The 72,089-nt window shown below is 43.6% G+C and overlaps 1 protein-coding gene across 2 annotated transcripts; it reads left to right on the plus strand.

Annotated features, from left to right (window-relative positions):
- The first annotated feature begins 3,974 nt into the window (after positions 1–3,974).
- Positions 3,975–53,075, plus strand: wnt7bb (wingless-type MMTV integration site family, member 7Bb). Of its 2 annotated transcripts, none has more exons than XM_014169868.3 (4): positions 3,975–4,612; positions 12,429–12,655; positions 43,154–43,425; positions 51,393–53,075. In XM_014169868.3, the coding sequence occupies exons 1-4, from the start codon at positions 4,536–4,538 to the stop codon at positions 51,870–51,872; spliced, it is 1,056 nt and encodes a 351-aa protein (XP_014025343.1). In that variant the 5' UTR covers positions 3,975–4,535; the 3' UTR covers positions 51,873–53,075. The 2 variants fall into 2 exon arrangements, with proteins under 2 accessions (XP_014025343.1, XP_014025342.1); XM_014169867.3 differs by lacking the exon at positions 3,975–4,612 and adding an exon at positions 6,107–6,607.
- Positions 53,076–72,089: the final 19,014 nt, after the last annotated feature.

Raw genomic sequence — 72,089 nt, forward strand, 5'->3', positions numbered from 1 at the left:
CCAGTCACTACAAAGATACAGGCATCCTTCCTAACTCAGTTGCCAGAGAGGAAGGAAAAACACTCAGGGATTTCACCATGAGGCCAATGGTGACTTTAAAACACTTACAGATGGCTGTGATAGGAGAAAACTGAGGATCAACAACTTCGTAGTTACTCCACAAGAGTAACCTAAATAACAGAGTGTAAAGAAGGAAGCTTGTATGGAATAAAAAATAGGCACTAAAATAAAAAACCCAAAAATGAACTTAATGTGCTGAATTCAAAGCATTACGTTTGGGGAAAATCCAACACAACGCATCACTGGAGTTGCTGCCCAAGACGACATTGAATGTTCCTGAGTGGCCTAGTTACAGTTCTGACTTAAATCGGCTTGACTTGAAAATGGCTGAAGAATTTTTTAAGAAGAATGTGCAAATATTGTACAATCCAGGTGTGTAAAGCTCTTACAGACAACAACATTTGGAATAAGTAAAGGGGTATGAAATCTTTCTGAAGGCATTGTATATGCTATTGTAACAGGATGTTTCCTCTTGCCTTTGCAGAAATATGTAGTATAATGGGTTGGCGCCCCCCCCCTTGGGCTGTGCCGTGGCGGAGATCTTTGTGGGCTATACTCGGCCTTGTCCCGGGATGGTATGTTGGTGGTTGGAGATATCCCTCCAGTGGTGTGGAGGCTGTGCTTTGGCAAAGTGGGTGGGGTTATATCCTACCTGTTTGGCCCTGTCCGGGGGTTTCATCGGATGGGGCCACAGTGTCTCCTGACCCCTCCTGTCTCAGCCTCCAGTATTTATGCTGCAGTAGTTTATGTGTTGGGGGGCTAGGGTCAGTCTGTCACATCTGGAGTATTTCTCTTGTCTTTTCCGGTGTCCTGTGTGAATTTAAATATGCTCTCTCTAATTCTCTCTTTCTCTCTTTCTTTCTGTCTCTCTCTCGGAGGACCTGAGCCCTAGGACCATGCCTCAGGACTACCTGACTTCCAACTGATCTGCCCGCAGCTATGGAACCCTGACCTGTTCACCGGACGTGCTACCTGTCCCAGACCTGCTGTCCCAGACCTGCTGGAACCCTGACCTATTCACCGGACGTGCTACCTGTCCCAGACCTGCTGTTTTCAACTCTCTAGAGACAGCAGGAGCGGTAGAGATACTCTCAAAGATCGGCTATGAAAAAGCCAACTGACACTTACTCTTGTGTTACTGACTTGTTGCACCCTTGACAACTACTATGATTATTATTATTTGACCATGCTGGTCATTTATGAACATTTGAACATCTAGGCCATGTGCTGTTATAATCTCCACCCGGCACAGCCAGAAGAGGACTGGCCACCCCTCATAGCCTGGTTCCTGTCTAGGTTTATTCCTAGGTTTTGGCCTTTCTAGGGAGTTTTTCCTAGCCACCGTGCTTCTACACCTGCATTGCTTGCTGTTTGGGGTTTTAGGCTGGGTTTCTGTACAGCACTTTGAGATATCAGCTGATGTAAGAAGGGCTATATAAATACATTTGATTTGATTTGAATGTTTATGTATTCCTATTGGTTGGTTGAATTTACATATCAATAAGGTGTTATGCCATTGGTCATGCTTGCAGATAGGGGGTGATTGCGAATATCAATTCTTCCCAGTCTACAATTACAAGTAAGCAGTAGGTTACATTCTAAAGCATTCTCTAAACAGGGTGGTTCGAGCCCTGATTGGCTGAAAGCCAAGGTATATGAGACCGTATAACACGGGTATGTGAAAACATGTATTTTAGCTGTTCTAATTATGTTGGTAACCAGTTTATAATAGCAACATGGCACCTCAGGGTTTGTGGTATATGGCCAATATACTGTGGCTAAGGGCTGTATACAGGCACTCCGCGTTGCGTCATGCATAAGAACAACCCTTAGCATGGTACATCGGCCATATACCACAAACCCCCTCGGGCCTAATTGCTTTAGTAGTCTATTTATGTTATTTACTATTTGTACAAGTTATTTATGTACACTATGCACATTAAATATGTAACTAATTTGAACATCATCAGTATCTAAATATTCTTCACTGTCTTGACTGTCTTAATTAATTATTGAATTAATTACAATCACCTGCGTATCACTACAGTTTTCCTTTTGAAACAACTGTCTGCATTGTGTGCTGTGGCATAGGACTTGGCTTGATTGATGAGTCCTCCCTGTCCCTAATGCTCTCATCTTTGCTCCTGTTCCCTAAGCTCTTTAAAGTAGAATAAACATTATAAACACTATGTCATAAGATGCTCCACATGCCAGCCACCACAGTGTCATGTGTGTGTGTGTGTGTGCGTGCGTGCGTGCCTGTTTGTGTGTAAGCCTATGTGTGTGACCTGTCTGTCTTCAATGACAGTGGCGGGTGACAAATGGCGCTGACGTATTTTGTCCCTGGTCTTTGAGGATCGGGCTTAATAAAACATGGGAGCTACTTTGAACATTTTATTTAAACTAAACAGGACCATCCCATCCAGCCTCTACCAAGAGTTATGTTCAGGACCATCCCATCCAGCCTCTACCAAGAGTTATGTTCAGGACCATCCCATCCAGCCTCTACCAAGAGTTATGTTCAGGACCATCCCATCCAGCCTCTACCAAGAGTTATGTTCAGGACCATCCCATCCAGCCTCTACCAAGAGTTATGTTCAGGACCATCCCATCCAGCCTCTACCAAGAGTTATGTTCAGGACCATCCCATCCAGCCTCTACCAAGAGTTATGTTCAGGACCATCCCATCCAGCCTCTACCAAGAGTTATGTTTGAAGAGAGAGAAACAAATCCATCTTTTACAGGGACACATCAAATAGGTGTATTTTTATGTCGCCCTGGGTCTTTATGTTGATGTTCATTATTTCAAAAATCCATCTGGAATTTTGATGGACATGTTTTGAAGGAAAATGCCTGGAAACCACAAAGCAAGGATGTCTTGAAACAAGGGTTTCTGCTGTTTTGTCTGTTTCTCGTGGTTAACAATAACTCTCAGCAGCACAGAGATGGGTCATGTCTGTCATTTTTGTTTAAACTGTAATTATTATTCCAGTTTAGATGTTTTCATGCGTATAGTTTTGTTCAAATATAGCATGACTTACAGTTTATGTGCTGTTTTAACAAAGAGCATTAATTAATCATAAAATCTTATGGAATCTTGAATAATGGATTACATTTCTTTGTCATTTAAACAATTCAAATGCAACAAAAAAATACAGAAATGAACAGAATTCAATTTAAATACATTTGCATATTGCATATTGATTGTGATTTATACTTTCTAATGATTACACAGGCGCACATCCTATTAAAATATACATGCATGAAATGAGCCACCAAACTGTTTGTAATGTCAAGTGTGATGGCATATTGATGTGAAAAGAGTAGTGATATAACTATAAGACCTAGCTTGACCCACAGTCAGAAACACATTCAGAGGCACACCCACTCACATCATACAGGACTGTACAGTAACACAGAAGACTTCTGGCAGTAAGACAGCAGTTGTCTTCTTTAGCCACCAGGGGGAGTATTATACATTAGGAAGGGACCCCAGGGGACAGACACTCAAGGAGGCATTTTTACGTATTGTTCTAAAACGCATTCATCATAGTTGGAAAATCTGTCGAGTATTTATTGAAAACGATCCCTATGATTTGATCTATCGAAAAATAAGAAACACATTTCCCTAATGAGCTTTACATATTGTCTATAATTCACAAAATGTGCCATAGAAGGTTTTTTTGTTGCTATACGAATTAAATGCAGAATACTCTTCTACTCACTAGTCACAATGTAAACTGGTGGACTAATCGCTACCATTGATTGGCTACTTGATGAGGATAGTCTATCTCCTGGTGGGCAATACCCAAGGTTGCAACCTCAACTAGCTTACAGTATATAAGGCCGTTTCGGTTCGGTTATCTGTATGTTACTGTACAACAACTGCACGTGTTCAGCTCAACCCCGAAGCCCGTCCCATCCCCTGCATATCCATACCAGTTCAAAGGAGGAGGCGTGGATAGGACTTTTGTTACCTGTATTAGAGTACCTGCAGCTACATGGAAAGAATTTAAGATGTCGTCAAGGGAGAGGAACTGCAACCGATGTGTCACGGCTTCAATACAGACGAGATTCTATTGAAAAAGAGGACATTGCACCGGGTGTAAATGTACCTGGCGCTAGCAAGAACAAGTGAGAATACATAACTTGCCCTACTTTGATACAAAGGACGAAATATAAGAACGCTTCACTCGAGAATTCATCTTTCTCCTCGACCCCTCTCTCTCTCTCATAAGTGTTTCGTTTTTTAACACGCACGTTTTGGATCAACATCACTCTGCGACTCTCACCTGTGACGCGTTGACAATGGATTTCAGACGGCTAAATATTTCAAAGGTGTTTAGATTTGACATTTTGGAAAACAGAAGTTACAGGCCTATCTGCATCTGGAAAGGTTAGGTATTGTAGTGTTGCCAATGTGAACGTAAGCGTGACCATTTCATTCTAGTGAATGGCCAGTCCCAGAAGCGGTTATGATCATGCACAGACCCCTCCGAAGGTGGACTTTTTACGTCTTCTTGTGTTTTGGCATCATCTACTTAAGGCTTGGGTAAGTGTAAATGTACTTATTGCAACTGTCAATATGTTTATGTTGCTTTGTTGTGTGTATTACTATTTTAAATATAGCCTACAACACGCTGTACCACATACGGCTATGGATATTCTGAATGCATACAAATGCAGTGTAATTCGGGCAATAATTCGACACACCTGCCCTTTTGACCTAAATGACATATAACAAACTAACTAAAAAAACCTCCGTGTGTTCCGTCCATGTCAGTGTTCAAATGAACCTGACACCCATAGCCATCAGGGACAACTTTTGGACGCTTGCGTAAAAGCCGTCCAATTATTTAGCGGTTTGCAAAAACCCCCAAAGAAGATTAATCCATATTCAATTTGAGTTTTTGTTCATCTGCTCAGAGTCTGGTTGGTCTGTCGCTCTATAGCGAGATCATTTGACCCGCTGTCTGTCTCCACCGCTCCGGCTCACTGCTGCATACCTTCATTAATAGCGGCAGCCTGGTTGAGTTGTATTTCCACATTCCACAGCCTAGACTGAGTTTTTACCTGTTTTGCAATAGCTCACCTTGATGCATAAAGAGAGATGATTTATACATGTTCTGTGTTTGCAAAAACAAAAAGAGATGCCATACCTCATAGAGAAAAATGATATGCAACCAGTTCATAAAAAATAAAACACATTTATTTCAACAAGAGGTGAGCCTTTCAGACTAGCGTTGCTCCTCATACCAGAATCCATAGCCATGTCATAGTTAACAAAACAACAGGTGTCATTCCCCAGCTCGTTCCATTGCTGTGATCCTTGAGTGAAATAGGCCTAACGGATAACCTCCACAGGTATTCACATCTAAACAGTTCAAATAGGAAAAAATCACTCCAAGTGAAGCGTCACCAGATATCTCATGGTTTCATCAAGCAAAACCAGTTAGTTCATTCCCGCGCCTACTACCCCCCTCCATCAGCCTGGGAAAATCTTTCACGATGACCTCTTCACACACAATAAGTGAAGTCTTCAGGTGACGAGTGAAATCACATTGGGCTGAAGCGATTGTGCAGACAGAGCCTTTCATTCACCGGGTTCAACGCAAAGATGCACCTTGCGGATCCTGTGTATTAAAACGTCTAATTCTGCAGTGAGACTGTGAGAGCTTGTTGGTATTAAAACCTTAACCTGCAGTACTCTTTTATGGATAGACTGAAGCCATTAATAACACATCATATTCATTGATCATTTATATACACTTAGTTATTAGGCTTTTCACAATGTATGCCTATTAATTAAATAACGATATGGTCACATGAACTTTTTGAACAAGCATTGGATAAAATGTTTGCAATACAGTTGAATATATTTGCTTTACGCCATTACGCACGGACGTTTTTTTTCTCACCCTGATGATGTGTGTGTGAATCAGTAGGCCTAAAGATGAAACCGTCACTGAGTGCGCCAGTGTTTGTTTACTTTGGAGTTTGATTTGATGAATGAAATACAGCTTGTCCAGGGTAGCAGCGGATCACTATCACCCCATGGTTCTGTTGTGGCGCAGAAGTGGGCGGATAGCAGTGTCTCTCTCTGCCCAATGGCAGCCACGACTCTCATGAGAGTGAAGAAAGGCACTTTTCTGCCATCCAAAATCCCTAAAACCATCATCATTCCGGCTCGGAAACCACACTCTGTAACAGCCTCTACCGCTGAGAGATGACAGAGCCAATCTCCGCGCCCGCTGCACACTCACGGCCCTGGGACTGGGAGCTAGGAGCTGCATAGCACCGCCACTCAAGCAAGCACCGCAAACGCATCGCAGCAAACGGGGAGTCAGCTCTTTGATTTTGGAGCAAAGGGGAACTAAAACGAGCGACATCAAGGAATTAAAAAGGAGTTTATCACAGTATTTCTTTTCACTCCATCAGAAAGCGGCCATTTGTTCAATGTCATCATGATCATATTCTCGTCGCGCAGTGTACTGCTATCAGTCTACTATCCACAGATCTTCCTCATCCTTACGAGTGGGAGCTACCTGTAAGTTGACCCAATCAACGGGCCCCTTAGTTAGCTCACTTGTGTGCTTTTGTGTTCAAAGACATACTGAGTAGGCCTATATGAATTTCATTTTCGATGTACTTGATGGATAATTCTCTTGTTAAATCTCTCTCTGAAAGATTGGCGCAGGTTGTTGGTTAAGGTATGGTTGTTTGCTTCCACAGCGTACGTCCCTAATAAAAACGGTTTGAATATAGAACATACAACATTGTTGAATATAGAACAAGTCATTTAAGGCAGCTAGGGTATATCAAACTGAAGATTCAACATTATTTCGATGTCAGCGCTTTTCTGCTTGGCTGTGCATTTTACGCACCGAATTTGATTGAATATTGGGTATTTCCAGACATTCGATTGTGTTCTAAAGACTTTACCGTTTAAAATGACAAAATTATACTCAAAATCTATTCGTTATCAAAGCATACAGGAATGCTTCAGGTAGCTGGGGAATCCCTCCGGTCCACGTGGTAAATAACGGATCGAGTTATACGTCGATGTCAATTACCCGAAGTCCTATTTTATGGGCAGGTTGTAACACAGGACTTGCTTCTGATGAGGTAATATAAATACTTTTTTGTTAGGTCTATTTATTCTTCTTAAAGACCCAAATCCTCCTTAAAACATTGTAATGACGGTTGGACACGGTTTCATTTGGCCACAGAGTGGCAGAGATGTTCAAGACAATTACATGGAGAGAGAACATTATTTCATTTTTCCCCCTATGTTAGCAAACCCCGAAGGTATGAATAGCTTTTACGCATGCATTGGATTATTACCTGTCACAGTTGTGGATATGGATTCGGATTTATGCATTACATCACCCATGGTTTTATGCAGATCTACCAAGGTATAATTTAAAGCCACATCTGGAAAAGTGGCTGTAAAACATCGGTCTCTGACATGTATGCACGTGATTGACACTAGTCATAATACTTGCCTCATTGAATCAGTTGCTCTCGCAAGATAACGTTTTATTTTCGGTTTAAAAATAATTACCGAACCATACTTGGAATCCATCCTGGAGCCCCCAAATTTGATGTTGCTGGAGACCCCAAATTTGATGTTAAAATATATGTGGTTTATGGTTGCAGTTAAAAGTGGCTATGCCTATGTTTAGTATGGATTTGCACATTATAAACTACATACCATCGTTTGAATTTATCATTTAAACATGCTTAATTACAGTACAGTACAGCAAATGAAATAGGTTTTAAGGATGAGGATGTTTTTAAAGTGGAAAAAGAAAAGAGAGGATTGTGATCCCATCCTCCAAGGTGCTCCTTTCTCTCTCATTACATGTGCAACTCATGTTTATATGGTTCAACTCACACTGACATTTGGTGAACTGTATGGGTGGCAAATGACTCATCCACACACAGAGGGATTAGTCAGAGTACGCTATCATTTAATTAAATCATATTCACTTAAGGTCAATCACACATTTAAAGTTGCCTTTATTGCACCACGTCACCAAATCGGATCAGTATACGGTTTTTAAAACGGGGAACTTTAGAAAAACGTTTTGTTCCATATTAAACCCTAATAACATCAACGTGGAATAAGACATGAAAACGAGCTCCATTGCTGTTCTTCTCATTTATCTTGCCTTCAAATAGGCCTACATATATAACACACGTTTTAAAAGCTTTTCATTAGAGAACTTTTGTTTTTTAATTAAGGTAAATATTATTAATTCATATCCTTAATTTCCACCAAACAAATCTTACAGGTTTATTTCGTTTCACAATTGATATTCCAGCAATTTGCCACTGGAGCACTTTGTGTCTGACATCTTATTTCTCAGTGAGACATACCTGTGAGCTTAATGCTGTGTCATATCAAAGGCATTCTCTCTGATGGAATAGGTGTGTGTGTAGCCCCATCCAACCCAACACTTTATAATGGAAGGTTTGTGGGAAGGTTATTTTGCCTGCACAATAATACACTGTGGGAATCCTTGGATTTGCTATTGTTAACATCCCTACATAGCCTACTGTACATTTCTGGTAGCAGAATTGTTTCTATAATGAACAAAAATATGAACGCAACATGCAATAATTTCAACAATTTTACTGAGTTACAGTTCATATAAAGAAATCAGTCAATGTAAATAAATTCATTAGGCCCTTATCTATGGATTTCACATGACAGGGCATAGGCCCACCCACTAGGGAGCCAGGCCCAGCCAATCAGAAATAGTTTTTTGCCACAAAAGGCCTTTATTACAGACATAAATACTCCTCAGTTTCTTCAGCTGTCCGGGTCACTGGTCTCAGACAATCCCGCAGGTGAAGAAGCAGGATGTACAGGTCCAGGGATGGTGTGGTTACACGTGGTCTGTGCTTGTGAGAACGTTTGGACATGCTGAAATAATGATCTTAAATGACGTTGGAGGCTTATGGTAGAGAAATTTACTTTAAATTCTCTGGCAACAGCTCTGGTGGACATTCCTGCAGTCAGCATGCCAATTTTAGAGTGGCCTTTTATTGTCCCCATGCAGCACAAGGTGCATCTGTGTAATGATCATGCTGTTTAATCATCTTCTTGATATGCCACACCTGTCAGGTGGATGGACTACCTTGGCAAAGGAGAAATGCTCACTAACAGGGATTTAAACACATTTGTACACAACATTTGAGACTTATAAGCTTTTGTGCTTTTGGAAAATTTCTGAGATCTTTTATTTCAGCTCATTAAACATGGGACCAACACTTTACATGTTACCTTTATACAGTATTTCTGATTAGTATATATTGTAGATCTTTTTTTTTCCTTCAAAACATTTACCAAAAGTACTTACACTAACAATATGAAGACCGGATAACACATATTTGGTTAACACATTTTTTGGTTAACACATATTCACAATATCTAATTTGAGCAGGCAATGGTGCTCCTAGCTGTGTCTATTGCAGTGCTCTCTGTCGCAAACTGCTACTGTGCACACAGAGTTGTCACTAAGCAAACAGAATCGCATTTGTGCACTTTGATGATGCAGGGATTTAACAGCTTAACTGAGGAACGCTCTGTTTTGCATTGTCTGCTGCTTTTGCAAGCCCATGTTAGACAGTGATACTGGGAATTGGCAGCTGGAAATGGCAAGGATACTATTACCCAAGAGAACAATAGCAACATCATTAAGCTCCTCATAATCACTGTAATAGTCAGTGAGGTGCACAGTGACTCATTGCTGACCGAGAAGCGACACACAGGTATTACTGTTATTATTGTTGTTATAGGATATTTGGGATCTATGTCTGCCAAACTCTTTTGTTCTCCTGACTGTGTCACGTGGTGTAATCCAGAGCATCTGTTTACCTTGCTAGAGCTTCAGTCACAGTGCACCTGACCTCATAAACATTAGCATAATGCAGTATATGATTCCAAAATACATTTAAACCACTAACTCCATGGGGGTTGTTTTACAGTAGAGAAGGTTGGTGGAGCATTTGGATGGTTTTGTTTAGTAGACATCGAGGAACAGCAGGTTTGAGAGGTATGCAGAGTTATTTTAGTGCTCTGTGCTTCACAAATGATTTGCTTTATATCTCAATTTCAGTTTTGGATGGATATGAAGCTGAGATTTCTAATGGCATTTGCCAGACTTTGATTATGCACCTGATTTCTTAATGCCTGCATGGTGGTTATGTTATCTTTGCAAAGATCAAAGCATGGGTGAGCTTCATTTATCATATGGTTTTGGATATGAAAAACAGAGAGGTATATGTTGCTTAGGACGCACAGCAGTTTTGAAGAAAGCAGGGATGTCTGAATCATCTCTTTTGAACGAATGAAATCCTTTTGCAGTTCATTTGAGTTCATTGGGCTTAAATGTTTGAATCTTTAAGAATTTTAAACAACTTTTGCAACTGAAGCTCACCCACAACACATCCATAGTACATCCTCCTCTAGTGCAGATGAAGTACCAAAGAGCCTGAATTAGACAAAAGTATTTCTTGTTGCCAGAGATGACTGGTTGCCGTTATGGTTTAATTTCAACATGTCATGTGGTTTTACATTCAAGGTTTATTTTCTATCTGGAGAGAGCCAAACAATCAATATGAACATGGTTGGCCATAACCAATTTACAATCAATATGCATTCACTCTTTGGGTTGTTTGAGTCAGAGGGGCAGTATGGTTTTGTTCCATAATCGTTTTGAAGGGGAATCCACAAAATGCAGTCGACCCCGCTCTCTCTTCTCTCCCTCTTTTCTTTATCACACTCCCTTCTCCCCCTCTCTCCTCTCTCCCCCTTTCTCTCTTCTCCCCCCTTTCTCTCTTCTCCCCCTCTCCTCCCTCTTCTCCCCCTCTCTTCTCCCCCCCTCTCTCTCTTCTCCCCCTTTCTCTCTTCTCCCCCTCTCTCCTCTCTCCCCCTTTCTCTCTTCTCCCCCTCTCTCCTCTCTCCCCCTTTCTCTCTTCTCTCCCTCTCTCCTCTCTCCCCCTTTCTCTCTTCTCTCCCTCTCTCCTCTCTCCAACTTTCTCTCTTCTCCCCCTCTCTCCTCTCTATCCTCTCTCTCTCTCTCTCTCTCTCTCTCTCTCTCTCTCTCTCTCTCTCTCTCTCTCTCTCTCTCTCTCTCTCTCTCTCTCTCTCTCTCTCTCTCTCTCTCTCTCTCTCTCTCTCTCTCTCTCTCTCTCTCTCTCTCTCTCTCTCTCTCTCTACCCTTACTGTCGTTTTTTGCTGACACACAACTTGCCTGCATCAGCCTGCCCTGCTTGTGGTAAAGCCCTTGAAGGCCTACGTCAGACATCAAAGCTGGCATTCATCTTCATGCTCTTTTACGGCTCCTACTGACATGTTTGAAAGGCATGTATCTGCAGGGTTTGGATGGCTATAAACACTCTGATGGAGAAATAACCCCATTTGTTTAGCCGTCTGTTTTCTGGTACATGACTGTTCCAAACCCAACATGTGTCAGGAACAGGGATGATATTAAGTCCCAAGGCGGTGATCAGAGGTGCTACAGAACAGCCTCTGAGGAGCAGAAGCTCCAAGGTGTCATGTCACGGGTTAAATGGCTGCTTGATCTAGGGTTAACCCTCGAGGACTTGCACCTCATTGGGCTTGCAGAGAGGCTGGTGTCGGAAACCTTGCTATTAGCCAGGCATCCTGTAGCATAGCTCTCAAAATGTGGATAAAGGAAAGAAATCTCGCACAGGAAAGATATTTATAGGCGGTGCAGTACACTGCATGCGTGCTTTAAACAGATCAATCTCAAATTCGTCGGGATAACATAGTTCTGTGTGACTTCTTGGTTGAGAAGCCCAGTTACAAATTGAAGGCACGGTTGTGCCGGTGCAAGGCTTGCCCAGCTCCCTCATGCCTGGAACCAATTCTAGCCATGTTACCTAACAATTAACGCAAAACTCCCAACTCATTTCTCTACGATCACGAGCCAAACCAATGCGGAGAGGCATTGTCAGTAAGCAAATAAACACAATGTCATTTTCTGCCTTGGATCTGTTTTACAATCCTCTGCAGCGTCAGATATTGGTTTCAGATGCTCTCTTTGCTATCTCACCTCAAATCTATTCAATTGTAATATTTTTGCAAAACAGCACTGAGTAATTAAGGAATGCTCATCAAGGCTTTGATTTAATTTATTCCTGGTCTGGAGAGGCCTAAAGTCTATGTAATCTATCCTGCAGTAGCACTGACTGACTAGTGTGTGTGTGTGTGTGTGTGTGTGTGTGTGTGTGTGTGTGTGTGTGTGTGTGTGTGTGTGTGTGTGTGTGTGTGTGTGTGTGTGTGTGCGTGCGTATGTATGTATGTGCATGTGTCTTTACCTCCCGCTCCATAGGGCCCTGTCTTCCGTGGTGGCATTGGGTGCCAACATCATCTGCAACAAGATCCCTGGGCTGGCCCCTCGTCAGAGGGCCATCTGCCAGAGCCGCCCGGATGCCATCATCGTGGTGGGGGAGGGCGCCCAGCTGGGCATCAACGAGTGTCAGTACCAGTTTCGCTACGGCCGGTGGAACTGTTCCGCCCTGGGGGAGAGGACTGTCTTCGGACAGGAGCTGCGAGTAGGTCAGTCTGGGCACCTTGGGCCTGTCTCAAGGCTGGGGGGGATTTGGCTTTGGAGGGGGAGATCCTTGTCTGCTGCACTATGGTCTGACGCTGTAATGTCTTCAACTCAGAAAGACATGTATGTCAGATTTAGATTCAGAGTGTTTCGTTGTCACATGTACAGGGTTGTAGGTGTGATTGCAGGGTACAGAGAACATCTTAGGCTCTGAGCTCCAACATGCAGGACTAAGTGGAATAAAATAATGAAAATGGTAATAAAAAACAACAACAATAGAAACAGAAATCATAACTGTAACAGTGATGAATAAATACATGTCCATTGGAGTGGAGGCAGAGAAAGACTGTTGAGGGGGTGGGGGGAGAATGACAATAGGGGGAGCAGCATGACCATTGGGGGGGAACCAATTGAAATAAAAACAATACCAATTATAATAAAACTAAAATAAGTTTGCTACATTTGTGGGGAGGCATGAGGCTGACATTTTAAGAGTTACTTCAAATCTTATTTGCAGGGAGGACTGGATTGCAATCAGGGTGGGAAATTAACACCAGCCACCAGCCAAATGTTTGTAGATTTTGGAATTGGCTGGTAGAATGTCTATTCTTACCAGCCACATTGGAGGGTGGTCACACAGAGCATTTGGGAGTAGTAAAACAAAATGTCCCCAAAGACAACACGTAAAAAAGCAACAACAACGTGTGTGTGTGTGTGTGTGTCATCTCTGAAAAAGAGAATCTCAATGCTACAGTGGTGAAAGCGGGATGGGGTACAGTGTTTTCTGTTATTTATCTGGTAAACAAATTGTGTGGCTGGTAAAATTAGGGCATCCACCAGTGACTGGTGGACCAAAGAGTACATTTCCCACCCTGATTGCAATGGTAGTCATCGGTCATTGAAGCTGTGATGGAAAACATGTTACATTTTGAATGGTAGCCTTAGAGCAGAACTCAATACACTACCAAGCCCCGACCCCCGTAGCCTTGTGAAAAATGGCTCTTCACAAGCCAAACCCAAGCTGTACACATCAGAGTCAAACTTTAACCGAGTACAACTCTATTGTATAACCATACATATTGTCAATGGTTGCTTAGTGCACTCAACTCAAACTCAACACGTCTTCATTAGGTTACCATTCCAACATATTCCAGTCCGGTGTGTCCTCATCTCAATTCACACTGTTACTTTTCTGCAGCATGGCTTGGTTTCTGTTGATGTAAGATTTGCATTGAACTTCTGGTTAAAAGTATGCCGTACATTGCTGGCTGTACCAAAGTTATGGAGAGGTTACCAGAAGCACTAAAGTCTAATGGGGAAAAAGTATGGTGGAAAAATGATATAGCAAATGAGGAGACAACCAATGGTATTATTGTAGAGAACGTTGCTGAACCAAAATACTGTAGATGGCCACATCTGTTGTTCATCTTAGGAAACTGGTTGTGTCCATTGCTTGGTTTGTGTGTGCGTGTGCGTGTGCGTGTGCGTGTGTGTGTGTGTGTGTGTGTGTGTGTGTGTGTACATACAGTCAGAACAAGCTACAAACAGACAAACATTTACATTTACATTTACGGTGTTTTCGTTGGAAACGGCATTCTGCAGAGCTCTTCTGCATGGCTTTTTTTACAAGGACTTTTATACATTTCCTTTCATTTAGAAATGTTTTGTTGCTGTTAAAGTGCGGTTTGACTATGCATTTAATCCAATAGCTCTGTTAACAATCACTGCTATTTAAGAGCGGCTGACTTAGCTCCAACCCCTCTAAAAGCATTTTTCTTTGTTGTAATTCTGGCGCTTTAGTAAAGGGTCTCGTCTCATTTTCTTCTGTTTTCAGCATCTCTTTTGCACTTCTTTTTCATCTTTTCTTTTTTGCCAAGCTTCAGAGAGACTTGAAGAGAACAGCACCGCGGGGTATGACTTGCTTATCACTGAGAACATGATCAGGCTACTGCATGTCTCTGTTACTGGATCTTATTTTCTTCACTCTGCTGCTTATGGTTTTAGACAATTTGTATGACTTCTTCTAATTATTTGACTCATGAACCCGGCCACAAAGCCTTAACTCAGTCAGGCATGTACTTTAACTTTAGAGGGATGTTTCCCTCTATCCTATACCCTGAGAGGGAGACGAGAGAGAGAGAGAGAGAGAGAGAGAGAGAGAGAGAGAGAGATTCCTTGTTCTCTACAGTACTGCCATACTGTCCTCTATGATAATCTGTGGCAGTGAAACCAGGGATGTTTCACTACAGTCTCTCAGAACTAGAGCCAGACGATGGGTACTGGTACTGTACAGTATGACTCACACTGGTTCGTGATTGGCTGCTACCAGGTCCTCCATGGTTGAATTACCTGTGAGGTCACCTGCTCCAGTACTGTAGGTAGAAAGGTCATTGGATGGCCATTCAGTCAGTATTCAGCTCAGGGTTTTCATTTCTCTTACTAGGTCATCATGGGACACCACATCAACCAGCACTGCTGCATGTCAACTTCCACTTCTAAAAGTGGCCCTATTTAGTGGTTTCCGTAAACACCTTATTGTCAACCTGCCATTGGGTTTTTCAATGCCGCTTGTTTATGATACTAATTTGATATTTACAATTAGTGAACATTGAGAGTAGCCGTGCTCTCTAATTGTGTTGTATTTATGACAGTAGTGTTGTTCAGTGTGGGATATGAAGTCATGGAATACACCTCCTTAGTAGACAAACATTCCAATCCTTTTCCTTCTCCTCCCACATAATCAACTCCTAGGAAAAGGTCCCTGTTCTGCTCCTGCTGAAGTTTTTCATTCAAATCCCCAAATTATGAACACTAAACCTTTCCTCTTCTCAATGATCCAGTCTTCATTTTGGATCGGGGGAGATGCCGTCGTTTTCTGAAGAGTGAAAGATCAGGGAACCACAAGCCTAATGCTTTCTCTCTGTGCTGCTTGCACTTGGATGGAGTCGGTCAGTTTGGCCGGGTTCCGTGGTATTACATTCGCCTTCCAGGAAAGGACACATTAATAGCTGGGTTATTGAGAATTACAGAACCCCAAATATCTTGATTCAAGGAAAGATTCTGTTTCAGAAAAGGCCAGTAATTTGATATTTATTTCTGTTATACTGTAAATATAGATCCTTTCGAGAAAAAGGGTGCTGTTGGCTAACACAGCGCTCCTCGACACTGGCAGTTCTGTTCCATGGGACTTTAAAGGATGGATGGAAACATGCTCATTACGGCCATGTCCTTCAACAGTTCCTCTATTGTGCGAAGAGTCGTTGGCTCTCCTGTTATGTTCTAAATGACACGTTGGAGAACAAGACCATAAACACTGAAACCTGGGTATTAAAATATGTTTGTGTTTCCTCCTATGGACACAGAAGATTTAGCAATCTCACTCACTCACGTTGTAGTATGCCACAGCACAATGACATTGGCACCACTCTGTAAGTTGAGCCGATAAAATATGGAGTGAATTATCCTGTGCTAACAGAAGTGGGTGTTATTGAACTATATATTTCCCTCTATTAACAGTTAGTAACGCAATTGAAGTCAGCTCCATCATCAAGGCAGGGAGTGGCTATGGATAGTCAAAGCAGATTGACGCAGGAGGGTTGGACAGAGACATGGAAAAAGCCAGGATAAATGGCAAGAGAGTGATACTCAGCAGCAAGTTTTTGATACAGTAAGAATAGTAGGGATGTATGGTGGGTTGTTTCCATCAGTAGGTTATCACAACCTGTGGGAAGTCAACACCTTGTCAGTTTTAACACTACTGGCTACTTTGGCCTGTTGCCAAAGTAGTTAAGATTACTGGTCAGTTAAGATTATTAATGGCATCTTCAATTGGTAGTAGTTCATGTAAAAAGAACCCTGCCATTATTTGATGTGAAATAATAGATTGTAGGGAGCACCAGGGAAGTCCTAAGCCCCTGAGCCTGAGCACCTTCAGCTTGAACAGCCTCAGCCTGAACAGAAGAGCAGAGCGCTTGATGTTAGCGATTATAGTATGAAAACAGACACCTTTCAACGGCTACACTCAGCATCAAAAGCAGATGTAGGCTCCGTCGTCTAACTGCCCTGCCCTGGTTACTTTCTATTTAACATTCCAACCAGTTTGTCACCATAGGGATTCATGCTTTTCATATCAAAGAGGTTCTTGTTGTGCTCAATAATGAAATATTGCAAAAGTTAAATCACTCCAGCCCCTGGCTCAGTCAGTCCTCCCCCTGGCTCAATCACTCTGCCCCCTGGCTCAATCACTCTGTCCCCTGGCTCAATCACTCTGTCCCCTGGCTCAATCACTCTGTCTCCTGGCTCAGTTAGTCCTCCCCCTGGCTCAATCACTCTGCCCCCTGGCTCAATCACTCTGCCCCCTGGCTCAATCACTCTGCCCCCTGGCTCAATCACTCTGTCCCCTGGCTCAATCACTCTGTCCCCTGGCTCAATCACTCTGCCCCCTGCCTCAATCACTCTGTCCCCTGGCTCAATCACTCTGTCCCCTGGCTCAATCACTCTGCCCCCTGGCTCAATCACTCTGTCCCCTGGCTCAATCACTCGGTCCCCTGGCTCAATCACTCTGTCCCCTGGCTCAATCACTCTGTCTCCTGGCTCAATCACTCTGTCCCCTGGCTCAATCACTCTGTCCCCTGGCTCAATCACTCTGTCCCATGGCTCAATCACTCTGACCCCTGGCTCAGTCAGTCCTCCCCCTGGCTCAATCACTCTGTCCCCTGGCTCAATCACTCTGTCCCCTGGCTCAATCACTCTGACCCCTGGCTCAATCACTCTGTCCCCTGGCTCAGTCAGTCCGCCCCCTGGCTCAATCACTCTGACCCCTGGCTCAATCACTCTGTCCCCTGGCTCAATCACTCTGTCCCCTGGCTCAATCACTCTGTCCCCTGGCTCAATCACTCTGTCCCCTGGCTCAGTCAGTCCTCCCCCTGGCTCAATCACTCTGACCCCTGGCTCAATCACTCTGACCCCTGGCTCAATCACTCTGACCCCTGGCTCAATCACTCTGTCCCCTGGCTCAATCACTCTGTCTCCTGGCTCAATCACTCTGTCCCCTGGCTCAATCACTCTGAACCCTGGCTCAATCACTCTGCCCCCTGGCTCAATCACTCTGTCTCCTGGCTCAATCACTCTGACCAATGGCTCAATCACTCTGTCCCCTGGCTCAGTCAGTCCTCCCCCTGGCTCAATCACACTGACCACTGGCTCAATCACTCTGACCCCTGGCTCAATCACTCTGACCCCTGGCTCAATCACTCTGACCCCTGACTCAATCACACTGACCACTGGCTCAATCACTCTGACCCCTGGCTCAATCACTCTGCCCCCTGGCTCAATCACTCTGTCCCCTGGCTCAATCACTCTGTCCCCTGGCTCAATCACTCTGTCCCCTGGCTCAATCACTCTGTCCCCTGGCTCAATCAGTCTGGCCCCTGGCTCAATCACTCTACCCCCTGGCTCATTGCACAATAATGGAGAATGGATGCAGCAAAGGGGTTGGTGAACCTCAGTGCAGAATGAAGGAATGCTGCTATTATTTCATACCAACCCTAAACGCCTGGGTTGGGCAGGGGAATCCACTTTATAGAATCTATTAGAGACTTTGATTCAATGACAAAGCAATGCAGTAGTAGTCTATCCCTTAGTTTTTTGACCAGGTTGCTTTTAAACAAAACTATCTGCTCAATTATCAGAGAGGAGAAGCTGTCAGACTAACAGGCAGTTCTCGCAGGCTGTGAGTTGAGTTATAGCGCTGAGCCTGACATTGCATTGCACTTTGTTTTATTAGCAGAAGAAGCAGGCAGGCAGGCAGGCAGGCAGGCAGGCAGGCAGGCAGGCAGGCAGGCAGGCAGGCAGGCAGGCAGGCAGGCAGGCAGGCAGGCAGACAGGCAGACAGACAGACGCGCGCGCGCAGACAGACAGACAGACAGACAGACAGACAGACAGACAGACAGCGACAGACAGACAGCAGGCAGGCAGGCAGGCAGGCGGCAGGCAGGCAGGCGCAGGCAGGCAGGCAGGCAGGCAGGCAGGCATGCAGTGAGTTGAGTTATAGAGCTGAGCCTGACTCCATGAGTACAGCTCTGGAGAGAGGCACTCCAAGGCACAACCAGGTAGGAGGCGAACGGACTGCAAGAGAAATGCCGACCAGCTCCAACTGCCTGGTTACCAAGCAAACGAGTGCTTTAGGAAGAGGCGAAAACAAACAGGGGTGGAATGTGGGAGCTGGTGGGGGGTGGTTCCATCTCTATTTCCCCTCCCCTGGACCCATAGCAAACAGTATCATCTCCCCAAGGAAGCTCTGTCTCACTCCCACACAGCCCGGGGGGTGGGCTGAGAGGTGTAGACAGGGTGGGCTGAGAGGTGTAGACGGGGTGGGCTGAGAGGTGTAGACGGGGTGGGCTGGAGAGGTTTAGACGGGGTGGGCTGAGAGGTGTAGACAGGGTGGGCTGAGAGGTGTAGACAGGGTGGGCTGAGAGGTGTAGACAGGGTGGGCGGAGAGGTTTAGACGGGGTGGGCTGAGAGGTGTAGACGGGGTGGGCTGAGAGGTGTAGACGGGGTGGGCTGCGAGGTGTAGACGGGGTGGGCTGAGAGGTGTACAGTAGACAGGGTGGGCTGAGAGGTGTAGACGGGGTGGGCTGAGAGGTGTAGATCGGGTGGGCTGAGAGGTGTAGACGGGGTGGGCTGAGAGGTGTAGACGAGGGTGGGCTGAGAGGTGTAGACAGGGTGGGCTGAGAGGTGTAGACGGGGTGGGCTGAGAGGTGTAGACGGGGTGGGCTGAGAGGTGTAGACGGGGTGGGCTGAGAGGTGTACAGTAGACAGGGTGTGCTGAGAGGTGTAGACGGGGTGGGCTGAGAGGTGTACAGTACACGGGGTGGGCTGAGAGGTGTAGACGGGGTGGGCTGAGAGGTGTACAGTAGACAGGGTGGGCTGAGAGGTGTAGACGGGGTGGGCTGAGAGGTGTAGACGGGGTGGGCTGAGAGGTGTAGACGGGGTGGGCTGAGAGGTGTACAGTAGACGGGGTGGGCTGAGAGGTGTAGACGGGGTGGGCTGAGAGGTGTAGACGGGGTGGGCTGAGAGGTGTACAGTAGACAGGGTGGGCTGAGAGGTGTAGACGGGGTGGGCTGAGAGGTGTAGACGGGGTGGGCTGAGAGGTGTAGACGGGGTGGGCTGAGAGGTGTAGACGGGGTGGGCTGAGAGGTGTAGACGGGGTGGGCTGAGAGGTGTAGACGGGGTGGGCTGAGAGGTGTACAGTAGACAGGGTGGGCTGAGAGGTGTAGACGGGGTGGGCTGAGAGGTGTACAGTAGACGGGGTGGGCTGAGAGGTGTAGACGGGGTGGGCTGAGAGGTGTAGACGGGGTGGGCTGAGAGGTGTACAGTAGACAGGGTGGGCTGAGAGGTGTAGACGGGGTGGGCTGAGAGGTGTAGACGGGGTGGCCTGAGAGGTGTAGATGGGGTGGGCTGAGAGGTGTAGACGGGGTGGGCTGAGAGGTGTAGACGGGGTGGGCTGAGAGGTGTAGACGGGGTGGGCTGAGAGGTGTACAGTAGACAGGGTGGGCTGAGAGGTGTAGACGGGGTGGGCTGAGAGGTGTACAGTAGACGGGGTGGGCTGAGAGGTGTACAGTAGACAGGGTGGGCTGAGAGGTGTAGACAGGGTGGGCTGAGAGGTGTAGACGGGGTGGGCTGAGAGGTGTAGATGGGGTGGGCTGAGAGGTGTAGACGGGGTGGGCTGAGAGGTGTAGACGGGGTGGGCTGAGAGGTGTACAGTAGACGGGGTGGGCTGAGAGGTGTAGACGGGGTGGGCTGAGAGGTGTAGAAGGGGTGGGCTGAGAGGTGTAGACGGGGTGGGCTGAGAGGTGTAGACGGGGTGGGCTGAGAGGTGTAGACGGGGTGGGCTGAGAGGTGTAGACAGGGTGGGCTGAGAGGTGTAGACGGGGTGGGCTGAGAGGTGTAGACGGGGTGGGCTGAGAGGTGTACAGTAGACGGGGTGGGCTGAGAGGTGTAGACGGGGAGGGGTTCAGAAGGGGAGGATCGGAGTGCTGTGTTGCTGGGGTAGGCCGAGCCAAACAGACGTCTAGCCAGATAAATGATGAGCAAGTCAGCAGGTTCATTGAAAGCCACTTGAGTGGAACATTCTAGATCAGGAGCTGAAGTTGGAAACTACTACGCCCCTAAACAGACCAGCTCCCCCGCCCCGCCCTGGATCAGACAAGGTCACTGTCAATAGATCACATCGCTCCATAAGTCACGGTGATTAGAGTGTGTTTTTATCTCTGTTTAGAAGTGGGCTGCACAGAGGAAGGTGAATCATGTTTTGGCATTGTGTTGGAGGAGAGTTTGACTTATACAGGTCACTCCAAAGTAATATCTGTGATTTATAGTGCTGAGGGATTAATCAAAATTCTGGTTATTTTTTTTTTATTTTTAACAATAAATTGACCCAAGTTAGTTCCATTATTTGAATTCCATTTCGTTCTGTTTTTTTTTCTGTGAGCTCAATGCGCACATTGCTCAGTTTCTCTAGAGATATATCAGATCATACGATGCAGTACGGAGTTATAGTTTCCAACAGGCCAAGGTTGTACATAGTTTAGCGCAGAAAATGTGGTAATTAACTACAATGACCATAATCCATAAAAGTATGCCTTATTTACTTTATAGAACTACTAAATTGATTTTGTCAGACAGCATAGACAGCAACTCTATGGAGATGAGATGATGACTTTGAATGAAATAATAAAGCCATCAGATAAAACAAATGTAATATAGGCTACACAACAACTGGAATATTTTATTAAAGTAAAGTAATGTGAATAAATGATAAGCAAGTGATAAGTGATAAGCAGTAATGGGCAGTCACTACCATCATGGGACTTGTATTCATTGTTTTACTCTGTGTTGTTACAGCGTTCAACCAACATCATGCATAGTGCATTTAATGTAAAAAATAATATATCGAAGCCAAAGTAGAAACCGTGATTCTTTTTTAATAATCGAACCAAAAGCAAACCGACCTCAAAAGCACTAATTGCTCAGCACTCGTGATTGAATTGGATATATTTTGTGTTTATGTTTTTGTATTAATGGCTCTTGTCAGATAAAGTATGAGGTGCGCTAGATTGCGGTTGGAGCAAAAACCTACAGGAAGGTAGAGCTCCAGCAACAGGGTATGAGAGCCCTGTGCTAGGCTCATAGGGGTTCAAATAAATCAGGGTTTCCCAAAGTCGATCCTGGGGCCCCACCGGGTGCACATTTAGTTTTTTGTCCTAGCACTACACAGCTGATTCAAATAATCAAAGCTTGATGATGAGTTGCAAGTGATAGTGTATATTATTCATTTGCGGTTTGAGTGCAAACAAAGAAAATATAGCTCTGTCTCATGGACTGTAACATAGCCGAAGCTCACAATTGAAGGACAACTAATACTCCATTCCAATTATAAATTAATTGGTAAGAGTTCCTTCCCTTTCTCAGAATCACTTGATGGTCATTTGTTGTGAAAGAACGCAAATTCCGATGGTATCTACATACAGTTGAAGTCGGAAGTTTACATACACCTTAGCCAAATACATTTAAACTCAGTATTTCACAATTCCTGACATTTAATCCTAGAAAAATTCCCTGGCTTAGCTCGGTCAGGATTACCACTTTATTTAAAAAATGTGAAATGTCAGAATAATAGTAGAGAGAATTATTTATTTCAGCTTTGTATATTTCATCACATTCCCAGTGGGTCAGAAGTTTACATACACTCAATTAGTATTTGGTAGCATTGCCTTTAAATTGTTTAACTTGGGTCAAACATTTCGGGTAGCCTTCCAGAAGCTTCCCACAATCATTTGGGTGAATGTTGGCCCATTCCTCCTGACAGAGCTGGTGTAACTGAGTCAGGTTTGTAGGCCTCCTTGCTCGCACACACTTTTTCAGTTCTGCCCACAAAATGTCTATAGGATTGAGGTCAGGGCTTTATGATGGCCACTCCAATACCTTGACTTTGTTGTCCTTAAGCCATTTTGCCACAACTTTGGAAGTATGCTTGGGGTCATTGTCCATTTGGAAGACCCATTTGCGACCAAGCTTAAACTTCCTGACTGATGTCTTGAGATGTTGCTTCAATATATCCACATCATTTTCCTCCCTCATGATGCCATCTAGTTTGTGAAGTGCACCAGTCCCTCCTGCAGCAAAGCACCCACACAACATGATGCTGCCACACCAACACTTCACGGTTGGGATGGTGTTCTTCGGCTTGCAAGCCTCCCCCTTTTTTCTCCAAACATAACTATGGTCATTATGGCCGAACAGTTCTATTTTTGTTTCATCAGAGCAGATGTCATTTCTCCAAAAAGTACAATCTTTGTCCCCATGTGCAGTTGCAAACCGTAGCCTGGCTTTTTTATGGCGGTTTTGGAGCAGTGGCTTCTTCCTTGCTGAGCGGCCTTTAGGTTATGTCGATATAGGACTTGTTTTACTGTGGATATAGATACTTTTGTACCGGTTTCCTCCAGCATCTTCACAAGGTCCTTTGTTGTTGTTCTGGGATTGATTTGCACTTTTCACACCAAATTATGTTCATCTCTAGGAGACAGAACGCGTCTCCTTCCTGAGCGGTATGACGGCTGTGTGGTCCCATGGTGTTTATACGTACGTACTATTGTTTGTACAGATGAATCGTTTGGAAATTGCTCCCAAGGATGAGCCAGACTTGTGCAGGTCTACAATTTCTTTTGAGGTCTTGGCTGATTTCTTTTGATTTTCCCATGATGTCAAGCAAAGAGGCACTGAGTTTGAAGGTAGGCCTTGAAATACATCCACAGGTACACCTCCAATTGACTCAAATGATGTCAATTATCCTATCAGAAGCGTCTAAAACCAATGCACCATTTTCTGGAATTTTCCAAGCTGTTTAAAGGCACAGTCAACTTAGTGTAGGTTTTCTTCTGACCCTCAGGAACAGTGAATTATGAGTGAAATAATCTGTCTGTAAACATATGTCAGAAAAATTACTTTGTGTCATGCACAAAGTAGATGTCCTAACCGACTTGCCAAAACTATAGTTTGTTAACAAGAAATGTGGAGTGGTTAAAAAACGAGTTTTAATGACTCCAACCTAAGTGTATGTAAACTTCCGACTTCAACTGTAGAATCTGATCCTAATAATGAGCTATTATCCTCCCAAATCTAACAATGTATTAAAATGCACTGCCAAAATCAAAATCATACACATTTGATTTAATTTATTAATGTATTTTATGCTTTCTTCCAATTTGGTAAAATTAAAGAAAGGCATTTTTCAATATTAATTATGTCCTGCTGAAAGTTTTCTACAACTGCTACTTTTTTCAAAGAAATATCTTGATACAGACATTGAAATGGAAAAGTCATATAGAAATCTGAAAATAAACATATTTCTTTAAAATATAAACTAAAAAAAAATATATATATATAAAAAATAAATTATGGATCTTGAAGAACATTGTAAACAATCCTAAAAAGGAAATGCTATAAATTAGTCTTTGAATCTCATTATCCCATGTCACAGTGGTCATCTATTTCCCTGTTCTCTCCCCATAATTCTACATCCAACATGACGAGTGGGGAGGGAAACAAAGTAATTCAATTATTGCTAGAATAATGATTTGATGCCGCATCTGATTGCACATTCCATTCCACAGCGAAGTACTTTAACCAACCAATCCTTGTTTAATGTGGAGAGATTCTTTAAGAAATATTTTTTGGAAGAGCACTATAAGTTGATGCTTTGACACTCTCCCAAAATATCATTATTCACCTTTGTATAACACAGCTACTGAGGCTATTCCTTTTAGCATCACTGTTTCTCCTCTTCCTGTTGGCTATGTTATTCTCAAGTAAATTATTGTAATCAAATCTGATAATTATGCTATCATACTATCTACAGCGTTATTATGGATAGATATAGTATCTATTGATTTAATGTGAAACAAAATAATGTCCGTGAAGTTCTCCGAAAATGGAGTCACCCATAGCCAAGTAACTGATATCATGTGGATAACCCTATGCAAGTGATGCGTACATTGTGCTATGCTAGAGTGGCAGCAAATAAAATACCTATGTTTGGAGCCATCATCATGTGGGTAGGCCTAATCCACTGGCCTCCTCCCTGTCAAACCGCTGAGGCCAGGGGAAACAGAGTGGGATGAGGGACTCCTAATGGAATCATGCAGGATGTGTATCACCATCTGTAGGCTTTATCAGGATCATTAGAGTGTATCTGTTGTCTGGCTGTGGGTTCCACTACAGTGTGGGCAGTATCTTTAGGCTTTATCAGGTACAGTAGCCTGGCTGTGAGTCGACCTACAGAGAGTGGGTTGTTAGTACCCAAGGCATGGCAAAGGTCAGATCTTTTTCCCCTTAGACAGTGGGCAGTGTTTTCCCTAATGCGTTTGTTGGCTAGGTGGGGCCCAACACCTACGTCAGGGAAACAGTGATGTCTGATCCCCATGGCTGGTCTCTCTTCCTCTCTCTCTCTCCATCTTTCTCGCTCTCTCTTTCTCTCTCTCTCTTTCTGTATACCTCTCTCTTTCTCTCTCTGTATACCCACCCACTCTCTTTCTCTCTTTCCCTCTCTCTCTGTTTCTCTCTCTATGTATATATACAGTGCATTTGGAAAGTGTTCAGACCCCTTGACTTTGTACACATTTTGCTACATTACAGCCTCATTATGAAATTGAATAAATCGTTTTTTTCCCCATCAATCTACACACAGTACCCCATGATGACAAAGGAAAAACAGTATTTTTAACAATTTTACCAAACAGAAATATTACATTAATGTAAATATTCAGACCCTTTACTCAGTACTTTGTTGAAGCACCTTTGACAGAGATTATAGCCTTGAGTCTTCTTGGGTCTGACGCTACAAGCTTGGCACACTTGTATTTGGGGAATTTCTCCCATTCTTCTCTGCATATCCTCTCAAGCTCTGTCAGGTTTGATGGGGAGCGTCATTGCACAGCTATTTTCAGTTCTCCCCAGAGATGTTCGATCGTGTTCAAGTCTGCCTGGGCCACTCAAGGACATTCAGAGACTTGTCCCGAAGCCACTCCTGCATTGTCTTGGCTGTGTGCTTAGTGTCGTTGTCCTGTTGGAAGGTGAACATTCACCCCAGTCTGAAGTCCTGAGTGCTCTGGAGCAGGTTTTCATCAAGGATCTCTCTGTACTTTGCTCCGTTCATCTTTCCTTCGATACTGACTAGTATCCCAGTCCCTGTCGCTGAAAAACATCCACACAGCATGATGCTGCCACCACCATGCTTCACCGTAGGGATGGTGCCAGGTTTCCTCCAGACATGATGCTTGGCATTCAGGCCAAAGAGTTCAATATTGGTTTCATCAGACCAGAGAATCTTGTTTCTCATGGTCTGAGAGTCTTTAGGTGCCTTTTGGCATGCGCCAAGTGGGCTGTCATTTGCCTTTTACAGAGGAGTGGCTTCCATCTGGCCAGAAAAGGGCTGATTGGTGGAGAGATGCAGAGCTGGTTGTCCTTCTGGAAAGTTCTCCCATCTCCACTGAGGAACTCTGGAGCTCTGTCAGAGTGACCATCGGGTTCTTGGTCACCTCCCTGACCAAGGCCCTTCTCTCCCGATTGCTCAGTTTAGCCGGGCGGCCAGCTCTAGGTGGTTTCAAACTTCTTCCATTTAAGAATGATGGAGGCCACTGTGTTTTTGGGTACCTTCAATGCAGCAGACATTTTTTGGTACCCTTCCCCAGATCTGTGCCTCAACACAATACTGTCTCTGAGCTCTTCAGATTTCAAATTTTTTTGACCTCATTGCTTGGTTTTTTCTCTGGCATGCACTGTCAACTGTGGGACCTTAAATAGACAGGTGTGTGCCTTTCCAAGTCATGCCCAATCAATTGAATTTACTCCAGTCAAGTTGTAGAAACATCTCAAGGATGATCAATGGAAACAGGATGCACCTGAGCTCAGTTTCGAGTCTCATAGCAAAGGGTCTGAATACTTATGTAAATAAGGTATTTCTGTTTTTTATTTGTAATAAATTTGCAAACATTTCTAAAAACATATTGTCATTATGGAGTATTGTGTGTACATTGACGAGGGAATTTTTTATTTTTATTTTCCCCCTCATGTATACAATACCGTTCAAAAGTTTGGGATCACTTAGAAATGTCCTTGTTTTTGAAAGAAAATCAAAAAAATGTGTCCATTAAAATAACATCAAATTGATCAGAAGTACAGTGTAGACATTGTAAATGACTATTGCAGCTGGAAACGGCAGTTTTTTAATGGAATTTCTACATAGGCGTACAGAGGCCCATTATCAGCAACCATCACTCCTGTCTTCCAATGGAACGTTGTGTTAGCTTGATTGATCATTAGAAAACCCTTTTGCAATTATGTTAGCACAGCTGAAAACTGTTGTTCTGATTAAAGAAGCAATAAAACGGGCCTTCTTTATAATATCTGGAGCATCAGCATTTGTGGGTTCGATTACAGGCTTAAAATAACCAGAAACAAAGAACTTTCTTCTGAAACTCATCAGTCTATTCTTGTTCTGAGAAATTAAGGCTATTCCACGCGAGAAAGTACATTAATTAGAGTGTCTAGTTTGAGAAACAGACGCCTCACAAGCCCTCAACTGGCAGCTTCATTAAATAGTACCCGCAAAACACCAGTCTCAATGTCAACAGTGAAGAGGCGACTCCGGGATGCTGGCCTTCTAGGCAGAGTTGCAAAGAAAATGCCATATCTCTGTCCAGTGTCTGTGTTCTTTTGCCGATCTTAATCTTTTCTTTTTATTGGCCAGTTGCCTCTTCACTGTTGACGTTGAGACTGGTGTTTTGCTGTACTATTTAATGAAGCTGCAAGTTGAAGGCTTGTGAGGTGTCTGTTTCTCAAACTAGACACTCTAATGTACTTGTCCTCTTGCTCAGTTTTGCACTAGTTAGCCTCCCACTCCTCTTTCTATTCTAGTTAGTGCCAGTTTGCGCTGTTCTGTGAAGGGAGTAGTACACAGCGTTGTACGAGATCTTCAGTTTCTTGACAATTTATCGCATGGAATAGCCTTCATTTCTCAGAACAAGAATAGACTGACAAGTTTCAGAAGGAAGTTATTTGTTTCTGGCCATTTTGAGCCTGTAATCGAACCCACAAATGTTGATGATCCAGATACTCAACTAGTTTAAAGAAGGCCAGTTTTATTGCTTCTTTAATCAGTACAACAGTTTTCAGCTGTACTAACATAATTGAAAAAGGGTTTTCTAATGATCAATTAGTCTTTTAAAATGATAAACTTGGATTAGCTAACACAACGTGCCATTGGAACACAGGAGTGATGGTTGCTGATAATGGGCCTCTGTACGCCTATGTACATAGATATTCCATAAAAAATTATCTGTTTCCAGCTACAATAGTCATTTACAACATTAACAATGTCTACACTGCATTTCTGATCAATTTGATGATATTGTAATGGTTAAAAATGTGCTTTTCTTACAAATAGAAGGTCTTTTGAACAGGAGCATATATAGTACCAGTCAAAAGTTTGGACACATCTACTCATTCCAGGGTTTTTCTTTATTTTGATTATATTCTACATTGTAGAATAATAGTGAAGACATCAAAACTATGAAATAACACATATGGAATCATGTAGTAACCAAAAAGTGTTAAACAAATCAAAATATATTTTATATTTGAGATTCTTCGAAGTAGCCACCCTTTGCCTTGATGACAGCTTTGCATACTGCTAGCATTCTCTCAACCAGCTTCATGAGGTGGTCACCTGTAATGCATTTCAATTAACAGTTGTGCCTTGTTAAAGTTAATTTGTGGAATTTCTTTCTTTCTTAATGCGTTTGAGCCAGTCAGTTGTGTTGTGACAAGGTAGGTGGGGTATACAGAAGATACCCTGTTTGGTAAAAGACCAGGTCCATATTATGGCAAGAACAGCTCAAATAAGCAAAGAGAAATGAAAGTCCATCATTACTTTAAGACATGAAGGTCAGTCAATGCAAAAAATTTCAAGGAACTTTGAAAAACCATCAAGCGTATGATGAATGATGAAACTGGTTCTCATGAGGACCGCCACAGGAATGGAAGACCCAGAGTTGCCTCTGCTGCAGAGGATAAGTTCCTTGGATTTGCCAGCCTCATAAATTGCAGCCCAAATAAATTCTTCACAGAGTTCAATTAACAGACACATCTCAACATCAACTCTTTAGAGGAGACTGCGTGAATCAGGCCTTTGTGGTCGAATTACTGCAAAGAAACCACTACTAAAGGACACCAATAAGAAGAAGACACTTGTTTGGGCCAAGAAACACGAGCAATGGACACTAGATCGGTGGAAATATGTCCTTTGGTCTGATGAGTCCAAATTAGACATTTTTGGTTCCAAACGCCGTGTCTTTGTGAGATGCAGAGTAGGTGAACGGATGATCTCCGCATGTGTGGTTCCCTCCGTGAAGCATGGAGGAGGAGGTGTGATGGTGTGGGGGTGCTTTGCTGGTGACACAGTCAATGATTTATTTAGAATTCAATGCACACTTAACCAGCTTGGCTACTAAAGTGTTCTGCAGCGAAACACCATACCATCTGGTTTGCGCTTAGTGGGACTATCATTTGTTTTTCAAAAGGACAATGACCCAACACACCTCCATGCTGTATAAGGGTTATTTGACCAAGAAGGAAAGTGATGGAGTGCTGTATCAGATGACCTGGCCTCCACAATCACCTATTCTCAACCCAATTGAGATGGTTTGGGATGAGTTGGACCGCAGAGTGAAGGAAAAGCAGCCAACAAGTGCTCAGCATATGTGGAAATTTAAGAATCTAAAAATATGTTTAACACTTTATTGGTTACTACATGATACCATATGTGTTATTTAATAGTTTTGATGTCTTCACTATTATTCTACAATGTACAACATAGTAGAACTTTTGACTGGTTCTCTCTCTCTCTCTCTCTCTCTCTCTCTCTCTCTCTCTCTCTCTCTCTCTCTCTCTCTCTCTCTCTCTCTCTCTCTCTCTCTCTCTCTCTCTCTCTCTCTCTCTCTCTCTCTCTCTCTCTCTCAATTTCAATGTAAGGGCTTTATTGGCATGGGAAACATATGTTTACATTGCCAGAGCAAGTGAAATAGATAATAAACAAAAGTGAAATAAACAATAAAACATTTACAGTAAACATTGCACTCCCAAAAGTTAATATCTCTCTCTGTCTCTCCACCTACCCCTTGCTCTCTGACAGCATGGGGGGGAGCCCCTCCCTCCACTACAGATTATATTGTCTGCTGACAGGGGCTGGGTTTCCCGGCCTGCCCCACCCCTTTGCCCCCTGGGGGCCTGATGCCATGGGCCGGGGTGGGTCGATAACCCACGTGGCGTTATTGTCCGCTGGGATCTGTGTCGTCTATGTCCGCCTGGCCGCTAGACGCGGGGGAACAGGATGTGAGAGGATCAACTGTAATCTCAAAGCGTGCTTTGTTCCACACAATCCCAGCACTAACTGTGTTCACTACCGCAGGGCGGCAGAGCACATTTGCATGTGCCAACAATCACAGTACTATTGGCCATTAAAGAGAGATGAGAGACAGATACAGAGAGGTTTGGATGAGGAAACGTTAAAGAGGCTTTAACCCCTTATTGAGATGACGATATGAAAATGGAAGGCTTTGCATATTGTTAATGTTGGGACGATCAAATATCCTCTGAGACTTGAATGAGTGGTTGAGTTACAGTTCAACCAGTACATTGGATATCTAGGCAGCATACTACTGTTCAATATCGAACAAGATGTCAATAAACAAGATGTCACAAACAATCATTCTAACAATGACCTCAAATGAACTTCTTTCCAAGTTGCACAGTTAGATGAGGTCTTGAACTGTACTGACTCATTATAGGATTTTCCATTAAAGGAGTTTGATGGATTCTGGCTGGTTTTTTGACAGTGTCATCATTGTGTCGAAATCTTTATCCTCACCTGGGGGAAGACAGATGGGAGAAGTGTAGGCAAGGCACATGAACAGTGTTCAAACTGTAAGTCTTATGTCCATGTCTTGGAGGCAGATTGGTTGGCTTCCCAGCATTTAAAACCATTGAACCCAAATGACCCGATATTGTTTTTCAGTTGTAATTACAACTTAACTCTTTCTCTACTCATTATCACTCTATGGACCAGAGGTTAAGACTCACTCTTTTTCCGACTGCCCGAGTGTGTGACTCCAAACGTATTACAGTTTACAATGTGAGTGCATCCAGTATGTAGTTCTGGTAAAAAAAATATGATTTTATTGTGAAGGAACATGCCTGCGCTAATTCCTCTAGCTGCAAACCTCACGGACCACAACTTTGTCTATAATTTTCTCTGAGCATAGGTTCATGTCAACTGTACATAAAGCGGAACGGAAAACAGTAGTACAGAGTATATTAGTTGAGTGGGGGGCGGAGTGGTTGGTATTTAAAGCAGGGGTTTTCCTTTAAAGAATCCTGAACCATACTGTTCAACTGCAGCACCTCGTGACTACCAGCAGGTGCCACTTTTTTCTTTGTTCCAAATTAATGATTACATTTGTGCTGTACGTTATGGGCTCTCTCTGTGCCCAAAGCTGCAATATGTAACTTTTTGGGCGATTCATCGAAATTCACATAGAAATGTGAGTTATAGCTCTGTCATTCTCATTGAAATTAAAGTCTAAGAAGTTCTATGTGCACTATTTCTATGCTTCCTGTTCTTAAGTTTCGGTTTTGTGACTTTTACTTTCAGTTTTGTACACCAGCTTCAAACAGCTGAAAATACAATATTTTTGGTTTTGGAAAATATATTTCAGTGAGATTTAGATGGTAAAATGATTCTCTACACTATACTTGCCTGTTTTGTCACATAAACTGAAATTAGGTGAACTATAAAAAAATGTGCAAACAGGAAATGGGGGAGAAATGTCTGCATAGTGCACCTTTAATGGATGACTACAACGATATAACTGTTCTATAACTGTAATCCGTCCATGCTATAAGCAACACAGTCCTCTCTCCTTCTTCACCCTCTCTCCGCCCTCCCTCCCTCCCTCCCTCCTCCTCTCTTCTTCTCCTCCCTCTATCCTCCTCCTCTCTCCTTCTCCTCCCTCTCTCCACTCCCTCCTCTCTCATCCTCCCTTTTTCCTCCTCCACCTCCTCTCTCCTCTTCCCTATCTCCTCCTCTTCTCTCTCTCCTCCTCTCTCTATCCTCCTCCACCTCCTCCTCCTCTCCGAGTGCATGTCAGAGACAGGGTCTTTAAATGTCTTTCCTCTCCAGAAGCCAAGGCTGTCCCCCTCTCTTTTACAGACGCTGGGCTTGTGTGTAGAGGCCACTGGTCTGCCCTGCTGGGCTCAGTGTGTGTGTGTGTGTGTGTGTGTGTGTGTGTGTGTGTGTGTGTGTGTGTGTGTGTGTGTGTGTGTGTGTGTGTGTGTATGTGTGTGTGTGTGGTGTGTGTGTGTGTGTGTGTGTGTGTGTGTGTGTGTGTGTGTGTGTGTGTGTGCCTGTGTGTTCTGCCTCTGCTTTGCCTGGGTCCCCACCCTGATGCCGTCCGGGACCACTCCCCTCTCCCCAGCTCTCCCCCTCTTCCCCACTCCCCCCTACCCAGCTCTCTCTCCTTTCCCCGCTCTCCTCTCCCCAGCTTCTCCTCCTCTCCCCCTCTACCCAGCTTCTCCCCCTTTTCCCAGCTCCCCCTCCTTTCCCCAGCTCCCCATCCTCTCCCCCTCTCCCTGCGCTCCATCCCAGAGCAGTGATTAAGTCATCACTGTGCTCTGTGACTTACTGGGACAGCTCTGATCCTCTGATCCTCTGTCCCCATCACCTACACATCTCCAAACACAGGATCTACAGAGACATCACACTACCAGTCCAGAGGGATGGTTAGTTGTAGTGTTTCCACTCACTACCACTTCCAGGCAGTCCAGAGCAGAGGAATGGTTAGTTGTAGTGTTTCCACTCCCTTGCAGTCCAGTGTCAAGGCCAGGAGCTCACCAAAAAGACAGGCCAGGGGCTGGCTGTAACCTCAGTACGTATGAACCGGCTGTCGTTTCTATGGTGACTCTACCCAATGTGTCCTTTCTGTGTCCTTTTGTGCCCTCTTTTCCTCCCTGGTCAGCAACATCACCATAGGCCTGGCGTGGCGGGGACGCTGAGCCCAGAGAGGTCACCAGGAGAGTGTTGCTAGTGTAGCCTAGCACTGCCTGTACTCTCTCAGGTTGTAAATCTCCTTTGCAGTGTCATGTAAATTTGTTTAGTGGTGCACTCGCCTCCGCTTTAAACACAGATTGTCGTAAAAGCGGCCGGCCACCACATCCAGAAATGTTTGGGTCCATTTGGGACGGCAAGATATGAAGGACGCGTGGAGGCCAGGCAGTGGTCAGCTGATGTAAAGGCCATACTCTCACACCCATTCTCTTCATACGCTTCTCTCTCTTCTTTGCATCAGCTGTATTCCTCCGTACAGGGTGTATTCCTCCGTACAGGGTGTATTCCTCCGTACAGGTTTTATTCCTCCGTACAGGGTGTATTCCTCCGTACAGGGTGTATTCCTCCGTACAGGGTGTATTCCTCCGTACAGGGGGTTATCCTCCGTACAGGGTGTATTCCTCCATACAGGGTGTATTCCTCCGTACAGGGTGTATTCCTCCGTACAGGGGGTATTCCTCCGTACAGGGTGTATTCCTCCGTACAGGGGGTTATCCTCCATACAGGGTGTATTCCTCCGTACAGGGTGTATTCCTCCGTACAGGGTGTATTCCTCCGTACAGGGTGTATTCCTCCGTACAGGGGGTTATCCTCCATACAGGGTGTATTCCTCCGTACAGGGTGTATTCCTCCGTACAGGGGGTTATCCTCCATACAGGGTGTATTCCTCCGTACAGGGTGTATTCCTCCGTATAGGGGGTTATCCTCCATACAGGGGGTATTCCTCCGTACAGGGTGTATTCCTCCGTACAGGGGGTTATCCTCCATACAGGGTGTATTCCTCCGTACAGGGTGTATTCCTCCGTACAGGGTGTATTCCTCCGTACAGGGGGTTATCCTCCATACAAGGTGTATTCCTCCATACAGGGTGTATTCCTCCGTACAGGGTGTATTCCTCCATACAGGGGGTTATCCTCCGTACAGGGGGTTATCCTCCATACAGGGTGTATTCCTCCGTACAGGGTGTATTCCTCCGTACAGGGGGTTATCCTCCATACAGGGTGTATTCCTCCGTACAGGGTGTATTCCTCCGTACAGGGGGTTATCCTCCATACAGGGGGTATTCCTCCGTACAGGGTGTATTCCTCCGTACAGGGGGTTATCCTCCATACAGGGTGTATTCCTCCGTACAGGGTGTATTCCTCCGTACAGGGTGTATTCCTCCGTACAGGGTGTATTCCTCCATACAGGGTGTATTCCTCCGTACAGGGTGTATTCCTCCGTACAGGGGGTAATCGTCCATACAGGGTGTATTCCTCCATACAGGGTGTATTCCTCCGTACAGGGGGTATTCCTCCGTACAGGGGGTTATCCTCCATACAGGGTGTATTCCTCTGTACAGTGTGTAGTGAGCGATCCTGTATGGCCACAGGATGTTGACTGATAACTGCTCTCAGGGAAGAGCTTGAGCCTTCCTTCCTTCTCCTTCTGTCCATATTGGACACTGTCACAGACACTTGCCACTAAACTCCATTAGACAGATGGTTTAATATTTCTCTATTCTTCTCCCCGGACTATTCCAAGTTCATTGAGGTTTTTCTGGTCAGTCCAATTTTCCACTGGCAGCCTACAAGGCTACCCCAGGGTGGTTCCTCCTGGAATCCTGTCAGGACTATGGGGCCTGGTGCCTCTTTAGCCTTTTTCTCTTTCATTAACCACATGCCTGTTCAACAAGTAGGAGCTCCCCAAGGGCATGGGAGTACAGTACACAAGTCCCATTCATACTGTAGATGTAGATGCACTGGAGCATCACGCCCAACACAGCATGGAACATCTGTCTTCTCAATACACAATCAACCACCTCACGGGTCGATGATGAAATATCTTCACCACCACTACTCCATCAAACCTTTCACTCACTGAGACGCAGAGGCTCAAACACAGAAATGGAGCATCAGAAATCTCACAGTTGTAGCATCGAACATCTCCTCCATGGAAGCAGTATTAAAGTTTCTCACTGCTTGCTAGTCCAAGCATCAAGCAACTCCCTCATTCACTCACACAGCATAAATCACAACCTTTAAAACCCTAGGGTTGGGTCTTGGGTGTGTGGTAAAACAGTCAGATTCATGAGGACCTAAACCAGTTGTAGAGTTGTAGTTAGAAACGTGTATTAAAGTGTCACTCCACAATTATACAAATTAAATCAAATGTTATTTGTCACGTGTGCCGAATACAACAGGTGTAGACTTTACCGTGAAATGCTTACTTAAGAGGCCATTCCAACAAAGCAGAGTTAAAAATTAAGAAAAAGCTGACACTATATTAAAAAAAAGATTTTAGAAATCACATTGTGGAACACTCAAATATCGTTTTGAGACACTTAAAGCAGTCAAAGTCAAAACATGATACAACGAAAGTTGTCCAGCTGTAGTAAATGTTTATATCATTTTCTAATGTATAATGCAGATTCCCAGTTGATATCATTGTCTAATGGATAATGCAGATTCCCAGTTGATATCATTGTCTAGTGGATAATGTAGACTCCCAGTTAATATAATTGTCTGGTGGATAATGCAGCTTCCCAGTTGATATCATTGTCTAATGGATAATGCAGATTACCATTAACATAGCTCTCCATTATGCTTAGGATCACTGCAGGAGAATATTTGTATATAAATGTTATATTGAACATTTTTTCTTGAGGTAAGCCGAAGTCAGTAGCTGAAGTCTACGCCCCCTCATCGGCGATTGGTCAACAGTAGAGATTCTTCAATGAAGTGCCTGTTGTCATTCAGGCTGTATCACATCCGGCGGTGATTGGGAGTCCCATAGGGCGGCGCACAATTGGCCCAGTGTCGTCCGGGTTTGGCCGGGGTAGGCCGTCATTGTAAATAAGAATTTGTTCTTAACTGACTTGCCTGGTGAAATAATGGTTAAATAAAAATACTGCATCAAACATCCTAGTTAGAAGCAAAATTGTGCGACTAAGATCCCCTCGGCAAAAACGTCAAAATTAATGACAGATTTCTTTAGTTATACTATTCTGAGGATGTGTATACTGGCTACGGCGTCTCAAAATGGACAAACAGTACTACAGCCGCTTTTTTCTTTTAGGCAACTGAGGAGTCAATGTGTAAGACTGACCAAAAAGGCTAAATGTGATTATTATGTAATAGAGGTCGACCGATTAATCGTAATGGCCGATTAATTAGGGCCGATTTCAAGTTTTCATAACAATCGGTAATCGGTATTTTTGGACACCGATTTGCCGATTTTAATATATATATATATTTTTTTACACCTTTATTTAACTAGGCAAGTCAGTTAAGAACACATTCTTATTTTCAATGACGGCCTAGGAACGGTGGGTTAACTGCCTTGTTCAGGGGCAGAAAGACAGATTTTTACCTTGTCAGCTCGGGGATTCAATCTTGCAACCATTACGGTTACTAGTCCAATGCTCTAACCACCTGCTTTACATTGCACTCCACGAGGAGCCTGCCTGTTACGCGAATGCAGTAAGAAGCCAAGGTAAGTTGCTAGCTAGCATTAAACGTATCTTAGAAAAAACAATCAATCAATGAATCATAATCACTAGTTAACTACACATGGTTGATGATATTACTAGTTTATCTAGCCTGTCCTGCGTTGCATATAATCGATGTGGTGCGCAGTCGCGAAAAAGGACTGTCGTTGATCCAACGTGTACCTAACCATAAACATCAATGTCTTTCTTAAAATCAATACACAAGTATATATATTTAAACCTGCATATTTAGTTAATATTGCCTGCTAACATGAATTTCTTTTAACTAGGGAAAATGTGTCACCTCTTGCAACAGAGTCAGGGTATATGCAGCAGTTTTGGCCGCTTGGCTCATTGCGAACTGTGTGAAGACTATTTCTTCCTAACAAAGACAGCCAATTTCGCCAAACGGAGGATGATTTAACAAAAGCGCATTTGCGAAAAAAGCACAATTGTTGCATGACTGTACCTAACCATAAACATCAATGCCTTTCTTAAAATCAATACACAGAAGTATATATTTTTAAACCTGCATATTTAGCTAAAAGAAATCCAGGCTAGCAGGCAATATTAACCAGGTGAAATTGTGTCACTTCTCTTGCGTTCATTGCACGCAGAGTCAGGGTATATGCAACAGTTTGGGCCGCTCGTTGCGAACTAATTTGCCAGAATTTTACGTAATTATGACATAACATTGAAGGTTGTGCAATGTAACAGGAATATTTAGACTTAGGGATGCCACCCGTTAGATAAAATACAGAATGGTTCCGTATTTCACTGAAAGAATAAACGTTTTGTTTTCGAGATGATAGTTTCCGAATTCGACCATATTAATGACCTAAGGCTCGTATTTCTGTGTGTTTATTATATTATTATTAAGTCTATGATTGGATATTTGATAGAGCAGTCTGACTGAGCGGTGGTAGGCACCAGCAGGCTCGTAAGCATTCATTCAAACAGCACTTTCGTGCATTTTGCCAGCAGCTCTTCGCAATGCTTCAAGCATTGCGCTGTTTATGACTTCAAGCCTATCAACTCCCGAGATTAGGCTGGTGTAACCGATGTGAAATGGCTAGCTAGTTAGCGGGGTGCGTGCTAATAGCGTTTCAAATGTCACTCGCTCTGAGACTTGGAGTAGTTGTTCCCCTTGCTCTGCATGGGTAACGCTGCTTCGAGGGTGGCTGTTGTCGATGTGTTCCTGGTTCGAGCCCAGGTAGGAGCGAGGAGAAGCTATACTGTTACACTGGCAATACTAAAGTGCCTATAAGAACATCCAATAGTCAAAGGTATTTGAAACACAAATCGTATAGAGAGAAATCGTCCTCTAATTCCTATAATAACTACAACCTAAAACTTCTTACCTGGGAATATTGAAGACTCATTTTAAAAGGAACCACCAGCTTTCATATGTTCTCATGTTCTGAGCAAGGAACTTAAACGTTAGCTTTCTCACATGGAACATATTGCACTTTTACTTTCATCTCCAACACTTTGTTTTTACATTATTTAAACCAAATTGAACATGTTTCATTATTTATTTGAGGCTAAATTGATTTTATTGATGTATTATATTAAGTTAAAATAAGTGTTCATTCAGTATTGTTGTAATTGTCATTATTACAAAAACAAACAAAAAACGTCCGATTAATCGGTATCGGCGCGTTTGGCCCTCCAATAATCGGTATCGGCATCGGCGTTGAAAAAAAATCATAATCGGTTGACCTCTATTATGTAACCACTCTTTATGATTGCAAGGGAAACTCAGCTAAAATCTGGAAAACTGTCTAATCTCTAAAGGGTTGCACTTCCTCCTCTCTGCCCCAACCAATTAATTCAGACTGGTAGTCAAGTTTGGGAACCACTGATCTAAGTGACAGAACTTAGGCCATCGTGGTTGATGGGGTGAAGTCCGAATTTCGTGAAGTACATGCAGGTGTTCCGCAGGGGTCGATTCAAGGACCTGGTCTTTTCACTATGTATATAAATACTTGGTCAATGATACTACAATGTATGCAATTGCTCCAACTGCTGACCTGGCTGTGACAAGGCTACAGTCCAATTTTGCAGCTGTGCAGAAATCCCTGGTTAAAACTAGTGCTTAATGTTGAGGACAGACGTTCCGCTAGCGGAACGCCTCGCCTAATATCCAATGGTAGAGCGTGGCGCGAAATACAAAAACCTTAAAAATGCTATAACTTCAATGTCTCAAACATATGACTATTTTACACCATTTGAAAGATAAGACTCTCGTTAATGCACTCCCAGGACTTCTACTTCAACAACAAATGTTGTTTTGGTTCCAAATAATCCATAGTTATATCAAAATACCTCCGTTTTGTTCGTGCGTTCAGGTCACTATCTAAAGTGTAACGCGCGAGCACATTTCGTGACAAAAAAATTCAAAATATTCCATTACCGTACTTAGAAGCATGTCAAACGCTGTTTAAAATCAATTTTTATGCTATTTTTCTCGTAAAATAGCGATAATATTCCAACCGGACAATGTTGTATTCATTCAAAGAGAGAAAAAAAAAAATGTTGAGGTCTCGTGAACGCGCATCTCCAGTCTCACTGTCCCCAGGCAGACCACTTACAAACTCTGCTGCTGTACTTTGCCCAGAGACAGGAGACGCGTGATTCCGCTTTCTGAAGGCTTTTGAGAGCCAATGGAAGCCTTAGAAAGTGTCACGTAACAGCACAGATACTGTAATTTTGATAGAGATGCAACAGATGGACAACAAATTGTCAGACAGGCCACTTCCTGCATGGAATCTTCTCAGGTTTTGGCCTGCCATATGAGTTCTGTTATACTCACAGACACCATTCAAACAGTTTTAGTAACTTTAGAGTGTTTTCTATCCAAATCTACTAATATATATATATGCATATTCTAGTTTCTGGGCAAGAGTAGTAACCAGATTAAATCGGGTACGTTTTTTATCCGGCCGTGAAATACTGCCCCCTATCCACAACAGGTTTAATACAGGAAAAACGAAATAGCTGTTGTTTTCAAGTTCTCGTAAGATTGTCTCAAATGGATTAGGTCTTCACTCATCAGATGGTTCTATAATTGAACTAGTCTGTCATAGAAATACCTTGGTATTTGGATTGACAATGATTTATAGTTTAAAAAACATACGAATGAGCTTGTTAAGAAACTAAGATTTAAAGTGGCCTTTTACAAAACAGATATTTTCTCTCTCTAGTCAGCAGGAAGCAGATTGTGCTGTCAAACTTTCTATCAGTTCTTGCTTATGGTGATACTATTTATTAAAGTGCAGCTGCCTGTTCTCTTAAACCCCTGGATGCCATTTGTCATAGAGCTCATCACTGTATTCTTTACCAAAAGGTTGGCTGGACCTCTTTGAAGTCATGTAGATCACATCATTACTCTCTTTTTGTTCACAAAGCCCTGTTCCACAAGCTTCCGACTTACTTCACTTCACTATTAAGATTTCAAAGTACGTTCACAGGATTGAGAGACTCCTTTGGTGTCTTCAGAGTTAGGTAAATTGGCCTTTAGTTTTTATGCCCCATATGTTTGGAATAATCTCCAAAAAGCAGTACACATAGAGGTATTAGTGTCCCTGGCGCTGTTTAGAGAGATGCCTTAGTGTCCCTGGGGCAGTTTAGAGAGATGCCTTAGTGTCCCTGGTGCTGTTTAGAGAGATGCCTTAGTGTCCCTGGGGCAGTTTAGAGAGATGCCTTAGTGTCCCTGGGGCAGTTTAGAGAGATGCCTTAGTGTCCCTGGTGCTGTTTAGAGAGATGCCTTAGTGTCCCTGGGGCAGTTTAGAGAGATGCCTTAGTGTCCCTGGGGCAGTTTAGAGAGATGCCTTAGTGTCCCTGGGGCTGTTTAGAGAGATGCCTTAGTGTCCCTGGGGCAGTTTAGAGAGATGCCTTAGTGTCCCTGGCGCTGTTTAGAGAGATGCCTTAGTGTCCCTGGCGCTGTTTAGAGAGATGCCTTAGTGTCCCTGGGGCAGTTTAGAGAGATGCCTTAGTGTCCCTGGCGCTGTTTAGAGAGATGCCTTAGTGTCCCTGGCGCTGTTTAGAGAGATGCCTTAGTGTCCCTGGCGCTGTTTAGAGAGATGCCTTAGTGTCCCTGGGGCAGTTTAGAGAGATGCCTTAGTGTCCCTGGCGCTGTTTAGAGAGATGCCTTAGTGTCCCTGGCGCTGTTTAGAGAGATGCCTTAGTGTCCCTGGCGCTGTTTACAGATTGGAAAGAGGCATCTTATAATGAACAATGTGTTTGTTTTAGTTGATTGTCTTTTGTGTATTCATGTTTGTCTGTATTTGACTTGTTTTATATTGTATTAGATTATTTAGTTCTATGAATATTGTATATGCAGGGCTCCTTGACAAAGAGACACTGGTCTCAATGGTGACTCCCTGCTAAAATAAAGGTCAAATGAAAGGAAATGTTTTCAAGGGAATGTCCTTTAAGGGAGTATGCGAGCACACTCGTTTGGTTCTCCTAGCCGAGCCCGGCTAGGCACAAGCCAAACTGAAGCTTGTTGATGCCTTTAGCGTTAGTTGACAGTTCCAGACCCAACAGGGGGTGTCAACCAATACCATTTCCCCCATGAGAAGTGTTAGTGCAGGCTGAATGGGCCCAGAAACAGGCCTGCATCTATGGCACAGGGAACCACCCTTCTTACCCTGGAAACGTCATACTCCATTCTGTTTTTACCATTACACTGCCCCTCCGTGTGTGTGTGTGTTCGTTGTGTGTGTGTGTCTGTGTGCATGTGTCTGTATGCGATTCTGTGTGTGTGTGTGTGTGTGTGTCTGTGAGATGAAGGTGGCTGAGAGTGACCACAAGCTGGCAGGACACAGCTCTGTTGGTAATCAGTAAGGCTGGTGTTTGTGAGTCAGTCCCCATACAGTACATACAGCAGGCAGTGGGCAGGCAGGCAGGGCATTAGAAGCAGCAGTCATGGCCGGGCTTATCTCCAGCAGCACAGGCTAGCAGCCTTAGCCCTCAGCCTCCACTGGATGTGACCACAGTGTTTGGGGTTGTAAAATAAGGTAAAATACTAGATGATTTTGCATCTAGTAAGTTTCTAAATTATTAAATATTTATTTGCTTAGCCAAATAACGTATAACTTTTCACATTTGAGATTTGTCATGTTTTTTTACTGTAATTTGGCTGTATTGCAATATGCAGTGGTCAATATCATTTTCCCTTCCCTCATGCTGGTAGCCTGGTACAGTAGGCCTGCTCTGCCTTATGGACCTGACAGCAGAAAGTACATGTCGGTCTGATGATCATAAAATCTCCTGGATATCTGAAATACTTGATTAATATTGTTTACATGATATGGAACACACATTTGAGTAAGAAGAAAACACAACCATGAATTCTACACAGTGATGTTACACGCAAAGTATGTTACGTAAAGAAACAGAAACATCCATGTAAAAATATATATATATATCCCCCTTTAAGACCCAATAAACCCACTGGTTTGTCACTAGTAGCATTTGTTCTCCTTCCACCCTCTACCCTCTCTCTCTGAGGCCCAGAGCCCCTCTACCCTTTCTCTCTGAGGCCCAGAGCCCCTCTATCCTTTCTCTCTGAGGCCCAGAGCCCCTCTACCCTTTCTCTCTGAGGCCCAGAGCCCCTCTACCCTCTCTCTCTGAGGCCCAGAGTCCCTCTACCCTCTCTCTTTGAGGACCGGAGCCCCTCTACTCTCTCTCTCCCTGAGGCCCAGAGCCCCTCTACTCTCTCTCTCTCCCTGAGGCCCAGAGCCCCTCTACTCTCTCTCTCTCTGAGGCCCAGAGCCGCTCTACTCTCTCTGAGGCCCAGAGCCCCTCTACTCTCTCTCTCTCTCTCTCTCTGAGGCCCAGAGCCCCTCTACTCTCTCTGAGGCCCAGAACCCCTCTACCCTCTCTCTCTGAGGCCCAGAGCCCCTCTACTCTCTCTCTCCCTGAGGCCCAGAGCCCCTCTACTCTCTCTCTGAGGCCCAGAGCCCCTCTACTCTCTCTGGGGCCCAGGGCCCCTTTTTCTCTCTCTGAGGCCCAGACCCTCTCTCCCACAGACTACTCAGGGGACACCTGGGTAACTCACTGTGACAGCACAGCGTCCACAGCCCCTTTTAGAGCACAGCAGCCTTTTAAAGACTGAGCACTCCCTACTGACAATTGGACAGCACTGTCTGGGGGATGCATACTTGAAAAGGGATTGTAGAAAAAAGCATTTGTATTAACAGTCTTGAACAATACATCTCATTGGAGGAAATAGTATGTCATACCGGCATCACTTTTGTCTGTTGGTTGTCCTCTGTCTGAACTTGTGCATGCATACATGGCCTATACCAGTAATGCTGAAGTCCTAACCACTGCAAGTGTACTGTTGAGAGAGAGAGAACACCAGGCTCCCAGAGAGAGAGAGGGAGAAGGGAAGTAACTGCACCAGACAGCCAGACAGACCTGCAAAGCACAGCTGTAGTAATGTGGGCATGCAGTACAAGGTGCTCGAGGAGAGGAATTCAGCACTGTGGACAGCACCTAGCTACAGTACTCTCCTCTCCCTACTCGGCCTGGAATCACAGCACTGCACACTTGGAGGCTGTCCTTGAGGACTTGTGGTCTGATGCTGTGACCACCTTCTTACCAAGGTGCAGGAGGGACCGAAGGTAGGAGGGAGGGACGCCGGGGAGGTCTTGCCTGGACGATTGTGCCTGATTTCCTTATCTAGAGATCATCAAGTCAAAATAGAGCAACAAGGTCATAGTACACAAGCTTCTATGACGTTCTGTTGTCATCGCTGTAATTCTACAATTATTTAACTTCCCTAACCTCTCTACCTCTTCTCAGGTAGCCGGGAAGCTGCGTTCACGTACGCCATCACGGCCGCCGGCGTAGCCCATGCCATCACGGCAGCGTGTAGCCAGGGCAACCTGAGCCAGTGTGGCTGTGACCGGGAGAAGCAGGGTTACTATAACCAGGAAGAAGGCTGGAAGTGGGGAGGCTGCTCGGCAGACATCAAGTACGGCGTTGAGTTCTCCAGGAGGTTCGTGGACGCCCGCGAGATCAAGAAGACCACGCGCCGGCTGATGAACCTCCACAACAATGAGGCAGGGAGAAAGGTAAACAACCACATAGAAGAAATACATCTTTATATTTTTAGATCGGTGTGTGTGTGTGTGTGTGTGTGTGTGTGTGTGTGTGTGTGTGTGTGTGTGTGTGTGTGTGTGTGGGTGTGTGTGTGTGTGTGTGTGTGTGTGTGTGTGTGTGTGTGTGTGTGTGTGTGTGCACACGCTCATTCATTCGTGTATTTATGGTTTGTGTGTGTGCACGCGCATCCATGTGTAAACACCCCAGCCCAGATCAAGAATGGAACCTACAGAGTGGTGGCGGCAACTCCTAAATGGGGGTCATGCTGATTGACAGTTAGCCTCTCAGCAGCATGTTTTGCTTTAGCTCAATTACAGATTTTTTTCCCACTATAATGTGGGGTGTTTTTCTCTTGGAGATCTGGCACACTTCTCCTGTGGTGGTGGTGGTGGTGTGGTCCTGGGCTATGTTTGTTTGTTATTAGTCATCCCAGAACAAAGAACAACATGAATCATAACAGAGAGACAGAAAGAGTGAGAAAGCAAGAGAAAGAGAGAGAGCGCATGCCTCTCTGGGCTTCTCTGGCATTCTGGTGACAAATGGATCTAATGAATAAGTCCAGGGTTTAATCGTGTGTTCGCTGGGAAAGCGGAGCGGAGCGCGGCCGGCAGCCGTCTGCCAGATGGAGTTCTGCCATGGCCCTCCATCCAGCCCTTTCATGGAATTATGAAGTGTAAAGTCAGGAACAGGATATTATTGCAGGTCTCTCAGCCGTACCAAAAACACAGCACTGCCATTTCACTGCGCCCATTCAGTTTCTGAAAGCACAGCGACAATGCCGGAGTTAACGCAGGCAGACTGATATGAGGGGATCGTAGTCAGATGACCTGTCTGAGTCTGAGTTAAGCCTGGCAGAGGTTTGGTACAGAGGATGGGGTTCAATCAAACACACACTGTGGAAACGGGGCATTGTGGGGGATCAGTACATTTTTAAGTGCAATCTGTTGATTAACGAGACAACGGGGAGACTCAGCTAAACACATTTTTTTCTTTGAAAGGATGCATTTTCACAGCACAGGAATAATGTGATTTTCTTCACAGTGTTTGTGGTTTGATTGATGCTGGCCCGAGACTACTACTCTACCACTACAAAGATCCCTCTGCATCTAGAACATTCCGACACAAACACTGTAGGCTCCAGTTCTGTGAATCCCAAATAAATACAGACAAACCCATGGAATGATTTAGTCTCTCTGTATACTGGGATCCAGTGAGTTTGACAAATCTGGTCATATCTGACTAATTGGTAGCAGACAAGGTTTTGATGGACACAGTGTAAAGTAAATGTTTTCAACCATTCAGTAATTCTGTTTCACACAGACATTCATTGTGGTTTATACCACCATATATTTTGGGAAATCCTCATTCTGAATCATCATCTGTAACGGGATTGTCGGTTGACCCTCAAGTATTCTATGTACCTTCTCCTCACGCTTTCAATCGAATATCTGCTAATGACGGATTTCAAAACACATACAGTGTCAATGTAAGAATCAGGCAGCATTTATTCATCCATAACTCTGTGTACATTGTGTACATTGTGGAAGTGTCTGACAGAAACGATGACTACTGCTGGCAAGGCGTCATGCCAGGAAAAAAACTGCTCTGGAAAAATGCCCTGCCAACAAAACGGAACATCTTATATAACGAATGCATACTTGGTTCTTACAAGTAGAAGCACCCAGTTAGGTTGGAAGATTCATGTTAGGACTACTATATGTATCCCATGTCCTATACAAGCGCCACGGTCTCTTTTTTCTCAATGACTTCATCCACTCTATTCTCCACAGTATACAGCATGTACTGTAGTGACAGAATGCCGATTTACAGTAGGTAAGTAGTGGCCTGTTGTAGACCAGGATTGACTTGGTCCTGACACTAAACTGCTGAGGACACCACACAATATTTCCCAGATGCCCTAGGATTAGGCATTTAAGACGAGTTCTCTTCTACACTGTGTGCCACATGCCACATGCCACATGCCACAATTCCCACGGGGGACCAGTACGGATAAGAGCGTCTGCTAAATGACTAAAATGTATGTAAACATGTCAGAGATGAGCTTGGTAATGAATGGGTACTAGTGCATTTTGAAACGATTCCGTTTCTAAGATATATGTCTGCTATCTGAACATGTAACAGTGTTTTGATTGAAGATAAGAGGCCTTGAAGTGTTGATTTGGATGATCTGTTTCATTGTGACATCCAATATTTAATCATTCTTTCATTTAAACGCCATGTTTCTTTAGTCAATTAACCAAACCATGATCCCAGCATACACGCTGATCCAGATGCAAACAGTTAATAATCATCTGTCGACTATGTCGTATCTGCAACGCATTAAATAGCTGAATGATCCACATTTAACTCAAGCGTAATGGTGTATGGTTATATGAGATGTATATTTATTTTCCCTTGCTATTGATGTAGTCTTCAGGAAGGTAGGGATAATTATATGGTTGAATATTACCAGTAAGTGCATTTTCCCCTGTTTTTGACATATAGCTGGCATCAGTGTCGCTCTTAGAATGTCAGATATGCCTGGTTTGGTCTACTTCATAGGGAACAGTCACTCTACGCCAGATTGTGAATGTTTGACCCTCAGATGTATATGGATGTGGCACAACGCACAGAACAAACAACCAGTGTGAATTCAGATCAAACACAACTCTCTATTCTATAACACAATATACTCAAATACTTTAAAATCAAAACAACTGTCTATGGAATGGCACGCATCTGTCATTGTGAACATCCGTTTCCACTTACAGGGACTCCTCCATACAAAGAGTGCATTTACCAACCGTCTGCTGAAAACTCTTTGTTATTCATTAATAAACACAATATTGAACTCAAATAAATACGTCCTCTTCACTCAGAATGTTTCTTGGTCTCTCTCTAAAGAATTTACACTGAGTGTACAAAACATTCTTTCCATGAAATAGACTGACCAGGTGAATCCAGGTGAAAGTTATGATCCCTTATTGTACAGGTGAACGTGGTACCTTCAGGCATTTGGAAATTGCTCCCAAGGATGAACCAGACTTGTGGAGGTCTACAATTGTTTTTCTGAGGTATTGGCTGATTTCCTTTGATTTTCCCATGATGTCAAGCAAAATACTGAATTTGAAGGTAGGCTTTGAAATACATCCACAGGTACACCTCCAATTGACTCAGATTATGTCAATTAGTCTATCAGAAGCTTCTAAAGCCATGTCATTATTTTCTGGAATTTTCCAAGCTGTTTAATGGCACAGTCAACTTAGTGTATGTGAACTTCTGACCCACTGGAATTGTGACACAGTGAATTATGAGTGAAATAATCTGTCTGTAAACATTTGTTGGAAAGATTACTTGTGTCATACACAAAGTAGATGTCCTAACCGACTTGCCAAAACTATAGTTTGTTAACAAGACATTTGTGGGGTGGTTGAAAAACAAGTTTTAATGACTCCAACCTAAGTGTATGTAAACTTCCGACTTCAACTGTATATACAGTACCAGTCAAAAGTTTGGACACACCTACTCATTCTTTATTTTTACTATAGAATCATGGTGAAGACATCAAAACTATGAAATAACACATATGGAATCCTGTAGTCACCAATTTTTTTTAGAGATTTGAGATTCTTGAAAGTACCCAACCTTTGCCATGATGACAGCGTTGCACACTCTTGGCATTCTCTCAACCAGCTTCATGAGGTAGTCATCTGGAATGCTTTTCCAGCAGTCGTGAAGGAGTTCCCACATAGCTGAGCACTTGTTGGCTGCTTTTCCTTCACTCTGCGGTCCAACTCATCCCAAACCATCTCAATTGGGTTGAGGTCGGGTGATTGTGGAGGCCAGGACATCTGATGCAGCACTTCATCACCTTCTTGGTCAAATCGCCCTTACACAGCCTGGAGGTGTGTTTTGGGTCATTGTCCTGTTGAAAAACAAATGGTAGTCCCACTAAGCGCAAACCAGATTGGATGGCGTATCGCTGCAGAATGCTGTGGTAGCCATGCTGGTGAAGTGTGGCTTGAATTCTAAATAAATCACTGACAGTGTCACCAGCAAAGCACCCTCACACCATCACACCTCCTCCTCCATGATTCACGGTGGGAACCACACATGCAGATCCGTTCACCAACTCTGTGTCTCACAAAGACACGGTGGAACCAAAAATGTCTAATTTGGACCAAAGGACAGATTTTCCAAAGTTGAACCAAGGACAGATATCCACCGGTCTAATTTCCATTGCTCGTGTTTCCTGGCCCAAGAAGGTCTCTTCTTCTTATTGGTGTCGGCTCTTAAAATAATGATGGACTGTCGTTTCTCTTAGCTTATTTGAGCTGTTCTTTAAATAATATGGACTTGGTCTTTTACCAAATAGGTCTGTCTTCTGTATACCATCCCTACCTTGTCACAACAGAACCGATAGGCTCAAACACATTAAGAAGGAAAGAAATTCCACAAATTAAGTTTTAACAAGGCACACCTGTTAATTGAAATGCATTCCAGGTGACTCCCTCGTGAAGCTGGTTGAGAGAATGCCAAGAGTGTGCAAAGCTTTCATCAAGGCAACGGTTGACTACTTTGAAGAATCTCAAATATAAAATATACACTGCTCAAAAAAATAAAGGGAACACTTAAACAACACAATGTAACTCCAAGTCAATCACACTTCTGTGAAATCAAACTGTCCACTTAGGAAGCAACACCGATTGACAATAAATTTCACATGCTGTTGTGCAAATGGAATAGACAACAGGTGAAAATTAAAGGCAATTAGCAAGACACCCCCAATAAAGGAGTGGTTCTGCAGGTGGGGACCACAGACCACTTCTCAGTTCCTATGCTTCCTGGCTGATGTTTTGGTCACTTTTGAATGCTGGCAGTGCTTTCACTCTAGTGGTAGCATGAGACGGAGTCTACAACCCACACAAGTGGCTCAGGTAGTGCAGCTCATCCAGGATGGCACATCAATGCGTGCTGTGGCAAGAAGGCTTGCTGTGTCTGTCAGCGTAGTGTCCAGAGCATGGAAGCACTACTAGGAGACAGGCCAGTACATCAGGAGACGTGGAGGAGGCCGTAGGAGGGCAACAACCCAGCATCAGGACCGCTACCTCCGCCTTTGTGCAAGGAGGAGCAGGAGAAGCACTGCCAGAGCCCTGCAAAATTACCTCCAGCAGGCCACAAATGTGCATGTGTCTGCTCAAACGGTCAGAAACAGACTCCATGAGGGTGGTATGAGGGCCCGACGTCCACAGGTGGGGGTTATGCTTACAGCCCAACACCGTGCAGGACGTTTGGCATTTGCCAGAGAACACCAAGATTGGCAAATTTGCCACTGGCGCCCTGTGCTCTTCACAGATGAAAGCAGGTTCACACTGAGCACGTGACAGACGTGACAGAGTCTGGAGACGCAGTGGAGAACATTCTGCTGCCTGCAACATCCTCCAGCATGACCGGTTTGGCGGTGGGTCAGTCATGGTGTGGGGTGGCATTTCTTTGGGGGGCCGCACAGCCCTCCATGTGCTCACCAGAGGTAGCCTGACTGCCATTAGGTACCGAGATGAGATCCTCAGACCCCTTGTGAGACCATATGCTGGTGCGGTTGGCCCTGGGTTCCTCCTAATGCAAGACAATGCTAGACCTCATGTGACTGGAGTGTGTCAGCAGTTCCTGCAAGAGGAAGGCATTGATGCTATGGACTGGCCCGCCCGTTCCCCAGACCTGAATCCAATTGAGCACATCTGGGACATCATGTCTCGCTCCATCCACCAACGCCACGTTGCACCACAGACTGTCCAGGAGTTGGCGGATGCTTTAGTCCAGGTCTGGGAGGAGATCCCTCAGGAGACCATCCGCCACCTCATCAGGAGCATGCCCAGGCATTGTAGGGAGGTCATACAGGCACGTGGAGGCCACACACACTACTGAGCCTCATTTTGACTTGTTTTAAGGACATTACATCAAAGTTGGATCAGCCTGTAGTGTGGTTTTCCACTTTAATTTTGAGTGTGACTCCAAATCCAGACCTCCATGGGTTGATAAATTGGATTTCCATTGATTCTTTTTGTGTGATTTTGTTGTCAGCACATTCAACTATGTAAAGAAAAAAGTATTTAATAAGATTATTTCTTTCATTCAGATCTAGGATGTGTTGTTTAAGTGTTCCCTTTATTTTTTTGAGCAGTATATATTGATTTGTGTAACACTTTTTTGGTTACTACATGATTCCATATGTGTTATTTCACAGTTTTGATGGCTTCACTATTATTCTACAATGTACAAATTGGTAAAAATAAAGAAAATCCCTTGAATGAGTAGGTGTATCCAAACTTTTGACTGGTTCTGTATATATATAGGCCAGCATTCAGGAGTCGCCTCTTCACTGTTGACGTTAAGACTGATGTTTTGCGGGTACTATTTAATGAAGCTGCCAGTTGAGGACTTGTGAGGCTTCTGTTTCTCAAACTAGACACTCTAATGTACTAGTCCTCCTGCTCAGTTGTGAACCGGGGCCTCCCACTCCTCTTTCTATTCTGGTTAGGGCCAGTTTGCTCTGTCTGTGAAGGGAGTAGTACACAGCTTTGCACGAAATCTTCAGTTTCTTGGCATTTTCTCACATGGAATAGCCTTCATTTCTCAGAACAAGAATAGACTGATGAGTTTCAGAAGAAAGGTCTTTGTTTCTGGCCATTGTTAGCCTGTAATCGAACCCACAAATGCTGATGCTCCAGATACTCAACTAGTCTAAAGAAGGCCAGTTGTATTGCTTCTTTAATCAGTACAACAGTTTTCAGCTGTGCTAACATAAATGCAAAAGGGTTTTCTAATGATCAATTAGCCTTTTAAAATGATAAACTTGGATTAGCTAACACAACATGCCATTGGAACACAGAAGTGATGGTTGCTGATAATGGGCCTCTGTACGCCTATGTAGATATTCCATTAAAAATCAGCCGTTTCCAGCTACAAGTCATTTACAACATTAATAATGTCTACACTGTTTTTATGATCAATTTGATGTTATTTTAATGGACAAAAAATGTGCTTTTCTTTCAAAAACAGGGACATTTCTAGGTGACCCCAAACTGTTGAACGGTAGTCTATATAGTGTCATTTTGCCACAGTGCCATGGTGTATACTGTACTTAGACATTAGCTAACAGTGCTCCAAATACATCACAGACAACAGTTGTCTTTTGGTCCATGCAACAGTGTGGTATCGCTCCATGTTTTGACACTTTTAATTAAAAAATATTAAAAGACTGTTAGAGACATTGAAACTTTATGCTTTCACGTATTCTCAGACTTGTCTTGTAAAAATTGGTTCATGATTCTTATCTGAGTATGTCCTTTTTAAAGTGTCAGGGAAGACTTTGGAGCAGTGTGATTCATTAGTATCATTAAATGTTCTCGTACTTTTTAAAAAGAAAAATCATCAAATGTTACCAAGCCCAATAGAGGATTGTTGGACAGCATCCTGTCACATTTTCACCTTGCATTTGGTTTAGGAGTTTAGTAGTTATTGCCAAACGCACTAAAATAATATCCCTTCAAAGTACAGTTGTTGGCTCAAGAGGTAATTCGTAAGGAGTTTTGAGAAAAGTGTGGTAGTTCACCAACGTTTGAGAACAGCTTGGTCTTGTCTAATATTCTTTTATTATAGAAAAACATGATATTATCCAAGGACCATCTTTTCTCACTGACCTTCTGGGGATAGTTTTTTCCATTGTTCATTCAGCAGCAGAGCTAGCTAGCAACCTCTTCACTTTTGGTTTCTCTTTCCACCCAAGTCAGGTCATGTCTGTATTTCAACACTGGACCTACCCCAGTAATAAAATGTAATGTATGACTCTCTCCCCCTGTTTGTCCATGTAATGTTATGTAATGTTTAGTAATGTAATTTAACGCCATGTAACCTCCTCTATCCCTGTGTGTCCATGCAGGTCCTGGAGGAGCGGATGAAGTTGGAGTGTAAGTGTCATGGTGTATCAGGCTCCTGCACCACCAAAACCTGCTGGACGACCCTGCCCAAGTTCCGAGAGATCGGCTACGTCCTGAAAGACAAGTACAACCAGGCGGTCCACGTGGAGGTGGTCCGGGCCAGCCGACTACGCCAGCCCACCTTCCTCAAGGTGAAGAAGACCCAGGGCTACCGCAAACCCATGGAGACCGACCTCGTCTACATCGAGAGGTCGCCCAACTACTGCGAGGAGGATGCAGCCACGGGGAGCGTTGGCACCCAGGGGAGGCTGTGTAACCGCACCTCGCCCCACACGGACGGCTGCGACCTCATGTGCTGTGGCCGGGGTTACAACACGCACCAGTACACCAAAGTGTGGCAGTGCAACTGTAAGTTCCAGTGGTGCTGCTTCGTCAAGTGCAACACATGCAGCGAGAGGACGGAGGTGTTTACCTGCAAATAAAGGGGCATGACATAACGGACCTACAGTACGGTACTATGATTGGGAGGGGCGTGGCAGGACTAGCTGGATGACAAGGAAGACCCCCAGAGGAATGTCTTGGAACAGGAATAGTGAGAGATTTAAAAATAAAAAGGAATGGAATGTTCAATATCAGCTCTTCATGGCATCGTTTTGCACAGCAGAATCTATATGAGCTTTTTAAAAGAAAAGTGAGGGCTAAATATCAATAGGTAATAATACTAAAATCTTTGACTGACTGAGAAAGAATAATGTGTGATCATGTACTGATGTAAAAGTTAGGACTACAGGAAGCAAATGGTGCCTGGATGGGAACTGTGCATTGCACTCTGGGATTTGTAGTTATTTTTTTCACAGAATGGCTTCTTCATGGAACATAAAGACAGACTCTGGAGATGTGGTAGAAAATGACAGTAACTGTTGAGGGATGAGACTGGCATGAGACTCTAAAAGTCTTTTAGTGAGAACTTTTGAGTTTTACTTTCTTTTTCCACAGAGGGAGAGAGCAGAGGTGAATATTTGAGCCCCCAAACTTGAGGTGTTTTCTTTTTGGAGCTGTATAGACATGAAGAACGCTGTGTAAGTGTGGTGCCTTGGGGCGCATTGAAAGTGGAGAAGTCTCTATAGTAAGCCCTCTGCTGCCAACTGGAATACGGTGGAGTATGTTAGTTTTCCAGTCACACTGGAACTGTCTGTTTGAACACTGAAAATAAATTGTTTATTTATGTTATAGTATCTTAAAACAAAGCACTAACGGGTAGAAATGTCTTTTTTTGTACTAAGTGTAAAAATTACTTTTTAGAAAACTCTGACTGAAGATAATGCGTGTCTTTTAGAATATGGCCCCATCCCACTATCAATCCCCCTTTTTCTAAAATGGTTTCATTGCTACTGGTGTGTTGACTACATAAAAAATCAACAATACAGGGTATTTCACATCACAATCAATCACATTGGTTATATTTTGCTGTAGCATAGCTTTTGTTTGCAGTCATTTATGCAGCAGACGTTAGGCCTACATCCTGTCTGGGTTATTTAGCATAGACAGTAGCAAGAGAACTCATCTCTTAACCGCAAAGATCCTTCCTCAATTATTTAAACATGATATTGCTGGATGTATTGTAGAGTGCACTGATATTATTTTCTATTCAGAAACGACCAAAATTAAAAAGAAATAATCTCCCATTTGACTGCTTTTTGAAATTTATTGGAAAGAAAAACAAGACTAAGAATCAAAGAAAAACAAGACTGATAGTGAGTGAAGTCTGCTGGTCGTGAGAGGAAATGTTAGGTTTCAGCCAACAGTTTTGGTAATTCACTGCATCCAAAGCTGTGTTGGCATTCTCATCTGTATTCATTGGTTGTGGTTATACTACACCAAGTGTCAGTCTATGTAGAGTTTCATTGACGTAAACCATCAGTATACATCACTGATCAAAAACAATCATTATTTTCAGCATCTTTTCGTCATGCTTAAAGCTAGAATACTTAGTTGCAACATCCATTTTTGGACTTATAAACTAATGGTATATAACCATTGATTTTTGAAGAATATAACTTGTAAATGTCTCATGAGCTTAGTTCAACTGTCTCATCCTATCAGAACCCCAAATAAAAGCCTGTTTTACTCCAATGTTTGTAAACAACGTAAACAAACACTGTATAGCCTTAAAACATGATTGAAACTATAATTTTGATATCAGGGATGGTCAGTCATTGCATCCATAGCTCTGTCTATGAATTTGAGAGTGGCTACATTTCTCCAGGCCCATCCCTCAACTTTTTCCCAAAACAGAGGCGGGTGACCACTTTGGTATAGTTTCAACAATGGATTCTAGCTTTAACCTTCATATGTTGATAAGATAATATTTGCTTTCTGCTTATTTGAGATTATGATGACCCAAGGTTTACCTGTCAGATGGGCCCGTTTCATTCTTGGCTCCTTTTCTTGGTTTTCATAAGATAGACAGATCTGTCATCATAGGTTGTGCATATTGAACAATAACCACTCAATTTAGGTGAAGGTGCTGTTTTATTGTGGTAATGATGTAAATCTAGTCCTTAATAGTTTTCAACTATGCTATCAATGTAAGTGCAACTCCAATGCAATACTAGTGTAATTAACCGGTATAGTCTGCTGACTTAAGCTAACTATTTAACGTCACCCAGAGCTGTAACTGAGGAACGCTCAACTCTTATTCTCTTATCCGCTTATATCCGTCTCGATTTAAGAGAACGGAGTTGAGTGTTCCTCAGATACTAGAGGTGCAGGTGTTTCAAATTAATATGCGTTCTAATTTTGATTGAAACCACCTGTTGAAATAGCCTGTTGCTATTTCTACATACAGTATGAACTCAGCAACAAGGGGACAAAAGCGTGAAAATTATCCAAACCATCTCTCAGACAGTTTCTCATAATATTACTAATACACATTTAGCGACACCAAAACAAACAATATGAAAAACTCATCCTGAATCAGTTACTTCAAACCTCTTTGGCAGAAGACCATACAGTTGAAGTCGGAAGTTTACATACACTTAGGTTGGAGTCATTAAAACTTGTTTTTCAACCACCCCACAAATGTCTTGTTAACAAACTATAGTTTTGGCAAGTCGGTTAGGACATCTACTTTGTGCATGACACAAGTAATTTTTCCAACAATTGTTTACAGACAGATTATTTCACTTATAATTCACTGTATCACAATTCCAGTGGGTCAGAAGTTTACATACACTAAGTTGACTATGTCTTTAAACAGCTTGGAAAATTCCAGAAAATGATGTCATGGCTTTAGACGCTTCTAATAGGCTAATTGACATCATTTGAGTTAATTGGAGGTGTACCTGTGGATGTATTTCAAGTCCTACCTTCAAAAGTAGTGCCTCTTTGCTCGACATCATAGAAAAATCAAAAGAAATCAGCCAAGACCTCAGAAAAACAATTGTAGACCTCCACAAGTCTGGTTCATCCTTGGGAGCAATTTCCAAACACCTGAAAGTACCACGTTCATCTGTACAAACAATAGTATGCAAGTATAAACACCATGGGACCACGCAGCCATCATACTGCTCAGGAAGGAGACGCGTTCTGTCTCCTAGAGATTAACGTACTTTGGTGCGAAAAGTGCAAATCAATCCCAGAACAACAGCAAAGGACCTTGTAAAGATGCTGGAGGAAACAGGTACAAAAGTATCTATATCCACAGTAAAACGAGTCCTATACCAACAGTCCTATATTGCCGCTCAGCAAGGAAGAAGCCACTGCTCCAAAACCGCCATAAAAAAGCCAGACTATGGTTTGCAACTGCACATGGGGACAAAGATTGTACTTTTTGGAGAAATGTCATCTGGTCTGATGAAACAAAAATAGAACTGTTTGGGCATAATGACCATAGTTATGTTTTGAGGAAAAAGGGGGAGGCTTGCAAGCCGAAGAACACCATCCCAACCGTGAAGCACAGGAGTGGCAGCATCATGTTGTGGGGGTGCTTTGCTGCAGGAGGGACTGGTGCATTTCACAAAATAGATGGCATCATGAGGGAGGAAAATGATGTGGATATATTGAAGAAACATCTCAAGACATCAGTCAGGAAGTTAAAGCTTGGTCACAAATGGATCTTCCAAATGGACAATGACCCCAATCACACTTCCAAAGTTGTGGCAAAATGGCTTAAGGACAACAAAGTCAAGGTATTGGAGTGGCCATCACAAAGCCCTGACCTCAATCCCATAGAGAATTTGTGGGCAGAACTGAAAAAGCGTGTGCGAGCAAGGAGGCCTACAAACCTGACTCAGTTACACCAGCTGTCAGGAGGAATGGAGGAATTTATATAAAACATACCCCTTATTCAGAACTTCCAACCACCCTTAATATGGCTATTGGCGATATGAAGGAAGCATAAATCATAAAATATTGTAAATACATTATTTTGTACACAACACATGTTCATAGTAATCTGTGCTTTGTTTGTCTTCGTTATGGCACGCAGGGAACAAAAGTGAATTATCTCTCGAAGCCCATCTCCGAATCAGTCAGTCACATGCAGGCAGCGAGTCTGAGAGAGACTGATGAGGGGAGGATAATAGTAATAATTATAATAGTAATAATAATAATGTCTGGAATGGAGTGATTGGTATCAAACACATGGAAACCATGTGTTTGATACCATTGCATTCTTCCCTTTCCAGCCATTACAATGAGCCTGTCCTCCCCAATTAAGCTTCCACCAGCCACCGTGGTCTTGGGGCTTTGTGAAGCCTCATTGGGAGTTCTTATGTTGGGTAATTAGAGTTGTCTGGCTTGGATTGTCAGAGCTGCCTCTGAAGATAAACCTTCTCACTCAATCATCTGATTAATTGGTCTAACTCAGTCACCATGCATTGCCCAGGTTCCTGGCTGTAGGCCTGCGGTACATCAATATATCACCATTTGATATGAGATACTATTATTGACGTCAATAAGTTCTCTCAAGTGTTCTCTCAAGTGTTCCGACCGCCTTTATATGTTGATAGAGTACCAGTACAGTGATTATCTTAACTCTCTGGACCCTCTCCATACGCTCTGTGTTGGCAGCATTGGCATCCAGTGTCACTGGGGAAGCGGAGCTCCATGCAAATGACCTGTGCTGAATAGGCAGTGCCTCAGTTTGCCTCTTGTTTCTGGACACAAACGAGAGTGTCGTTCTTTTGAGTGTGTTTTATAGATGGATGGGATGGCTGGATGGAATAAGGATGTGCATGTGTAGCCGGAAACAGCAAGTGAAAAGAATGGTTAGTAGAGAGAGGGGCTGGTGAAAATGGGTTGGGAGAGAACGTGTGGGGATACTGTTAAGGAGGTACAACCGTAGGATTAACCTATCAGTCATGTGTGGCGGAGAGCAAATGGTGTGAATCACAAATGTTTGATTTGTGTTGCTGTCTTTTCCTCAACTGGGATGATGTGTTCTCTAATAGTCAATATTCAATAAGTTAAATAAAGGCTAAATAAATAAAAAATATTCAAATCCAATTAAGATCAGATCAAAAAGTAAGAAGAAACCCATAGCCTACTCATCTTTGAACCAATTCATGTGTTGGTTAGTTCCCTTGTTCGTTGTGGATGGTTAAATCAACTTTTCTATGAATTCTCATATGGACTCTGAAAGTCAGTGAGCAAGACTTGGGTTTGTTTACGTAGCCACAGCTTCAAATTAGTATTGTAGGAGCTAACAAGTTCATGTCATTTGCTAGATGGGTTTCTCAACTCAGTCGATACGAGGGAACAGTCGGTGGTTGTATTTGATTAACGTTTTATTAAAAAGTATGGGATTCCAGCAAACAAAGAAAGGCACGCAGCTACAGGGGACAAACATAGGTACACGGTATGGGTTTAACAATTTACAGACTCAATGTCATTGGAGGTACACCTACAGTCATCTGCGATCAACTCCATAGATGTGATGTAGATTGTGGAGTTCAGTAAAATGTGCCTAGTCATTTCCTAGTGAAGGACTAATTTGGGTGAATGTTGCCTTTAAAATTGAAAACTTGGTATTTTAGCATTGACAATATGATTGATATAACAAATTAGTTATCCCTAAAATAAACATAAAATAAACATGAAATTCACTTGGGCCAGCAAGTATTTAATAAAATTCAGATATGAAGATATTACCAGATAATTTAGACAACAAAATATTGTTTCATTTCTATTTAAATCCAATAAATTTTTTGTAAATCAATGGTGTCAACATTGCTATTTTTATACATGACTATGAGTCAAAATCAATATCTCCATGGGTATTATTGTTGAGTTTTATGGTATATTTGACATGTGATATATGTATATCTACAGCTTTGAAACAGACAAGTGTCTGTCTATACTTGTAAAGATTATGGGTGAATTGGTATAAAAACAAACAATATTAATGCATAATTACATTAATAGGTTATATTTTGACCGTTGTACAAAAAGAGCTTTCAAACTTACAGCTATTGAAAACAAATCTGGTAAATTATGTTTTTTTTATTATGTGAAAAGTGTAAATGGTTGCTGTGTGTTAAACTTGGACAACATTTAGAATCCAGATCTTCATGTAAAGTGGCGCTACATAACTGTGAAAAGGGCCATGCTACTTTATTAATTTAGTGGGCGCTCCCACTCCTTTATGTGAAAAGCATTACAGCCAGGCACCAGAGCAGAAGTAAGATGTGTTTTGTTAGTTGTCTGAAACCCTGGGGACCGGAACAACATAAGCTCCCCATACTATACCCTGGATTGAGAAAAATAAATCCATTTGTGTCTGACAAACATTTTGTCATTAAAAAATATGAGATAGAAAAACAGACTTTGCTGTGTGTGTGCCTTCTTCTAAACCAGCTATTGTTCAGGTGTCAGAATCATTAGTTCATTGGGTTATATTCTGCAAGCTAATGCTTCTGGTCTAATTCACACTAGTAGAGAGCGACGTGTCTGCTTTTCCAAATCAGGGCCTGGGATGGGAGAGAGAGTTGCAAAGTAACACAGTCATTGAAAACTAGTGGGGAATCTATGAACAGTGGTTGTATCTGTAACCAGCCCACATCTATGGTCATGATTAAGAGTTTAGAGTGGGGACAAACAACAGGGAGAGGTCTGATTCAATGTACATGACTTTGGCAAGAGAACGAGATCCGTTAACTTAAAGATGAGTTATGGCACCCTATTAGGACTCTGGTAAGAAGTAATGCACTATATAGGGAATAGGGTGCCATTTGAGACACAGTCGGAGTCTAAAGAACATAAGAGAGGCCCAAAAGGCTGCCAAGTCTCATTTGAGACCAGTTGGTTGCCCACAGCAGAGAGCAAAGAGAGGATGAAGAGAGGACAGGAAGCTGGATGCCCTCCCTCGTGAGTTCCTGATCAAAACTTTTTTTCTGGAAGACTTTGCTGCTCAGACCCATTGAAGTGCCTGCACAGATTGACCATGCAGTGTTGTCCTGCTTCAGCTGACAAACATCCTCATTCACTGCTTCTGGAAATGGGGCAGCGTTAGTTACCGCCTATGGTCTAATGGGCCTGAGCCAGCCCAGAGGCACAAGAACCAACTGTCAGCTTCAAGTATCAGACCAGCTCTATATAGAATAGATATGGGGTGGTCACTAAAGAGGTAACAAAGATGTTAGCTAGTCCTGCCTTGCACAGAACTACTGGAAAAACACCAGTGTAGGTGCTAGGGTTTCCTCTGTCTTTTCCCTTAACATTTATGAATTGACAAAAGCACTATAGATTCCTCCAACTTGGCTCAGGGGATCTGGGGATCTGGAGATCTGGGGATCTGGCTCCACCCAGTATTTATAACTTCTGTGAAACAAACGAGAACCTTAGGATCAGAGGCTGGCCATCATAGATAAGACACAGCTGCGGTGGGGGAGAGAGGCGAGGGTAGCAAAAAATATTCCCCTCAAAACCAGGGGGGGGGGGTTACATTCAAGGAGTCAGGAGTCGTTTGAGTTGATGTTTGAGATTTTCCAGGGATCAAGAGAGAAGAAAGGAAGGACTGTTGTCTTCCAGACACTGAACATCAATTACAGTGTGCCTGGGAGACACGTAGGGAACATGTGTAAATGTCTGCAGAGTGATGCATCATTCTAAACCATTCTACCATGTCTTGTTTGTTGTTGAAGCTACATCCCACTGGGCACACACTGGTTGAATCAACATTGTTTCCGCGTCATTTCAATGAAATTATGTTGAACCAACGTGGGAATAGACATTGAATTGACGTCTGTGCCCAGTGGGATGATGGCTTTTGATGAGCTGATCAGAAAGTCCTGAGGCACTACTGTGTTGCTGAAACCGTCTGTCTTGGTATGGTAGCACTCTGTAACGTGATGTAAGAATTTTTACAGTATACTATGTCATTTGATTGTAATCTTAGACTCTATTCAATCTGTATCGCTGAAGCGTTACAGACTGCGTATTATACATTTTACGGTAATTTACGATTGAGCCGGGCATTTACTGCTAACGCGGGAACATTGTCTTTACATTTCAACCACGCTGTAACGCCATACAGATTGAATATGTCACTTAGTCTGACTTCAGTGTTCCTGAGAGGTAAATCAGCTGATGTCCAAGGATCTCTATTAGCTCTAAAATGTATTTCAGATCTAAAATGCAAGTTATCCTTTTCTGTGATCTAAGAACAACACACCAAAACTCATGAAGTGTTCTTCCAGTAAATGGAATCCATAGAAAATAGGTGCAAACTATTTTTGCCAAGTCAACTGGACCTATTCCTCGAGTGCAACAAAGGTTGCAACACAGTACTGTACCCAGTTCCAAAATCACATGGCTTGTTATCTGCTGTTAGGTTAGAATGGTGTTTCTCATCAGTTATTTTACATTGTTTTGACTGCTTGTCTTATTGAAAGACCATCATTTTGAGGTTTCGCATCATCTGTTTGATATTAGTGGCAAGGAACACATGGCTATTCAAAGGCAGAGGCCTGAGTGACATCATAGACCGCATGGCGAAGCCGGGATCGTAACATCAGACCCCAGTCAGAGACTTCTTAAATATATACTGAACAAAAATATAAACAAAACATGTAAAGTGTTGGTCCCATGTTTCATTAGCTGAAATAAAAGATATCAGAAATTTCCCATACTCACAAAAAGCTTATTTCTCTCAAATTGTGTGCACAAATTTAGTTACATCCCTGTTAGTTAACATTTCTCCTTTGCCAAGATAATCCATCCACCTGACAGGTGTGGCATATCAAGAAGCTGATTAAACAGCATGATCATTACACAGGTGCTGCTTGTGCTGGGGACAATAAAAGGCCACTCTAAAATGTGCAGTTTTGTCACACAACATAATGCCACAGATGTCTCAAGTTTTGAGGGAGCATGCAGTTAGCATGCTGAATGCAGGAATGTCCACCAGAGCTGTTGCCAAATAATTGAATGTTCATTTCTCTACCATAAGCAGCCTTCAACGTCGTTGTAGATCATTTGGCAGTACGTCCAACCGGCCTCACAACTGCAGGCCACGCGAGTGGCGCAGCGGTCTAAGGCCCTGCATCTCAGTGCTTGAGGTGTCACTACAGACACGCTGGTTTGATTCCAGGCTGTATCACAACCGGCTGTGATTGGGAGTCCCACAGGTTGGCGCACAATTAGCCCAGTGTCGTTCGGGTTTGGCCGGTGTAGGCCGTCATTGTAAATAAGAATTTGTTCTTAACTGACTGGCCTAGTTAAATAAAGGTTAAATGTAAAAAAAAAATGTAAATAAAATGTGTAACCACGCCAGTCCAGGAGCTCCACATCTGGCTTCTTCACCTGCGGGATCGTCTGAGACCAGCCACCTGGACAGCTGATGAAATTTAGGAGTATTTTTTTCTGTAATAAAGACCTTTTGTGAGGAAAAACTCATTTTGATTGGCCGGGCCTGGCTCCCCAGTGGGTGGGCCTGGCTCCGAAGTGGGTGGGCTTATGCACTCCCAGGCACACCCACGGCTGCACCCCTGCCCAGTCAAGTGAAATCCATAGATTAGGGCCTAATCAATGTATTTCAATTGACTGATTTCCTTATATGAATTGTAACTCAGTAAAATCCTTGAAATTGTTGTATGTTGCGTTCAGTATACCTGACTAGCCCACTACCCTGCATCTTACTACATTGTTGTATTGGTGTAGTCTTCATCTATGGGATTCACCTTGGATTCCCCCCTTTAGAATGATTCCAATTACCTTAATTTATTCAACAGTACAACTTACTATATGTCTTCTTGGCTTCAAACTTTAACTTTAACACACATTACTTGTTAGAGGCTGGTTCAGGAGGCTACATAACATTTGCATAATTGTAGGAAATGGTTAACCAATATCTATTAGTTGCATATTCATTCTAAATAATCACTGCCTTATTGAGCCTAATAAAGACAACGATAGGGGTCATAATCTACAAGCAAATGTTGATGTTTTTGTTTGCGACAAATTTGAGCACACCTCTTAGAATATAAAAAATGTGCTATTCATTGAATTTTCAGCAGTAATATATAGTTAGTGATGATTTACTCATATTCTTCAGGGTAAATGTGTTAGACAATTGATATTTACTAATTATACTAAAGTGAAACTTTAAATCATTTCAGATGAATAGATAATGTGAACGTGAAAGTTGTATGTGGAGACGAGACATTAGCCTAGGGAGTCATTTTGCCAGCACACCTGTTTATGTTGGACAGGGGCGGTAAGCGGTGCTCGTAAAATACAGGCAAGGTTAATACTTATGTGGTGATTCCTTCAGTTAGGCCCCACAGCTACAGTTAGGACAGCATCAGTACTCTTACATGAAGGGATGGGTCCAACCCCAGGCTGAGCAGATGGGTGTGTGTGTGTGTGTGTGTGTGTGTGTGTGTGTGTGTGTGTGTGTGTGTGTGTGTGTGTGTGTGTGTGTGTGTGTGTGTGTGTGTGTGTGTGTGTGTGTGTGTGTGTGTGTGTGTGTGTGTGTGTGTGTATACACATTTTACGATACTTGTGCGTACCAGAAGTCCTCACAAGAAAAGTAAATCAACAAAATTCAGAGAATTGAGGACATTTGTAATGGCGAGGAGTTTTGTTGTAATGGCGCCGGAGAGGATGGCTGCCGTTTTATTAACCAACCGTGCTATTTTGATATTTATTTCGCATTGTTTGTAACTTATTTTGTATGTAATGTTGCTGCTACCATCTCTTATGACCGAAAAGAGCTTCTGGACATCCGAACAGCGATTACTCATCTTGAATTTGGACGCAGAATTTTTCTTTAATGAGTCGGACGAGAGGGATTTACTCCAGACACCCGAACAGGCCCTCATCCCCGTCATTCGCAGGAGAAAGAGACAGAGATTTTGCGGAAGGAGATCGAGGTGCCTTGTGAGGATCAGGAGACGAGTGGCTAATCTGCCTTTTCCATACTATTGTACAATTGCTGGATAATAAATTGGACGAACTAAAAGCTTGTATATCCAACTAACGACACATTAAAAACTGTAATATCTTATGTTTCACCGGGTCGTGGCTGAACGACAACATGAATAACATACAGCTGCTGGGTTATACACTGTATCGGCAGGAAAAACAGCAGCCTCTGGTAAGACAAGGGGCTGCGGTCTATGTACTGTATATTTGTAAACAACAGCTGGTGCATGACATCTAAGGAAGTCTCAAGGTTTTGCTCGCCTGAGAGTATCTCATGATAAGCTGTAGACCACACTATCAACCGAGAGAGTTTTCATCTGTATTTTTCGTAGCTGTCTAAATACCACCACAGACCGATGCTGGCACTAAGACCGCCCTCAATGAGCTGTATACCGCCATAAGCAAACAGGTGCTCCAAATGGCCGAGGACTTTAATGCAGGGAAGCTTAAATCCGTTTTACCTAATTTCTATTAGCATGTTAAATGTGCATCCAGAGGGGAAAAAAACTCTAGACCACCTTTACTCCACACACAGATATGCGTACAAAATTCACCCTTGCCCTCCATTAGGCAAATCTGACCATAATTCTATCCTCCTGATTCCTGCTTACAAGCAAAAATTAAAGCAGGATGCACCAGTGACTCGGTCAATAAAAAAGTGGTCAGATGAAGCAGATGCTAAGCTACAGGACTGTTTTGCTAGCACGGACTGGAATATGTTCCAGGATTCTTTAGCTGTCATTGAGGAGTACACCACATAAGTCACTGGCTTCAACAATAACTGCATCGATGACATCATTCCCACAGTGACTGTACGTACATACCCCAACCATAAGCCATGGATTACAGTCAACATCTGCACTGAGCTAAAGGGTAGAGCTGCTGCTTTCAAGGAGCGGGACTCTAACCCGGAAGCTTATAAGAAATCCTGCTCTGCCCTCCGACGAAGCATCAAACAGGCAGAGTGTCAATACAGGACTAAGATCGAATCGTACTACATCGGCTCCAACGCTTGTCGGATGTGGCAGGGCTTGCATACTATTCCAGTCTACAAAGGGAAGCACAGCCGAGAGCTGCCCAGTGACACAAGCCTACCAGACGAGCTAAATTACTTCAATGCTTGCTTCGAGCAAAGCAACACTGAAACATTCTCTGGCCTGCTGGCCCCCCTACCTCTGCGGAAGCCCAGTCAAAACTGTTCGCTGCTCTGGCACCCCAATGGTGGAACAAGCTCCCTCACGACGCCAGGACAGCGAAGTCAATCACCACCTTCCGGAGACACCTGAAACCCCACCTCTTTAAGGAATACCTGGGATAGAATAAAGTAATCCTTCTAAACCACCCCCCCCCCCCCCAGAAAAAAAAGGATATAGATGTACTATTGTAAAGTGGTTGTTCCACTGGATATCATAAGGTGAACACACCAATTTGTAAGTCGCTCTGGATAAGAGCGTCTGCTAAATGATGTAAATGTAAATGTTGAATGCATCAGCTGTTCCGGATGACTGTGTGATCACACTCTCTGCAGCCGATGTGAGTAAGACCTTTAAACAGGTCAACATTCCGAAGGCAGACAGATTACCAGGACGTGTACTCCGAGCATGCGCTGACCAACAGTCAATTGTCTTCACTGACATTTTCAACCTCTCCCTGTCTGTCTGTCATACCAACATATTTCAAGCAGACCACCATAGTCCCTGTGCCCAAGAACACCAAGTAGCCTAAATGACTACTGACCCATAGCGCTCACGTCTGTAGCCATGAAGTGCTTTGAAAGGCTGGTCATGGCTCACATAAACACCATTATCCCAGAAACCCTAGACCCACTCCTATTTGCATACCGCCCCAACAGATCCACAGATAATGCAATCTCTATTGCACTCAACACTGCCCTTTCACACCTGGACAAAAGGAACATCTATGTGAGAATGCTATTCATTGACTACAGCTCAGAGTTCAACACCATAGTGCCCTCAAAGCTCATCACTAAGCTAAGGACCCTGGGACTAAACACCTCCCTCTGCAACTATATCCTGGACGTCTTGACGGGCCACCTCCAGGTGGTAAGGGTAGGTAACAACACATCCACCACACTGATCCTCAACACAGGGGCCCCTCAGGGGTGCATGCTCAGTCCCCTCCTGTACAGCCTGTTCCCTCATAACTGCACGGCCAAGCAAGACTCCAACACAATAATTAAGTTTGCCGCTGACACAACAGTGGTAGGCCTGATCACCGACAACGAGACAGCCTATAGGGAGGAGGTCAGAGACCGGACCGTGTGGTGCAAGGGCAACAACCTATCCCTCAACGTGATCAAGACAAAGGAGGACCGAGCACGGCCCCATTCTCATCGACAGGGCTGTAGTGGAGCAGGTTGAGAGCTTCAAGTTCCTTGGCGTCCACATCACCAATAAACTAGCATGGTCCAAGCACACCAAAACAGTCGTGAAGGGGGCACGACAAAACCTATCCCCCTCAGGAGACTGAAAATATTTGGCATGGGTCCTCAGATCCTCAAAAGGTTCTATAGCTGCACCATCAAGAGCATCCTGATGGGTTGCATCGCTGCCTGGTGAACAAGTTTCCCTGGAGATTATGTAATTTCCTGTCACAACTTGTGGACTTGTTTACGTGATGCTGTGCATTTTGTTGCTAGCGTTACTTTGCTACCTGCAGAAGTTTACGGTTATTATTTTTTAATTACCGTTTTATATTTAAATTTTTTCCCTCGCTCAACTTTTTTCATTCAACCTTTTCACCCCATACGCTTTATCTGGACATGGTTATACAGGACCTCTACCAGCCGAAGCTAAGTTGTAATATTAACATTAAGTCTTCTAATTGCAGTCGCTGTACTCAAAATATACAGGAGAACGATCACCTTATGGTGAGGATAGCCGTGCTGCAAGCCCAGCATCAGACGCAATCATTAGGCAAGGGTAATTTAAGTGTAGGAAAGGATGAAACAGCGTCTGTGCCACAAATTAGTATAGATGGTATAATTAACTCCTTTGCACAGTCCCCGCAGAATCATGGATTTTGGAAGGAAATAATGTAGGAATGCTCAACCGGTGTCGCTCATTCAGCTGACAGAAACTTTCAACCAGTTCTCCCAATTCAGCAACGAGTCTGAGTCAGAGGCCGAGCCTTCTCTAGTCTCTCCTCCACCCGTTACGGGGTCTGAGACGCCGAACCCTCCCACCATTAGCTCTGACAAATTGAAAACCCTAGTCATTGGCGACTCCATTATTCGCAGTATTAGACTTAAAAAGAATCATCCAGCGATCATACGCTGTTTACAAGGGGGCAGGTCTACCAATGTTAAGGCTAATCTGAAGATGGTGCTGGCTAAGGCTAAAACTGGCGAGTGTAGAGAGTATAGGCATATTGTTATCCATGTCGGCACCAACGATATTAGGATGAAACAGTCAGAGGTCACCAAGCGCAACATAGCCTCAGCGTGTAAGTCAGCTAGACAGATGTGTCGGCATCGAGTAATTGTATCTGGCCCCCTCACAGTTAGGGGGAGTGATGAGCTCTACAGCAGAGTCTCACAACTCAATTGCTGGTTGAAAACTGTTTTCTGCCTCTTGAAAAAGCCAACCCTTGTCCCAGAAAATATGAAAATCTATCGACCTATATCAAATCTCCCATTCCCCTCAAACAAATTTGAAAAAGCTGTTGCGCAGCAACTCACTGCCTCCCTGAAGACTAACAATGTATACGAAATGCTTCAGTCTGGTTTTAGACCCCATCATAGCCCTGAGACAGCACTTGTGAAGGTGGTAAATTATATTTTAATGGCGTCAGACCAAGGCTCTGCATCTGTCCTCGTGCTCCTAGACCTTAGTGCTGCTTTTGATACCATCGATCACCACATTCTTTTGGAGAGTTAGGAAACCCAAATTGGTCTACACGGACAAGTTCTGGCCTGGTTTAGATCTTATCAGTTGGAAAGATACCAGTTTGTCTCTGTGGATGGTTTGTCGTGTGACAAATCAACTGTAAATTGCAGTGTTCCTCAAGGTTGAGTTTTAGGACCTCTATTGTTTTCACTAAATATTTTACCTCTTGGTGATGTCATTCAGAAACATAATGTTAACTTTCACTGCTTTGCAGACGATACACAGCTGTACATTTCAATGAAACATGGGGAAGCCCCAAAATTGCCCTCCCTGGAAGACTGTGTTTCAGACAGAAAAAAGTGGATGGCGGCAAATTGTTTACTTTTAAACTCGGACAAAACAGAGATGCTAGTTCTAGGTCCCAAGAAACAAAGAGATCTTCTGTTGAATCTGACAATGAATTTTGATGGTTGTACAGTCGTCTCAAATACAACTGTAAAGGACCTCGGCGTTACTCTGGAATCTGATCTCTCTTTTGACGAACATGTCAAGACTGTTACAAAGACAGCTTTTTCCATCAACGTAACATTGCAAAAATCCGAAACTTTCTGTCTAATAATGATGCAGAAAAATGAATCCATGCTATTGTCACTTCCAGATTAGACTTTTGCAATGCTCTGCTTTCCGCCTACCTGGATAAAGCACTAAATAAACTTCAGTTAGTGCAAAACACGGCTGCTAGAATCTTGACTAGAACCAAAAAATGTGATCATATTACTCCAGTGCTAGCCTCTCTACACTGGCTTCTTGTTAAGGCTAGGGCAGATTTCAAGGTTTTACTGTGAAGGTGAACGGAAAGGCACTTGAGCGACGAACCACCCTTGCTGTCTCTGCCTGGCATGTTCCCCTTTCTCCACTGAGATTCTTTGCCTCTAACCCTATAACGGGGGCTGCGTCACTGGCTTACTGGTGCTCTTCCATGCCGTCCCTAGGAGGGGTGCATCACTTGAGTGGGTTCAGTCTGTGACGTGATCTTCCTGTCCGGGTTGGCGCCCCCCTCGGTTTCGTGCCGTGGGGGAGATCTTTGTGGGCTACACTCGCCCTTGTCTCAGGGTAGTAAGTTGGTGGTTGAAGATATCCCTCTAGTGGTGTGGGGGCTGTGCTTTGGCAAAGCGGGTGGGGTTATATCCTGCCTGGTTGGCACTGTCCTGGGGTATTGTCGGACGGGGCCACAGTGTCTCCCGACGCCTCCTGTCTCCGCCTCCAGTAATTATGCTGCAATAGTTTGCGTCGGGGGGCTAGTGTCAGTCTGTTATATCTGGATTATTTCTCCTGTTTTATTCTCTCTCTCTCACTCTATCGCTTTCTCTCTCTCTCTTTCTCTCTTTCTCTCTTCTCTTGGAGAACCTGAGCCCTAGGACCATGCCTCAGGACTACCTGGCCTGATGACTCCTTGCTGTCCCCAGTCCACCTGGTCGTGCTGCTGCTCCAGTTTCAACTGTTCTACCTGCAGCTATGGAAACCTGACCTGTTCCCCGTTGTGCTACCTTTCCCGGACCTGCTGTTTTTGACTCTCTCTCTCTACCGCACCTGCTGTCTCTAACTCTGAATGATCGGCTATGAAAAGCCAACTGACATTTACTCCTGAGGTGCTGACCTGTTGCACCCTCTACAACCACTGTGATTATTATTATTTGACCCTGCTGGTCATCTATGAACGTTTGAACATCTTGGCCATGTACTGTTATAATCTCCACCCAGCACAGCCAGAAGAGGACTGGCCACCCCTCAGAGCCTGGTTCCTCTCTAGGTTTCTTCCATGGTTCCTGCATTTCTAGGGAGTTTTTCCTAGCCACCGTGCTTCTACATCTGCATTGCTTGCTGTTTGGGGTTTTAGGCTGGGTTTCTGTATAGCACTTTGTGACATTGGCTGATGTAAAAAGGGCTTCATAAATACATTTGATTGATTGATTGATGGTATGGCAATTGCTCGGCCTCCGACCGCAAGGCACTACAGAGGGTAGTGCGTACGGCCCAGTACATCACCGGGGCCAAGCTTCCTGCCATCCAGGACGTCTATACCAGGTGGTGTCAGAGGAAGGCCCTAAGATTTGTCAAAGACTCCAGCCACCCTATTCATAGACTGTTTTCTCTGCTACCGCACGGCAAGCGGTACTGGAGCTCCAAGTCTAGGTCCAAGAGGCTCCTGAACATCTAATCAAATGGCTACCACAGACTATTTGCATTCTCACCCCCCCTTTTGCGCTGCTGCTACTCTCTGTTATTATCTATGCATAGTCACTTTAACAACTCTACCTACATGTACATATTACCTCAATTACCTCTACTAACCAGTGCCCTCACACATTGACTCTGTACCGGTACCCCCTGCATATAGCCTTGCTATTGTTATTTTACTGCTGCTCTTTAATTATTTGTTACTTTTATTTGTAACATTTCTTTAGGTAATTTTCTTAAAACTGCATTGTTGGTTAACTCTTAGTGTCTGTACTATATGTATGAGGGTCTGTATGTATGTAACGGCTGTCTGTGGAAGTAGACCAAGGTGCAGCGGAGTTAGTGTTCATCTTTGAATTTTAATTAACGAACGAACACGCTACAACACAAAAGAAGGAAACCGACAGCCAAACAGTCCTGTCAGGTGCAAAACACTAAACAGAAACAATCCCCCCACAAAACCCAAAGGAAAAACAGGCTCCTTATGTGTGACTCCCAATCAGCAACAACGAACTACAGTTGTGCCTTATTGGGAGCCACACGGCCCAAAACAAAGAAATACAAAAACATAGAAAAATGAACATAGAACGCCCACCCAATGTAACACCCTGGCCTAACCAAAATAAAGAACAAAAACCCCTCTCTATGGCCAGGGCGTTACAATGTATGAGAGGCTGTACAGCTCCCGAGTGGCACAGCGGTCTACGCCACTGCATCTCAGTGCAAGAGGTATCACTATAGTCCCTGGTACAATCCAGGTTGTATCACATCTAGCCATGATTGGGAGTCCCATAGGGCGGTGCACAATTGACCTAGCGTCATCCGGGTTTGGCTGAGGTAGGCCGTCATTGTAAATAAGATCTTGTTCTTAACCGACTTGCCTAGTTAAATAAAGGTTCAATATATGAGTGTTGCTATGCATGAATTGGTGTGTGTCTTTTGGAGGCAGACAGACAGATCCCATAGGGAAGTGGGTTTCTACATGGAGACATTGGTGGGGAGAGTTCGAAGACAGCCCACATGCGCTTTGTGCAGTGCGTCTCGGTGTCCGGTGGTTGGCTAGGCCACGGCTTTTCCTTGAGGATATTTTCTTCCTAGCGTTTGTTTTTTCAATAAGTGAGGTTGGGGTTCAGACTCCACCTAGGGAAAACTCAGAGAGACCCATCACAGCTTTTCTTAGCACATCCTTTGAAAGTTTCAATGTGAAACTGGCCCCTTCCTCTAAACCCCAACCCCACCCCCCTCAAAAGAAACAGAGGACAAAATGGTTTGGAACTTACCGGTGACTGTTTCACCAGTAGCAGGCATGTAAAACACAAGAAAGCAAATGCCATTTTGTCAATGGTAATAATCCTCTTGCTCTTGCATGCTAGAATTAAACAGGAATAATAAAGAGAGAATTGAAGAAAGAGAGGAGCATTGTTTTCTTGCATTTACAAACCAGGTCCAAGCCAGAAACATGAAAATGGCCCAGAATGCCATGCTCTGAGTGATCTGTTCTCAATTGATAAAACATCAATGTGCTACACAGCTGAGACCACAGAACTCGATACCCCACAGCCCAATTCCTTGGACAAAATATTTTGCATTTTGAACGTTTTGGTTAACTTTCAGAGCACTCAAGATGTTGTCAACAAGCTAAGAAATTATCTGCCAACTGTGAGAAGAGATCAGACTTTACAATCATTTCAATGAGGTACTTTTCGCAACGGTTCAAGTCGCACTCAGATACAGTAAAATAAATACATTTATTTAGAAGGTATTGTAAACGACAGCGCTACATGCCATTGCCTTGTGCTGTGTCAGACAGTGGCTTGTGTACATAGATGGGTTAACTCCAGTACTGAACATCATCCTCCCCTGTCTCTGTCTGTCTGCCTGTCTGTCTGTCTGTCTGTGTACAGAGGTGGGTAAAGTCCAGTACTGAGCATCATCCTCCCCTGTCTCTGTCTGTCTGCCTGTCTGTCTGTCTGTGTACAGAGGTGGGTAAAGTCCGGTACTGAACATCATCCTCCTCTGTCTGTCTGTCTGTCTGTCTGTCTGTCTGTCTGTCTGTCTGTCTGTCTGTCTGTCTGTCTGTCTGTCTGTCTGTCTGTCTGTCTGTCTGTCTGTCTGTCTGTCTGTCTGTCTGTCTGTCTGTCTGTCTGTCTGTCTGTCTGTCTGTCTGTCTGTCTGTCTGTCTGTCTGTCTGTCTGTCTGTCTGTGTACAGAGGTGGGTAAACCAGCCTAATTCATACTCTTCAGAGGGATAATGGACTTTAAAGTGTCCTGATATTGAAATAATATATATTTTTGCCCTCAGAACAGTCTCAATTTGACTCTGCAAGGTTTCGAAAGCGGTCCACAGGGATGCTGGCCCATGTTGACTCCAATACTTCTCACAGTTGTGTCAAGTTGTCTGGATGTCCTTTGGGTGGTGGCGCATTCATGATATACATGGAAAACTGTTGAGTGTGAAAACCCCAGAAGAGTTGCGGTTCTTGACACAAACCGGTGTGCCTGGCACCTACTACCTTAACCCGTTCAAAGGCACTTAAATATTTTGTCTTGCCCATTCACCCTCCGAATGGCACACATACACAATCCATGTATCAATTGTAAGACAGCGCCAGAGAAGATGGCTGACGTTTCAAGTGCTTCTAATTGATTATGTTTTTGTTTGTTTTTTGGAGTTGTTTGTAACTTTTATTTTTTACTTATGTTGTACATAATGTTGCTGCTACCGTCTCTTGCATGCACTGTCAACTGTGGGACCTTATATAGACAGGTGTGTGCCTTTCCAAATCATGTCCAATCAATTGCATTTACCACAGGTGGACTCCAATAAAGTTGTTGACACATCTCAAGGATCATCAGTGAGCTCAATTTATAGTCTCATAGCAGAGAGTCTGAAAACACATGTAAATAAGGTATTTCTGTATTATTTTTATACATTTTAAATACATTTGCAAAAAACATTATGGGATATTGTGTGTAGATTGATGAGGATTTTATTATATATATATATATATATACACTGCTCAAAAAAATAAAGGGAACACTTAAACAACACAATGTAACTCCAAGTCAATCACACTTCTGTGAAATCAAACTGTCCACTTAGGAAGCAACACTGATTGACAATAAATTTCACATGCTGTTGTGCAAATGGAATAGACAACAGGTGGAAATTATAGGCAATTAGCA

Source organism: Salmo salar, chromosome 23 (genome assembly GCF_965601325.2).
Source record: "Salmo salar chromosome 23, fSalSal1, whole genome shotgun sequence".
Classification (NCBI taxonomy): Eukaryota; Metazoa; Chordata; class Actinopteri; order Salmoniformes; family Salmonidae; genus Salmo; species Salmo salar.

Bases quoted from the DNA above. Each gene is read 5' to 3' on its own strand.
- wnt7bb (XM_014169867.3), top strand. From the start codon at position 6,525: ATGATCATATTCTCGTCGCGCAGTGTACTGCTATCAGTCTACTATCCA. The intron at 6,608-12,428 runs GTAAGTTGACCC...CCCGCTCCATAG, and splicing joins CTTACGAGTGGGAGCTACCT to GGCCCTGTCTTCCGTGGTGG. The intron at 43,426-51,392 runs GTAAACAACCAC...GTGTCCATGCAG, and splicing joins ACAATGAGGCAGGGAGAAAG to GTCCTGGAGGAGCGGATGAA.